The sequence below is a fragment of the Thalassophryne amazonica genome, chromosome 1, assembly GCF_902500255.1.
Source record: "Thalassophryne amazonica chromosome 1, fThaAma1.1, whole genome shotgun sequence".
Lineage (NCBI taxonomy): Eukaryota > Metazoa > Chordata > Actinopteri > Batrachoidiformes > Batrachoididae > Thalassophryne > Thalassophryne amazonica.
Genome location: NC_047103.1, coordinates 141,433,076 through 141,505,164, shown reverse-complemented (window position 1 = coordinate 141,505,164; position 72,089 = coordinate 141,433,076). Strand labels below are relative to the sequence as shown.

Genomic DNA, 72,089 nt, shown 5'->3' with positions numbered 1-72,089 from the left:
TTTTTAAGGTCCTGGTGCTTCCTGTCTTGTATGGTTGTGAGATGTGGATGCTAACTAGTGACCAAAGGCAATAATGAGATGTGGTTGGTGCTAGGTCTCTTTGAAGGATAATTGGGTACAGCTAAAATGATTTTGTGTCAAACAAGAGGTTACTTAGTGTACTACAACTCCAATTCTGAATGACATTAGAATGTGGACTCATCAGACCACAGCACACTTTTCCACTTTGTGTCTGTCCATTTCAAACGAGCTCGGGCCCAGAGAAGGTAGTGGCATTTCTGGATGTTGTTGATGTATGGCTTTCACTTTGCATGGTAAAGTTTTAACTTGCACTTGTAGATGTAGTGACGAACTGTGTTAACTGACAGTGGTTTTCTGAAGTGTTCCTGAGCCCACGCGGTAATATCCTTTACACAATGATGTCAGTTTTTAATGCAGTGCCGCCTGAGGGATCGAAGGTCACGGGCATTTAATGTTGGTATTCGGCTTTGCCGCTTACGTGTAGAAAGTTCTCCAGATCCTCTGAATCTTTTGATTATATTATGCACTGTAGATGATGGAATCCCTAAATTCCTTGCAACTGAACATTGAAAAACATTGTTCTTAAACTGTTGGACTATTTTTTTTCATACAATTGTTCACAAAGTGGTGATCCTCGCCCCATCTTTGCTTGTGAACGGCTGAGCCATTTGGGGATGTGTCTTTTATACCCAATCATGAGACTCACCTGTTTCCAATTACCTGCTCACCTGTGGAATGTTCCACATGATATTCAAGCATTCATCAACTTTCCTAGTCTTTTGTTGCCCCGTCCCAGCTTTTTTGAAATGTGTTGCAGGCATCCATTTCAAAATGAGCAAATGTTTTGACAAAAACAAAAAATCTATCAGTTTGAACATTAAGTATCTTGCCTTTGTGGTGTATTTGATTGAATATAGGTTGAAGAGAATTTGCAAATCATTCTATTCTGTTTTTATGTACATTTCACACAATGTCCCAACATCACTGGAATTGAGGTTGTATTTTAATGGGCCACAGAAGATTGCCAAATTTCATGTGACTGTAGCGCATGGCCTCGATTCGCCCTAATGAAATAAATACATTAATGCTTTCTCAACAAAACCCTGAGGTTTTGAACTCAGGACAGAGAATGTTGTTTTCACTCTTAATTCTGAAATTCCTGAGCCCATCTAGAGACATCTCTGTGGGCTTGCTCCACATCAAAACAGAACACAGAGTTCTTCAAAGGAATCCTTGCTTGTTTATCGGTTAAATTTCGGTAACTATAAATTACATGACGTTATAATTGCTTCACGTCAGAATCTGAGCTTCCCCAGGACTGGAGAACCACCTTTTATGGCCTCAGGCCAAGGCCAGAACCTCTGCAGACATTGCAAAAAGATCTCTTCCACGATAAGATGTGGCCATAAAACTTTGGGCCTTGACAACCAGCAATTATCTCTAGGTCTAAGTGAAGAAAAGACCTTTTGTTTAAATGCAGGAGAACAGTATTTTCTTTTATTTATTTATAAACTTCTAATGTTGTCGGTGTTGCTTATTCAAGAAAATGCTTTGCATATAATCACTTCATTTAAATGACACGTGTTCCTTGTAACTGATGTATGCTGAATGTGATGTTTCTGACTTATCCATGTTTTGATAACCGTGGGATGTTCTGTTAACCAAGTGGTGTGTGCAGGATGTGTTTAAGCCTTTAATAATGCTATATTCATCCCCAAAATGTCTTAGAACAAATAGTATGCCAAAATAGTTAATGTGTTTAAATAACTGAATCATTTTTGTCTGCCTTTCTGAGCACATGAAGTTTCTGTAAAGTTACACACCCTAAATGGGTGGAGTTTAATGACGTACGAGGTCTATCAGATAAGAAACCAACACTTTTATTTTTTTTTAACTATATGGATTTGAATGACGTGCGATTACACCAATCATGCTTGAACCCTTGTGCGCATGCGTGAGTTTTTTCACGCGTGTCGGTGACGTCATTTCCCTGTGGGCAGGCCTTGAGTGAGATGTGGTCCAGCCCTCTCGGCTGAATTCCTTTGTTTCACACGCTGCTTGAGACGGCGCGCGTTGCTTTATCAAAATTTTTTCTGGACCTGTGAGGGATATCCGAGTGATATCTATTCGAGAAATTAAGCTGGTTTTCGGTGAAAAGTTTAAGGGCTGATGAGAGATTATGGGGTGTTTCTGTCACTGTAAGGACTTCCCATGGAGCGGGACGTCGCGCAGCGCTTCCAGGCGCCGTCGTCGGCCTGTTTCGACCTGAAAACATCCTAATTTAAGGCTTAATTCACCCAGGACGTCGTGAGAGAACAGAGAAGATTCAGAAGAGGCCGGCATGAGGACTTTATGCGGACATTCCACTGTTTAAGGACATTTTTTAATGAAAGACGTGCGCGTAAATTCACCGAGTCGTTTCCATGACGACTCGGCGAATCTGTGTGCGCTGCGACAGGAAAAACACCTCCGTGTTGAAAACCATTTGTAAAATTCAGGCGGCTTTTGATGGCTTTCAACAAGTGAGTAACTGAGAAATTGTTTAACAGCTTGGGCATGTTCCAACTTGCCCGTTAAGGTTTCCAACGGAGGTGTTTTTCCTGTCACGACCCCCCGAGGTCGGGTCCGGCCCGACATGCGACTCTGCCCGCATGTTCTTTCATTACAAAATGTCCGTTATCAATGGAATGTCCGAATAAACTCCTCATGCCGACTTCTTCTGAAAGTCTCTCTTCTCTTCTGCGAGCTCTTCTTCAAGCCTTTTTTTCTCTCTTTTCCTTTCTTCAAACTCTTAACTTTATTTTTGGGTCAACAAGGCCCCAAGCTAAGCTATGCTAAGCTACCACGTGGCTTCATTCATGCATTCATTCATTCGTCATTAGTCGTTGATAATGTTTTCAAGGTTCGTCAAGTCTTTCAAAGTTTTAAGAGAACTTCCAGTCTGAACTTTTAAAAATATTAGCGATTTTACAGCGACTTTCCTTTTTTGTACAATGCTGCTCTTAAAGTTTTTACTTTTTCTAAATTTACAAAGACTTTTAAACTGGCTCCAACAAACTTTTTAAAAGCTACCAGAACCCATTTTCAACAAATGCCTTCCACCTCTGGGGTCCAGTAAACTGTCAACCTGACTCCAAGCAGCCATGCTTTTGGTAAAATCAGCTAACTAAAGCCTTTGTGATCACCCGGGGAGACCTCTGGGTTAACCCCTGACCCAAGTGAGCTCACACTGCAAAGCGCCTAACACATCGATGACGGATGGACGGATCTCTTCAACGGATCAGCGAAGTGACCCAGTTAAAAGTTCCAGAAAAGGGTTTTGTTGTCAGTGGATGCAAAGTGGCTTCTTTTAAAACATATTCATGTTTGTTTAATATTTTTTCTTAATAATTGGCTTCAAATTTCATCACTAAATTCAAATCAGATTTATTTACTTAAAGTCTTTAAGCTTTATCTCTCTACTTTCTTTCAACGTCTCATGAGTAAGCAAATTGTGTCCATAAATGAACTGATTTAATCACTGTGCACTCAAAATGCCAGTAAACTGTTCATTTCTTGTTTATTTGTAAATAAAATGTAAATATTTCTGCTGTGGTTCATTTTGTGTTCAGAAGGAAACCCTTGGTCAATCATATCATAGAATTCAGACTTTTAAACCCGAGACTGATTAATTAAATTGAGACTGATAAATGAATGGATGTTTAAATTAAAGTATCTATGCGTTAAATAGGTGGTGCCCTGAGGATAATAATAATTATTAAGCCCTAAAATTCTTAATTATTTTGGTGACCCATTAAATGAGGTCTTGGCCAATCTAATTCAATTTGAGAGTTTAACAATACTTTCATTATTTCTGGTGCTCTCCGTGAGGCCAATTAACACATTGCAAGGCTTAACTACTCATTCACTACATTAAATTGGTGCCTCGGTGTGAGGTGCCATTCATTCCAAATAATTAAATTAATGTAATTCGTTACAGTTTATTTTGGTACGCCCGTGGAGAATTTAGAATTTTGCGACATATATTATATTGGTGCCCCATTGCGAGGCATGCAAATTCGCTATATATTTATTGGTGCCTCGTTGCGAGGCATGTAAAATTCACTATATATTTATTGGTGCGCCCGTGTGAGGAAAATTTGTAAATTCTCTATTTATTTATTGGTGCCCCGTTATGAGACAAATTTAGCAATTCGCTATATGACTTTCATGGGGGTTCACCATTTGCTTGCATAAGTCACAGGGCGTCACTCGCATGTTGCTTGAATTTTGAACTATCCAAAAATTTGTGCAACAATTTCCCTCATCAAATAGTCACATGGGTGTCATCAACCCTTTTCACTGCAGTCTCCATGATTCAGAATGTGCACAACATGTGAGACAACTTGTGAGGGACTGACAAACACACTTTTCCTTTTGTATGATCAGAGAAGAACTGTACTTCTGGCAGGAGCTGTGCTGGTTTGTTAGTATTTTCTGTCTCCACCTACTCTCCAACAGCCATGGCCCAATACAATACTATCCTTAGGGACACTCAGATGAGAAGTATCATTTGCATTGAGAGGGACAGTCAGCTTTGTAATCTTGGTCATGTGGCAAGTTTCTCTCTGCATGATCTAACACGAGTGCCTGAGTGTTGAGGAGCTGAGAGGACCCTTGTGTTTTGAGAAAACAAAGGGAACACTAAAGCTTCACCTGGATGCAGCAGATAGATAGCGACTTTCAAGAAACTGGTATGAACTGATTGTCTGCCTCTGTGGTTTCCATGCAGGACCCAAGGAGGCTCTTTGCTGTCTTGGATATGGAGACACACGACACCAGTGCATGCTACCAAACCTGCTGTGACTTAAATGCTTGTGTGAAAAACATTTTTTGGGTTGAACACAACCCACATGGATTTTAATTCTCCTTTTTGTACCATGTGTCATAGGGCCTCAAGTTAGGGCACTTTGTTTCAACAGTGGTTACTTATGGATACCTATGTGAGGCTTGTTAGTGTGAAACGACATGAGGCATGTTCATCCAAGCTTTAATGAGAACTCCAGCACCTTGATTAAGCCTATGGCATACCCATGAAACACCTGGATAAGGCAGAGGATAAAGCCATAAGAGAAAGTGCTTTAACCTGCTGAGTTCATTTACATTGTACCACATGATGCAACTATTGTAAGAGATAGTACATGAAATCCCCATGATCAAAGGGCAGATCATGCTGTAGCAAGTCTGGCTGGAGATGATTTGTTTTAAAACCCACATTTCACAAGTAAGCATTCCAGTAAGTAATGGTTTGCAAAAGTGACAAACAAGCATGCGATGATCACTGTTGCCTGTGAATGTGACATACCATATGTGTGATGATGTAAAGTGCTGGATTTTAATCATGTAACATATCTAAAAAGAATGGGAGTGTAACTGTGGAGACATTCCCTGCATTTGAATGCTTGGACAGGTAGAATATACTAGCCAAAATAAATACCTCTGATTACTATAGTATGTATTATATGTAAGCCAGTGGATAGAAGGGACACAATTTGGATTCACTTTGCTGCCACCATCTTGCCTGTCCATTGACCTGAATGTTAACAGATGACAGGATACCAAATTTGACACCAACATATTTGGATGGTTCTTTTTGTGGATGTCTCCTGTCTTTTTTGAAGGAAGTTCTTATTATTTTGTTCTCAGTTTCCAACTGCATCATGGGATAGTATTGCATAGTACATTTGCACACCACGGAGCTACTACTAGAAGCATATTGCATAATTGGGTACCTTACAGTTTGTGCATACTTGTCTCTGACTTGTTCATGTGTTGCTATTTTGCTATACCAGTCTCACATTTCCTTTGTAAACTCATCTTAATATTCACAACTTTTTTTTCTGGATTGTTAAGTCATTCTTGGATGTTGTACTTTGAAAAGGTATTGTTCTTTTCAGCATGGACTAGTTTGCTTTGTTCATATTTATTGAGGATTAGACCTTTAACAGATATATATATATATATATATATATATATATATATATATATATATATATATATATATATATATATATATATATATATATAGTTTATTTTCACTCTACTTCCAGCTGATTTCCATGAATACTGATTTTCCCCACATTGTTTTTGTTCATGCCACTTTGTCGAGTTAATGAGTGAACTGAACATTTGATTTCAAAGGTAACTCAGAAAGCTTGCCTATAACTAGTCTAACAATGTTAGCCATAATGTTATTGAAATGGTATTTCTTATTTTATAGAACAAATGTATTTCAGTTTGATGAAAGTGGAGTATGTCACCATTGTTTGTCAGTTTTCATTTTAAATTAACTGGACAAACTGCTGGACATTATGGATGATGCCAGTCACACTCTGCACACCATCATCAGCAACCACAGGAGCCTCTTCAGCCACAGACTGCTCCTTCCCAAGAGCAAGACCAGGAGTAACAGGAAGACACATCTGCAATCTTCACATTGCTTTAGGAAATTCTGAAGATAACTTCACCATCTCCCCTTCACATCTGCAATCTTCACATTGCTTTAGGAAATTCTGAAGAGAACTTTCAGACAAATTAAGTTTTTCAGATCCTGATGTTTTCCCCAAGTTAACATGTTTGGAGGCCTGAATTTCTTGAAGATACTGCATGGATACTAACTATAGTAAAGATTGTTGCTGTTGTTAGACATTGCTGTAATAAATTGCTATGGAGTTGCTACTGATCTTTCCTCTGAGAAATGCAGTGGGCACCACTTTAAGAGTACATGTGACTGTAAACTCAGTGCTGAAGATAGGTACAATGATAATAATAAGAAGTCCTATATAGGCCCTTAGGTTCATTGGTACCAGTGCTTATTCCTGGATACCATAGCAAGAAATGTAGCATCTATGGCTCCCTCTGGATGGGAAGCCTGTCTATTGTAGGTTGATTCCCCAGCCATGGCAAGGACCCATTTAGAATTGGGTGGACCAGGCTAAATTAAATGCCTTGCACAAGGACATGGACAGGTAGCCTAAAATGGACATAACCCAAATTAAACTTTACATCAAAAGGTCAACTTCACAGAAGCAACTAGTGTTCACAGAATTACTGCTATTGCTTTCTGATCCAGTATTCAGGAGCTTCATTGGTGATGACTGGGGTTGAGGGGGCCAAAAGAACATGCTTGGGTATTTTGGGGGGAAACAATAGCATGTTATCTGGACAGTCAGTGAATGCAAATTTGACTGAGGTGGGAATGCAGCAACATTCAGTACCAGTGGCTGCTCATAAATATGACTGCAAACTCTAGGGATCCTGTTGTGTGGGCCGCTGAAGAGGAGGTACTGCTGGCCCACCACCACAAGATGGCACCCTGCTTGAAGTGCGGACTTCAAGCACGAGAGGGCGTCTGAGCGACTGGGAGTGACAGCTGTCACTCATCATCCGTACCAGCTGTCACTCATCTACTACTCAACACCATCACCATAAAGGCCGGACTGCAACTCCACCTCCCCGCCGAGAAATCAGCTACCATTCAGGTAACTTCTCTGCTGACTTACATTGAGTAATAATCTGAACTTCTTTGCAACCGTTTTCCTGTGGTGTGTCCTTATCTGTGGGATTGGCGTTTGGTGTGGACTGCGACGGCTTCGCCTCACACCCCAAACCAGATAAGTGGTTAAACAGGAGCTGCACGAGTGTGTGATTGGAGGTGGAGGTGCTCCCTCCTAACTAAACACAGACTGTGGGATTACTGAGTGTGCGAACTCGCACTCATCAATACTGTTTCTGTTCTCTGCCAGCAGTACCGGGTCTGACTGCTGAAGACAGTGGCCACCTGGGGTGCAGGGCTTGGCGGCTCCGATGTTCTTCAGATCCGTTGGTGGTGGAAGCTGTCAGAAGTCTTCTATCGTCGAGCCTGCCCACACGTCACCTTGTGTATAATTGACGTTCCACCATATTGTTATTGTCTGTACTTCGTTGTGCGATTCACAACATTAAATTGCTACTTTTTGGCTTATCCATTGTCCGTTCATTACCGCCCCCTGTTGTGAGTCCATGTCACGACACTTTCACAACAGGGTTCCATCGGACATTGTCTTGGATCATGGTCCTCAGTTCTCCTCCCAGGTCTGGAGGAGTTTCTGCAGGGAACTGGGGGCCACCGTCAGTCTCTCGTCTGGGTACCACCCCCAGACGAACGGGCAGGCAGAGCGGATGAACCAGGAACTGGAGCAGGCCCTCCGCTGCGTGACCTCCGCGCACCCGACGGCGTGGAGTGACCATCTGGCCTGGATCGAGTACGCTCATAATACCCAAGTTTCATCTGCCACCGGCCTCTCCCTGTTTGAGGTGTGTTTGGAGTACCAGCCCCCATTGTTTCCGCTAGTGGAGGGAGAGGTCAGGGTGCCCTCGGTCCAGGCCCATCTGAGGAAGTGCCGTCGGGTGTGGCATACCGCCCGCTCTGCCCTGCTCATAGCCCGGACGAGGGCTAAGGCCCATGCAGACCGCCGGCATTCCCGGGCCCCTGCATACCAGCCCGGGCAGGAGGTTTGGCTATCCACAAAGGACATCCCCCTGCAGGTGGAATCCCAGAAGCTGAAGGACAGGTACATAGGACCCTTTTCCATACTCAAAGTCCTCAGTCTGGCCGCAGTGAGGCTGAAGCTGCCGGCTTCACTACAGATACACCCCGTTTTTCATGTGTCAAGACTCAAGCCCTGCCATACCTCACCACTGTGTGCCCCTGGACCGGCGCCGCCTCCTGCCCGGATCATCGACGGGGAGCCCGCATGGACAGTACGCCGGCTCCTGGACGTCCAACAAAAGGGCCGGGGGTTCCAGTATCTGGTGGACTGGGAGGGTTATGGACCCGAAGAGTGCTCCTGGGTGAAGAGGAGCTTCATCCTGGACCCAGGAGGCGCCCGCTCAGGGGGGGGTCCTGTTGTGTGGGCCGCTGAAGAGGAGGTACTGCTGGCCCACCACCACAAGATGGCACCCTGCTTGAAGTGCGGGCTTCAAGCACGAGAGGGCGTCGGAGCGACCGGGAGTGACAGCTGTCACTCATCATCCGTACCAGCTGTCACTCATCCACTACTCAACACCATCACCATAAAGGCCGGACTGCAACTCCACCTCCCCGCCGAGAAATCAGCTACCATTCAGGTAACTTCTCTGCTGACTTACATTGAGTAATAATCTGAACTTCTTTGCAGCTGTTTTCCTGTGGTGTGTCCTTATCTGTGGGATTGGCGTTTGGTGTGGACTGCGACGGCTTCGCCTCACACCCCAAACCAGATAAGTGGTTAAACAGGAGCTGCACGAGTGTGTGATTGGAGGTGGAGGTGCTCCCTCCTAACTAAACACAGACTGTGGGATTACTGAGTGTGCGAACTCGCGCTCATCAATACTGTTTCTGTTCTCTGCCAGCAGTACCAGGTCTGACTGCTGAAGACAGTTGCCACCTGGGGCGCAGGGCTTGGCGGCTCCGGTGTTCTTCAGATCCGTTGGTGGTGGAAGCTGTGTGGGATCCGGCTCTTCTCTCGGCAGACGTCTTCTATCGTCGTCACCTTGTGTATAATTGACGTTCCACCATATTGTTATTGTCTGTACTTCGTTGTGCGATTCACAACATTAAATTGCTACTTTTTGGCTTATCCATTGTCCATTCATTACCGCCCCCTGTTGTGGGTCCGTGTCACGACACTTTCACAACAGATCCAGCAAATTCAACCTGAAAGTTCTAACAAGATATACATACTGCTTGCCCTTCCTTTGAAAAGAACTAGATCACAAGAAGAATTCTTGAATTTTTACTGCTATAATACAGATGAAGTGCCTTGTACAAGGAATAGAACTTAGGTGTACATATTGGTACTCCAACTCCCTATCCCTTTGAGGTATCTGATCTCTCCTCAAAATCCATGCTGATAATGTAATAAAATACAGAATTCTTTTTTAGAACACCCCAGTAAAGTTAACACTGGGTTATATGTATAAACACAATTCCTTTACTAAACTCTAAATGGCAAAAAACTTATGTTGCTATATCTTCCAGCCCACTATGAATCTATACAAAGTTCCTTATTTACCATCCCAGTTAGCTGGTCCAATTTAAGCTGTAAAACTTTGTATTTCTGAAGTTTAAATCATTATTTCTAACTGCAGAGTGGCTCCGCTTCTGGACAAAAAAAAAAACAAAAAACAAAAAAACAAAGAAAAGAAATAGGCAGAGTCCAATCTACTGAAAACCTCCTACTAACACAATTTGTTCTGTATATCCTTCCCAGTTTGTCCGACCTATCCAAGAGCCCATACTCATTCTGTTGAACCTCCTTCCAGGCAACTTTGTCTTTTTCACCTCCTCATTTGCCTTTCTACATGTGCCGCTCTTGCTCTCTCCCGGTGCTAATCCCTGTTTGAGTTAAGACCGAGAGGCCGCCGCCATGCTCCCAAACTGTAGAAATCCATTAGTGTCAGTGTTAACGCGGGGCCACTGTCTGCTCATTATGGCCGAGTTTCTCATTTCACTGACGGATCTCAGGGCTTGTAACATAGTGATGGGTAGCGAAGCCAGAGCTGCACCACTACAGTCTCCTGGCAGTATGGGTGGATGTCATCTCAGACGCATTATATAAGAATAAAAAAAGTCCCATTTAAAAGGGTGAGTAGCAAGACACAAATGTACATTCAGTCATATGTCGTCATGAGCTGAGAGCTGCCTTGCTTAACAGGCCCTGGATGAATGTCAGCATTTGCTAGAGGTAAAGGACATACTGGAGATGGTGACTTAGAGACCGAGTGTGCATCAGCTGATGGCAACTCCAGTGTCCATTCATACTTATTCAGTAAGACAGGTGGATTGTGGATAGGTGCGACTGGCTGTATCTTCCAAACTGGATGTAAAGGACCAGAAGTGAATAATTAAATGTTTATCTGGATGACAAAATAATTATTTTACATTGATTAAAAAAAGAATCAAAAACTGTGTTATTATGTAACAGCTTCGAAGTTTTGTACAGACAAACCTGTAGGACTTTTATTTTGTAATTCCCAATACAATTATGTACATTTTTGCAAATGCCAAATGCAACTCTTCCACAGAGTCAGAGTCTAGTAAAACCTGTGCAACATGTCTTTAATGTAAACCATGAGATTACAACAATTTAATCTATGTGGTTGCATAAATAAATAAATAACAAAACCCAAATCATGAGAGTTGCAGCTGCTGTAGTTTTATTTTGTCCTCAAAGTTAATATTCTTTGATCAAGGATCCATCTCCCTTAAATAACCTTGACAATATTTAGGAATATGTTTCTATTTAAATTAGAGATTATGTTCGAATAAAGAGATTTGATATCAACTTGAAGCAGGTGTATGGTATTCAAAAGGTGAAATTTGGCCGTTATGTGTTACATTGCTGTTTTAATGAAACAAGTTTTGTGACAAACACTTTGTGACATTTACAGAAACATCATTCTCAGATAAAGGACGATGAATTCAGTAGAGACACGGGTTATGTAATTCACCAGCTGTGTGTGATGTGCCTGCATTTGTAGGATGAGTTCTTTAAAGTAAAGCTTTGATGTACTTTGCTACTACTTATTCAACATTGTGTTGGAATCTGTTTCTGTAGACATAAATGTTTAAGGATGCTTCCAGAGGCCTGGGAGTTTGAGGGTTCAGCGCAGTATCTTTGCTGTTTTTAGGACTGTACTCTTCTGGACAGAGACCTCTGATGTTGGGCATGCAGCTCCTAGTTCTCCTATTAGCATTGAGAACACTTTGAACTTTACTTTTCACATCTGCTCTAGTTACTCTTTCAGCCCTGGGTACGTCTTTTGTCATGCTCCTTATTTCTGATGTTGCAATAAGCTGCGTTTGCCAAATGGATCACAACTGCTGTTTTCTTTCCCTTCTCAACCACCCCCATATCTGGTTGGTTGGCCAACAACTGCTTGACTGTCTGGAATTTGAAGTCCCACAGGACCTCAGCCGTCATTCTCAACCACCTTTGGTGCCATATCCCATCGGGACTTGGGGACGTCTAATCCGTGTGCAGCATAGATGTTCCTGTACATGATTCCCAACACTTGGTTGTGCCGCTCAATGCACACTGTCCCAGCATGCATGTTGCATCCTGCTACTATGTGCTGGACTGTCTCTGGGGTACATTTGCACAGCCTGCAATAGCCTATCAGTTGTGGTAGACTCCTACCTCTATGAATCTGGTGCTTGTTCTTGTGCTGCCATGATCAGAGCCTTCATGCCATCCTTTAGGCCAGCCTCTGGTATGTCTTCTTGATGTCAGCCACTTCTTGTATCTGTTGATGGTACATCCCATGGAGTGGCTTAGTCTTCCATGATATCTCCTCTAGCTGTTCCTTATCACCCTCTGTCTTCAGCTGCCTGAGGCATTCTTGTAGCAGCTGATCTCTTGGCTGTGGGAGGGGTGGGGGGGCATCTTTCTGATGCATTCATAGATGCTCCTCATCTCATCCTGGATTGTGGCTCTGACATTCATTAGTCCTCACCCTCCCTCATTGTGTTGCTCACAGAGCAACAGGATCAGTGGCATCTATTTCCTCCTGTGGCCAGCTTATTTTCTCAGCTGGTTATCTGATGGCTGGGAGGGTGTATGTATTAATGGCTCTGATCTTATTCCTAGAATTGCGCTGGTTTCTCAGCACCTGTCTTATCTTCTGGGGGAATTTGGCTGTGGCTGACCTTCTTGCATGTTCAGCATGGTTGCCATTGGCTTGTGGGATTTGTACTTGTAACTGTTTTGTATGTGCCCTGTCATGCCTTCTGTCAGGGTGTGAGGTTGCTCTGTTTTGCTTTGTTTTGTCTGTATCTGTTTGGTTGCTCTCCTGTTTGTCTATTCCTCTGTGTGTTTTTTCTGCATCTCTCTTGGTGGTGGGTGTGTCTCTGCTTTCTGGACCACGCCCCCATTCTGGGCTCCTCCACGCGCACCTGCTGTCAATCTGCTGCTAATCACTGGAATGTATATATAATGCTCATTTTGCTCTGTTTCTTCGCCAGATTGATGCGCCCTGTGCCTTCTCTCCAGCTCTTGGTTCTGTATTCCTTTGTTCTGCCAGCCTCATTGTGTTCTTGGCCTCCGGCCTGTTTATTCTGACCTTGTCAAAGCCTGATGTTTTTTTGTACTGCTGCAGTGTTTTTGGACTGCCTTCCTGTGTACCGACCTCTGCTGTTTTCTTCACTAAAGTTTTTCAACCAGAGTTACCTGGGTGAGCCTCGCATTTGTGTCCAAACCATACATCCTGTCACCTTCTGGCAACTCCACCCCATTCCGGATCACCTTCCATTTCTATGCCATCATTTGGCCACACTTATCCAATCAGAATGACATCCCTATATCTTCACTGTAGATCCTGAAAAGGTGGATCAGTGACTCAGTGTCTCACTCACACTTGGCGTACAGCTTGATGTCATCACATGCACATCACCTTGTTATATTCCACACTTGATGGTGACCTGTGCGATTACCTTGGAGTTGGCCTCCAGTGATGTAATGCATAGTCCAACTGAGTTGCTGATGAAGGTCATCAGTGCACTGTTAGCCTTGTATAGTGCCAAGCAGTTCAGTATCCATTTGTGAGGCACTGAGTCATAGGCCTTCCTTTAGTCAATACAGGCTGTGCCAAGGTTGGTCTGTCTGGTCTTTGAGATCTGGTGTACTACATGGCCAACCAGTAGCTGGTGCTTTGACCCTCTGGTATTGTTTCCAATTCCATTCTGAGAAGTACTCATTTGTTGACTCATGTCTACTCAACTTGGTTGATGTGATCCCTGACAGGAGCATCCATGTTGTAGAGAGGCAGGCAATTGGCCAGTAGTTTGAAGGTGTCATACCCTTGGGGGGTTCTTTATGATCAGGATTGTCCTGACCTGTGTTAACCAGTCTGGGTGAGTACCTGCTATTAGTAGCACACCAATTTGTACTGCCAGGTGCACATGGAGCAGTGGGTGTGGATCATATCAAGTCCTGGTGCTGTCCAGATCTTCATCCCTGATACTCGTTGTTGGATGCCTGCCTTTGTGATGTTGATGGGTTCTTATTCTGGGAGGTGGCTGTGGTGTGCTCTTAGGTCCACCAGCCAGTTGGCATTGGTGTTGTTTGATAGCCTTTTTCTCCCAGATGTTCTTCCAGTCTTGTTCAGTCTTATATCCCTGTCACACATGGCCAGAATCATGAAGAATGTTGTCAGAATGACGAATCGGTGTATATCTGAAAAGTGTCGGCTTTCAGTTCCAAAGCGCTCTGACAGCCATCTGTGAGTGTCCACACAGTTGGTCAAAATCAGCCGGTGGCCCCAAGGGGTTACACATGTTCAAAACATTCAGGGTGCCATTTAGATGGGACACCTATCCGATGGCAGTCCATGGCAGTCTGAGGACCACAATTTACATATTCTGATGGTGGCAAAACATGATCAGAAATGATTTGAGAGCATACAGGGGAACCTGGAGATGGATCTGGCACAGCAAAGCCTGCCAGTATGACCTGCACGTGCCACATGCCCCCCCCAGGAGCACAGAGTAACTGTTGAAATGTACAGTAATGTTCAGAATAATAGTAGTGGTATGTGACTAAAAAGATTAATCCAGGTTGTGAGTATATTTCTTATTGTTATATGGCAGGGGTAGGCAACCTGTTTCAGAAAGAGCCATGAGGGTGCAGGTTTTCTTTGCAGCCACTGACTCCACCAGGTGATTTTACTGATTAATATCACTTTGAGCAGATGGAATCAGTTAATCAGTGAAATCACCTGGTGGAGTCAGTGGCTGCAAAGAAAACCTGCACCCTCATGGCTCTTTCTGGAACAGGTTGCCTACCCCTGTTATATGGGAAACAAGCTACCAGTAGATTCAGTAGATTCTCACAAATCCAACAAGACCAAGCATTATTGCTACTATTATTGTGAACACCCCCTTTTCTACTTTTTTTTTACTAAAAGCCCAGTTTCATAGCCTTAAGAGTGTGCATATCATAAATGCTTGGTCTTGTCTGATTTGTGAAAATCTGCTGAATCTACTGGTACCTTGTTTCCCATGTAACAATAAGAAATATACTCAAAACCTGGAGAGAAGAGAATGTAACTTTTTAAACAATTTAATATTTCATTTCTTCCTGTAAAAGTTGAATATGTACACATGATATAAGTTTAAAACTAGACTTTTCCTGCAAATAGTGGAAGGCATGGAGACGTTCAACTGCAGTTTAGATGTGACACAACTTCTTTCACTTTTTAACATTGCAATTCAAAATCCTGCCCTTGGTAAATATACAGTAGAAAAGTCCTTTGTCAAATCATTGAGTATTATTTTTATCCCAATCCTACTGCTATCTAAATAGCAATCCAATTTCAGTAACAGAAATTTTGCAAAGATATATAGTTGAATACATAAATATATGGACAGTTATACATGTATGTGTATGTGGTGTGTGTCTGTGAAATTTTGCCTATGTACTCTCATACAGTGTAGTTGAAGTGAAACACGCAAGATCTGCGTGTAATGTAGTCTTTCAGATTTACTTCAGTAGATTTTACAAAAATCATTTATGAATTAGTCATTCTTATAAATAATGCCTTCATTTTCAGGTGTGACCTGTTCTCTTGTTCTCCCATGGCTAATTTAGTAGATAAAACATCTGGAGTTGATTCCGTGTGTAGGGTATGACTTTGTAGATGTTGACTGTAACTCACAGTATATGGTCCAAAGAAATATCAATGTATGGGGGGAGGAGACGTGAAACTTTGAGTGCCCAAACCAACTTGGTAAAAATAAATAAATACATATAAAATTGGCCTTGTTAATATGGATAATGTCACAGTTCATTTATGGGTAAGAAAGCATTCCTCACAAAATCCATCCAAGCCAAGAATACCCTAGTGGAGATAAGACTGCCACTGTCAAAGTATGCCATCAGGATGTCTCCATGAATGTAAATAAAGAGGCTCTCTCTCTCTCTCTCTCGGTTGTCTGTCGCGGATGACAATGACATTCAGGCTCATTCAGGCAGGTTGGGATGGTGTCTCCACATGCGGCTGTGAAGACCAATGCATGAGAGACAGTGCTGGCTACACACAGGACAGTGGAGAGGAAATCCAGGTGGGGCCTGAGGCTCAGTGTTGGGTTGGTGTCGACGGGCCCTCCAATCATTGCTGGCCTGGTCATAGGCCTTGTCAAAGCATGTAGCTGCAGCATTGCAGGTAGAACGCCAGCTGTTTCGGTCAGCTGCTAGTTGCTCTAAGCTCTGAGGAGGAATAGCCCATTTTTTGTGTAGATTTCATGTGGTCCTTGAGTAGCTTTTTCTGGCCACCCATGGAGTAGCTGCCTTCAGTAAGATGGCCATACAAAACTTTGATAGGCAATCGGTTGCCAGACATCCAGATTACATGGCCTAACCATCGTAACTGCCGGTGAAGAAGCACAGACTCCAGGGAGGTTACACCAGCCCTTTTCCTGATTACAGAGTGTGGCACCTTCTCCCACCACCGGCGGCCGAGGATTTGCTGAAGGCAGCAGTTCTGGAAGGACTTGAGCATCTGAACGTCACCGGTACAGCACCCAGGCATCACAGCCATAAAGTAGGATGGAAATGATGACTGCATTATACACAGCACTCTTGACATGAACAGCAAGAGCTCTGTTTGAAAAAACACACTCCTTAAGATGACCGAAAGCTGAAGAGGCCAGGTGATATGATGCTGACTCTCATCTGTGAGATCACAGGCGGAGGTAAGGGTGAAACCGAGATAGGTGAAGCTCGCAGAGGTGAAAAGAGGGTATACAAGAAGGTGTAAACCTGTAACAACACTCAAGCACAGGAAGGCCACACTAAACTTTGCCAATAAAGAAGTTACTGAAGATAAAAAAAAACAAAAAAAAAAAACACAAACAATCAACAACTCAAGGAGAATGAAGTATACACTTGGCAAAGCACTTCATGGAGCATACTCAGCATTTGGTCACATTATTGGGTTTCAGGCTTCATGCAGTCACTGTCTGTAAACAATTCTGTTTTCTTGCTTTGATGATGTACAGAGATGACTGTAATTAATGTCACTTCAGATGCTCCCTCATTTTCACTCAGGATCACCGCAGCAGATCATGTTGATTTGGTACAAGTTTTACGCCGGGTGCCTTTCTTGACACAACTCGATATTACATAGAGGATAAGCAGGAGTGGGGTTTGAACCAGAAATATTCCACACTGGAAATAAGCGTACTTAACCACTTGGCTGCCACCCCTGCCACCTGGGGTCCCTTCCCATTCATTCTACCTGTCTGTATCCTTGAATTACACACTTTATCTACATTGTCCTCACCCACCCAGCTATAAGTGTTGCAATGTAATGAAGTAGAAATATTAATTTTAAGGTATCTGTACTTTACTTCATTATTTACATTTCTAGCGACGTTCACTTTAACCCCACTACATTTCCTTAATAAAATGTATACTTTTATACCGATACATTTCCCTTAACCATCTTCATTACTCGTTACTACAATATAAAGTAGAAGAAATTTGATTGGGCAATGCCTGTTTGCAAAGGTGAATGTAAGCTGGAGCGCAACTATACACCACAAAGAGATACGGTCCTCTACAGGTGGAGCACAGCGCCTTCCATCCCTGCAGCATCAAGTGTCGTATTTGACATAAAACATGTTTAAAAAAAAACAAAAGATGACAGGTTGAAGCTGCACCCCCGCTGAGGAAGAGGAGACTGTGCAGGGTGAAAGCCATCTGCACTTCGGATTCCAAATGCATATACACTGATGCACACACACATACACACGGATTGGCTCATGCTGTAGTCCACTGCACGAGCTGAGTGAACACACACTTGAGGGGAAGACTTCAGTACAGTGGTCCCTCGTTTATTGGGGGAGTTACGTTCTAAAAATAGCCCGCAATAGGCAAAATCTGCAAAGTAGTCAGCGTTATTTTTTACAATTATTATAGATGTATTAAGGCTGTAAAACCCCTCACTACACACTTTATACACTTTTCTCAAACAGGCATTAACATTTTTCTCACTTTTCTCTCCTGTGTAAACACTCTCAAAGTTCAAACCTTAGTAGAAAAATAAGACCAACCTGTTTTCAGGCCCAAACATTTGTTTGAGAAATAAAAATAGAACGTTTTCCTATAAATAATTATGATGGCTTTTAGAACAAATTTAATTTAAACGATCAACCTACGAGGGTGGACACATAAGAAATTATTAATAGTTACTGACCAGTATTTCACAGTTCCTCTGACCGCGCCTCTTCGTCGTGGCGCTGCGCCGCTGTTGCGCCTTTTTCCACTGAGTGACTCCTCGGTGCAGGTGTCTTTTTCCGAGTGAAAAGCACAGTTATGGGTAGTTGTTTGTGCTCTTTTTTCTTATGGGCGAGAAGATTCTTATAAACAGACACGCAGAACACAATGCGCGTACTCTCCCTTCGCGGTGCCGCTACCGGCCTGCTTGATGAGGACGCAGAACACAATGTGCTGTAAAAAAATAAGAAAAAAAGCATATAAAATTGGACTAAAAAAATCTGTGAAACTGCGAGGCCGCGAAAGGTGAACCGCGTTATAGCGAGGGACCACTGACAAAACTGACCGGCATGTCTGTTTCAGTTTATTTTATTTGAAATGTTTGCAGAGAAGCAACGCATTTTGGATTCAAGAGCACAACAACTGCTGCCTTTGGCTGCTTTGCAGTGGCTGGTGGTTGAAAAGTTGTTGTTTTACTTTTCCTTAAATTTGGCACAACTTTTCAGCTACAATTGACTGTTCTGTTTCAGAAGAGCCTGGCTGTTGTCTTTAACAGAAAAGTGTTGTGTGGATCTTCCAGGAAAACGACTGAATGGCAACTACATTTACAGCTATTTACATCCATCTGTTGCTTCATCATCCCATCACCAACAGCAACTGCTCCTCCAGAGGCGGATCCAGCCTTTTATAGGGGCTGAGCCCTTCCTCCTGGTTTTTTCAGACACCACACTGGCTTTCATTTCTGTCACCGTTTTACTCTCCACTTGTTTTGGATTTGACTTTTACTCAATACTTTTACTTAAAGTACATTTTATATGAGAAATTTACTTTTGATACTTAAGTATAATTGTATACTGTATAATGTATAATTACTCAAGTGATATTTTTCAAGGAGAGTTTTACTTTTACCAAAGTAATTTTATGCTAAGATACTTGTACTTTCACTCAAGTATCAGACTGGTAAATGGGTACAAGACTTTCTTATGGGAATGTCCCAGAAAGTACCGTTCCTTCTCGTTTCATCCCAAATACCAAATTGGGGAGCATTTTGAAGCATTATAGTAACTCCTTGATCCATCATGTCTATCTTGAGCAAACTTAATATTCATGATTTTGAGCTGTTCAAAGATTGCATACCGATTTACCATATTGTCACTCGTGTATGGTAACTTCTGGGTGGTCATAGTCTTAACAGCTTCAGTCATATTCAAACATCTTTAAATGGGATATTCCTTGTGAGTTCAGATTTTAACTTGCTGGACCATGGTCAACTGAGGTAAAAACATTGAAGCAGAAACTGAAGCTGAGGGCACAGCTGGATGTAGCTCCTTACTTTCGTTTTCAGGCAGTGTGCCAGTTCTGCAATTGATAAGCCAGCCAGTTGCCAGGTCTCCACTTTTATGAGCCATGCAGAATAGTGGTGTTAGGCAAGTAACCTGTTTCAGGCTGCTGGCTTGTCCAAGTGCCATTGTAGACTCTCATCCACTCTCGACAATGGGTCTCAGGGCCTGTCTATCAAAATGTCTACACTACAAGGACATCTTGATTGCACTCTGCAACACTGGAGTTGAAATAAAACAGAGGCACAAGTCTTTAAACTGTGTTAGTGTCCAAATACTCATGTATTCAACTGTATAAGTGCATGCTTCTAAGTATGTGTTTCCATAATGACATGATCCCCCCCCCCCCCCCCAACATTATTTTAGCAAACCAGGAAAAAAATGCACATCATCCAAATCCAACACTCTGTTCCTTGTCATTTTTTTAATCCAAAATGAATACCACACTTTAAGTGGCTGAGCACTTAAAAATAATTAAATTTCCTGCTACAATGCTATGTGAGCTTATTTACACCACATGGTAGCCTATCAAACAATCCCTAATTGATTCAAATTTATCAGGAATTTCTTTTGCATCGTAAGTACTTCTGTTCCACCTCATTTACATGACACTCATTAACACAGACAACAAACACACTTTTGTGTTGTTGGGTAAACATGTGTTCAGTGCTTGTACAGGTTTTACTAATGACTAAGATTCCATTTCCAGTCACGACCACAGGCTCATTGCACATGGATTACCCTTCCCTCCTCCACTATGTCTTTTTTTTTCACCCTCAGAATACGACCACAAGGTGCCTTGAAAGTATGGTTCATTTATCTGATCATATCTCCCAGAATTGAAACATTTATTGAGATGAAGGGGGATAGTGGGTGTGTGTGTATATATATGTTTGTGTGCATGCAAACAGGCACATCAAACCCGGATGTGATGTAAACTCGATCAAAGGCATAAAAAAAGCCCAAAGTGTGAAATCCTGCCCACTCTGCACCATTAGGACACTCACGATTCGCTGAATTTTGGCTGTATTTTTGCTGTCGGGTGCAGTCGAGGACATGCCCCATTATTAACAAGCACCTCAGTGCACAAGATGAGGCTCTGTCCCCTGTTATGACTTCTAAAAGGCTGCCTTCATTACATTTAAAGAGAAACAAATGTGCAGCACCCCAACCATGCAAATTCAATCACCAAATGCGTGCCAAGTTGTTTGCATGATTCTAACGAGGCAGCTTGTAAGAAATGTTGAGTGTTGAAGCAGCTACTTGAATTTAATTGAACTTAATTTGCACTCAGCTGAGGTTAAAGTTTTCTTATCCTAATAAAGTAAGACTCGTCTGCCATGTTTTCCAAAGATACCACTTGATTATTGAATTGCGAGCTGAGAACTGACCAATTTAATGAAATCTATTTCAAGTGTCAGTTATACCCACAAGCTACACAGAAAGCAGAAAAAAACTATTTAAAACTCAACAAAAACATTCAGAGCAGGAAATACTAATTAATAGCAGTTTGTATACCAAAACAGGATACTTAAACCTGTGTTCTGATTACCCTAAACAAACACTTATATTCAACATCAAATTGTAATAACATAATTAAATCACAAAAAAAGAGTATATTTACTAGAAGTATGCATGCAGTAAAGCCAAAGACGTAATTAATTCACCATGGTGTAAATAGTTAAACTGTGAAAAGTGTTTGCAGAGTCTGACTTCTATATACTGATTTAACAGTTTTAAATATTTCCTAAAATACACAAAATGCCAAAGTGCTAAAAAAAAATGCAGTTCAGTGAATCCTGGTTCATATTTGGATTGGAAAGGTTTCACATGGACACACTGGACAATGGCTGTAACCTTTTTTACTTTTTGTGAATAAATTAGCCTGAGAACTTTTGATTTTTCTAAGCAAGACTCACTAGCTAGCTAGATAGCTAGGTAGCTAGCGAGCAGGGCTAATGTGTTATAACTGACAAAAAAAAAAGATAGATTTTTTTTTTACATTTGTTTTAATTTATTATATTTATTTTTGAAGAAGTATTATTTTTAACAGGAAACCTGTATTAAATTTGATACATATGGTTGGCTAATATACTCCTATTCAGCATGATGTCATAGCAGTTTCACTTCTCCATTTCACATCTTTGCCAATATTTATTTCAAGTATAAATTATCCTATGAAGAAATGCCCAGACTCATGTGCTTTAGTAACAAACCACCATCCAACGTGGTCTAGTTATGCTCTCCCCTGTCAGCATCTTACAGTGTTCCATTTCTTTTAGGTTCCATCACCTATAAAGAATGTAGCCCAACTGTGTGTACCTTGCGCTGCTTTTATATAAGGGGAAACTGAGAAGTTTTGAGCCTGAGCCTGGAAAAGCAAGGCGTTATTCTCCATCTTTTGCATTCTGAGAAACAAGCATGTCTTGAGAATATGTAAAATTTGACTCACTGGGTGTAATGTTGAGAAATGTTGGTTTCTCAGAATGCAAAAGATGGAGAACCAGACCCAACAATTTATTGATACCATATCCACCCATTACTTCCTCAATGTAATTAATTCCTCACTCTTTCTCCTTAATCTCACAGCCTACCTATGGTCATGTGTGAGGTGCGACTCCATCCAGAGGTGGGACTGGGTGTGTTCTTCTTTTTGCTCCATGCAATTAACAGGTTAAACTGCAGCTAATGGTGGTCAGTATTTTTCTCTTTCTGTTCAGCATACTGATGCTATATAGTAAGTTAATATTCTGTGAGTTATGACTATTGAGTCCATCATCACCCCTTCAATTTCCAACTTCACCCTCATTACCCTGTCAGACACTTGCTTAACCTCCAATACAATTTTGATTTAGTCTTCCTTTAAAATGGCCCCAACAGCATTTCTCCTCCCATCCACCACAACTTGAAACCCTCCTGGCCTTAATTTCTTTGCACTTGGTTTCTTGGACACACAATATGTCTACCTTTCTCCGTAATTTCTTACGTAATTATTGCATGGCTTTGCCTTACAATATAAAGCGCCTTGGGGCAACTGTTTGTTGTGATTTGGCGCTATATAAATAAAATTGATTGATTTATTGATTCTCCTCTCCATTCTATCAGCCATCTCGCTCCCTTTTTCAGTCATACTGCCAACAATCAACGTCCCGACTCTCACTTCCACCCTCTTAACATTCCTTCTCTTTCCCATCTCTGGACACGTACTAATACTCTTCCTGTCCTTCACCAAGCAGTAGCCAAATTTCCAGCAACATCCTGTTGGGAACCAGGACCGATGGTGGTCATTGCCAACCTGAGCCTGTGGAATTTTGATTTGGAACCTTTTGTTTTTTGACATTTTTTATACTGGATGTCCTTCCTGATGCAACCTTGCTCATTTATCTGATCTTGGGATAGGTGCTCAGAATGTACTGGCTGCATACCTCATGTAGCTTAGATTTGACAAATTTTAGGGTGAACACACTGCCTCCTTGTACCCTCTTCATTTGCGCGGGCTTTGGACTGGCCCTCAGAATGTACTGGCTGCACACCCCGTGTGCCTGAGTTGTTCCACAAAATCAGTAATCAGTGCACACTAGTAGCCAGTATGTCTTTTACTTTTTTCTAGAGGAATTTGGTTTTCATTTCATGACTGCATCTTGAAATATGTTCTTTATACATGAATATGGATTTGGCTGTACAGTCACTTTCATTGCAACTTAAGCCTTATAAGGTCTTCAGGTCTGTTGGACCTCATTATTTAGCTTAAGACAAATGATGCAAAAAAAATTATTTTTTCAAAGTAAGATTCACTGGCCTTGGCCCATTTTCCATGAGGAACATGAATCAGAAAACATTTTCAATGACACACCCCCTGTATACCCCCCTTCACGTTTATATTACATACGGGGTCTTCAGGTCCACTGGACGAAGGGCTAGTGAAAGTGTGAAAATTATAGGTCCTCTGCACCCTCTTTTTCACTTTCTGCTCCCTGGGAGAGAGAGATAGAGAGAGAGAAAGAGAGAGAGAGAGAGAGAGAGAGAGAGAGAGAGAGAGAGAGAGAGAGAAAGAGAAGCACCCACTGTTCCCAAACAATGTTGCAACCTTGTGTGTGAACAGCACCCAATTTCCCACACATTTCCCCTCTGTCTTGTGGGAATGAATCTTGGAGACCTGACACTATAAATAGCTTTGTCAGTGTGGTTCCATATCGCAAATGATCAAGATGGCAAAGCGAACCCTCTTCCCCCCCTGCCCAAGACAAATTTCTCCCTAGGTGGATTAATAAAGACACTTTGACTTTGTTCAGGCTACCTTACAGATGATATTGGAAGAGACAGAGGATTGGATGGTAATACAGAGGAAGAAGTATACAACCCCTGGCAATAATTGTGGAATCACCGGCCTCGGAGGATGTTCATTCAGTTGTTTAATTTTGTAGAAAAAAAGCAGATCACAGACATGACACAAAACTAAAGTAATTTCAAATGGCAACTTTCTGGCTTTAAGAAACACTATAAGAAATCAAGAAAAAAAATTGTGGCAGTCAGTAACGGTTACGTTTTTAGACCAAGCAGAGGGAAAAAATATGGACTCACTCAATTCTGAGCAATAAATTATGGAATCACCCTGAAAATTTTCATCCCCAAAACTAACACCTGCATCAAATCAGATCTACTCATTAGTCTGCATCTAAAAAAGGAGTGATCACACCTTGGAGAGCTGTTGCACCAAGTGGACTGACATGAATCATGGCTCCAACACGAGAGATGTCAATTGAAACAAAGGAGAGGATTATCAAACTCTTAAAAGAGGGTAAATCATCATGCAATGATGCAAAAGATGTTGGTTGTTCACAGTCAGCTGTGTCTAAACTCTGGACCAAATACAAACAGCATGGGAAGGTTGTTAAAGGCAGACATACTGGTAGACCAAGGAAGACATCAAAACGTCAAGACAGAAAACTTAAAGCAATATGTCTCAAAAATTGAAAATGCACAACAAAACAAATGAGGAACGAATGGGAGGAAACTGGAGTCAACGTCTGTGACCAAACTGTAAGAAACCGCCTAAAGGAAATGGGATTTACATACAGAAAAGCTAAACGAAAGCCATCATTAACACTTAAACAGAAAAAAAACAAGGTTACAATGGGCTAAGGAAAAGCAATCGTGGACTGTGGATGACTGGATGAAAGTCATATTCAGTGATGAATCTCAAATCTGCATTGGGCAAGGTGATGATGCTGGAACTTTGTTTGGTGCCGTTCCAATGAGATTTCTAAAGATGACTGCCTGAAGACAACATGTAAATTTCCACAGTCATTGACGATATGGGGCTGCATGTCAGGTAAAGGCACTGGGGAGATGGCTGTCATTACATCATCAATAAATGCACAAGTTTACGTTGATATTTTGGACACTTTTCTTATCCCATCAATTGAAAGGATGTTTGGGGATGATGAAATCATTTTTTCAAGATGTTAATTCATCTTGCCATAGAGAAAAAACTGTGAAAACATTCCTTGCAAAAAGACACATAGGGTCAATGTCATGGCCTGCAAATAGTCAAGATCTTAATCCAATTGAAAATCTTTGGTGGAAGTTGAAGAAAATGGTCCATGACAAGGCTCCAACCTGCAAAGCTGATCTGGTAACACCAATCAGAGAAAGTTGGAGCCAGATTGATGAAGAGTACTGTTTGTCACTCATTAAGAGACTGCAAGCTGTTATAAAAGCCAGAGGTGGTGCAACAAAATACTAGTGATGTGTTGGAGTGTTCTTTTGTTTTTTCATGATTCCATAATTTTTTCCTCAGAATTGAGTGTTTTTTCCCTCTGCTTGGTCTAAAAAAGTAACCGTTACTGACTGCCACAATTATTTTTCCTGATTTCTTATAGTTTTCTTAAAGCCAGAAAGTTGCCATTTGAAATGACTTTAGTTTTGTGCCATGTCTGTGATCTGCTTTTGTTCTACAAAATTAAACAACTGAATGAACATCCTCCGAGGCCGGTGATTCCACAATTTTTGCCATGGGTTGTATACAGTGAGGAAAATAAATATTTGAACACCCTGCAATTTTGCAAGTTCTCCCACTTAGAAATCATGGAGGGGTCTGAAATTTTCACCTTAGGTGCATGTCCACTGTGAGAGACATAATCTCTCACAGAGAAAAAAAAAAAAAAAATCCGGAAATCACAATGTATGATTTTTTTTTTAATAATTTATTTGTATGTTACTGCTGCAAATAAGTATTTCAACACCTGTGAAAATCAATGTTAATATTTGGTACAGTAGCCTTTGATTGCAATTACAGAGGTCAAATGTTTCCTGTAGTTTTTCACCAGGTTTGCACACACTGCAGCAGGGATTTTGGCCCATTCCTCCACACAGATCTTCTGTAGATCAGCCAGGCTACTGGGCTGTCACTGAGAAACACAGAGTTTGAGCTCCCTCCAAAGATTTTCTATTGCGTTTAGGTCTGGAGACTGGCTAGCCCACTCCTGAACCTTGATATGCTTCTTACAGAGCCACTCCTTGGTTATCCTGGCAGTGTGCTTTGTGTCATTGTCATGTTGGAAGACCCATCTACGACCCATCTTCAGTGCTCTAACTGAGGGAAGGAGGTTGTTCCCCAAAATCTCGCAATACATGGCCCTGGTCATCCTCTCCTTAATACAGTGCAGTCATCCTGTCCCATGTGCAGAAAAACACCCCCAAAGCATGATGCTTCCACCCCCATGCTTCACAGTAGGGACAGTGTTTTTGGGATGGTACTCAGCATTCTTCTTCCTCCAAACACGGCGAGTGGAATTAAGACCCAAAAGTTCTATTTTGGTCTCATCTGACCACATAACTTTCTCCCATGACTCCTCTGGATCATCCAAATGGTCATGGGCAAAGTTAAGACGGGCCTGGACGTGTGCTGATTTAAGCAGGGGAACGTTCTGTGCCATTCATGATTTTAACCCATGACATCTTAGTGTATTACCCACACTAACCTTGGAAACAGTGGTGCCAGCTCTCTTCAGGTCATTGACCAGCTCCTCCCGTGCAGTTCTGGGCTGATTCCTCACCTTTCTTAGTATCATTGACATGCCACGGGGTGGGATCTTGCATGGAGCCCCAGTCCGAGGGAGACTGACAGTCATGTTTAGCTTCTTCCATTTTCTAATAATTCCTCCAACAGTTGATCTTTTTTCACCAAGCTGCTTGGCAATTGCCCCATAGCCCTTTCCAGCCTTGTGGAGGTTTACAATTTTGTCTCTGGTGTCTTTGGACAGCTCTTTGGTCATAGCCATGTTAGTACACTCAACAAAAATATAAACGCAACACTTTTGGTTTTGCTCCCATTTTGTATGAGATGAACTCAAAGATCTAAAACTTTTTCCACATACACAATATCACCATTTCCCTCAAATATTGTTCACAAACCAGTCTAAATCTGTGATAGTGAGCACTTCTTTGCTGAGATAATCCATCCCACCTCACAGGTGTGCCATATCAAGATGCTGATTAGACACCATGATTAGTGCACAGGTGTGCCTTAGACTGTCCACAATAAAAGGCCACTCTGAAAGGTGCAGTTTTATCACACAGCACAATGCCACAGATGTCGCAAGATTTGAGGGAGCGTGCAATTGGCATGCTGACAGCAGGAATGTCAACCAGAGCTGTTGCTCGTGTATTGAATGTTCATTTCTCTACCATAAGTCATTTCCAAAGGCGTTTCAGAGAATTTGGCAGTACATCCAACCAGCCTCACAAACGCAGACCACGTGTAACCACACCAGCCCAGGACCTCTACATCCAGCATGTTCACCTCCAAGATCGTCTGAGACCAGCCACTCAGACAGCTGCTGAAACAAACGGTTTGCATAACCAAAGAATTTCTGCACAAACTGTCAGAAACCGTCTCAGGGAAGCTCATCTGCATGCTCATCGTCCTCATCGGGGTCTCATCCTGACTCCAGTTCGTCATCGTAACCGACTTGAGTGGGCAAATGCTCACATTCGCTGGCGTTTGGCACATTGGAGAGATGTTCTCTTCACGGATAAATCCCGGTTCACACTGTCCAGGGCAGATGGCAGACAGCGTGTGTGGCGTCGTGTGTGTGAATCGAGTGGCCCATGGTGGCGGTGGGGTTATGGTATGGGCAGGCGTCCGTTATGGACGAAGAACACAGGTGCATTTTATTGATGGCATTTTGAATGCACAGAGATACCGTGACAAGATCCTGAGGCCCATTGTTGTGCCATCCAAGAACATCACCTCATGTTGCAGCAGGATAATGCACGGCCCCATGTTGCAAGGATCTGTACACAATTCTTGGAAGCTGAAAATGTCCCAGTTCTTGCATGGCCGGCATACTCACCGGACATGTCAGCCATTGAGCATGTTTGGGATGCTCTGGACCGGCGTATACAACAGCGTGTACCAGTTCCTGCCAATATCCAGCAACTTCGCACAGCCATTGAAGAGGAGTGGACCAACATTCCCCAAGCCACAATTGACAACCTGATCAACTCTATGCGAAGGAGATGTGTTGCACTGCATGAGGCAAATGGTGGTCACACCAGATACTGACTGGTATCCCCCCCAATCAAACAAAACTGCACCTTTCAGAGTGGCTTTTTATTGTGGGCAGTCTAAGGCACACCTGTGCACTAATCATGGTGTCTAATCAGCATCTTGATATGGGGCACCTGTGAGGTGGGATGGATTATCTCAGCAAAGGAGAAGTGCTCACTATCACAGATTTAGAATGGTTTGTGAACAATATTTGAGGGAAATAGTGATATTGTGTATGTGGAAAAAGTTTTAGATCTTTGAGTTCATCTCATACAAAATGGGAGCAAAACCAAAAGTGTTGTGTTTATATTTTTGTTGAGTGTAGGTGGAGTCTTACTGATTGTGTGGGGTGGACAGGTGTCTTTATGCAGCTAACGACCTCAAATAGGTGCTTCTTATTTGGAATAATAAGTGGAGTGGAGGTGGACTTTTTAGAGGTGGACTAACAGGTCTTTGATTGGCAGGTGTTGAAATACTTATTTGCAGCAGTAACATGCAAATAAAGTATTAAAAAATCATACATTGTTATTTCCGTTTTTTTTTTTTTTTTTTTTTTTTTTTTTTTGGATTATGTCTCTTACAATGGACATGCACCTAAGATGAAAATTTCAGACCCTTCCATGATTTCTAAGTGGGAGAACTTGCAAAATGGCAGGGTGTTCAAACACTTATTTTTCTCACTGTATGCAATACACGTACAGTGAATGTCTGAGTTTGTTTTTCATGCTCCCATAATGAAATGAGTCAAATTTTAGTGTTTTTTTTTTTTTCTTTTTTTCTAATACTAACACTACCCTTCCCCCTAACCCTAACCATAACCTACCCCTAACACTACTCCTTCACCTAACCATAAACCCCCAGACTCCCCCGCATCACTTTTAATTTCGTGCACCCAACAAGGAATGTATTAGAATAAATTTGTGGTCCTGTTATGAAAATTTAGAACTTTTCGTAGATTAATGTGTATTTCCTTGTGCAGAATCATAACATGCCCTGAGATATGATAGGGTATAGTCAGGTATGAAAATGGCTGAGTTCAATGGAGCTAATCTGTTGTTTAGACAGATGTTATGTGTAAACTGACCTGAGTAGGTTGAATTTGTAATGAAATTCAAATCAGTGATACACAATAGTTTTGGAACAACTTGCTTCATTTCTATATTTGTTAATTATTTTGCAGTGATGTTTCATGATACATTTCCTTATTTTGTTACATTTTAATTAAAAGACAAAAACGAATGGCATTTACATTCATAAATGTGATTAAACAAAGGTAAAAGGAACAAATTTAACATATGTGGTGTTTATATTACTTGCAATTGGAATGAAGTAAACATCCGCTGAGTATTTAAAAAAAATGGTTTGATTACATTGAATTAAAAGCCCCAAAATGCAATGGGTCCGCCAGACCCAGCAGGACTCCCTATGTGACCCTGTAAGGGTTAAAATGAAAAGCTTAATTTGAAATACAATGCAAATTATTCTAGTTTGTTTGTATTTGTTATTTTATTTTTGGGGGTGCACTTCACTTTCATTGACTGGAGCAGTCAGCTGATAACTGAACTAAACTGAGTTCTGCTGTGTTCAATGCTGCTTATAATCAGCAGTAATCTGGTGTATAATTTTGTATGAGACTACAACTCATAACTTTAGACTGCTTTTGTAATGAATCAGGCCTGATTTTCCTGTTTTTGGAATCAGCAAGGTAATACTAAGGGCCCCTTCACACATAACACGATTGAGGCTGAATGGCGCATGAAGGAGGATTTGAATAGCACTCATTCAAGCACAGCACATGCGCTCGACATTTGCGTGCTGCTTGCGCTGGGAACCCATTCGAATGGCGGCCAAGATGAGGTTGCACTGCCATCTGACCATGCTCGCAAAATTTGCACAGCATGTCAAACGCAGGTCATACATATCGTGTCGTAGCCGAGGGTCTGCATGAAATCATCAGGCACATAATATATTTGCGCCATTCGGCCAAATGCCACGATCAGGGCAGACTTCACACCAGCAGCCAAATGACACCGAATGAATGGTGTGCGAGTGCGCGTTTGACCCACTGTCGGCTGGAGTTCAGATGCCACCCACGAACATCCAACATGACTCACAGGGCATTTCGAAAAGGTGGGGCCAGCACCTAAGCAGAGCTCAGGGCAACCACTTTTGAGCTTGCTGCACAAATGGCCCCGCATTTTTTTTTTTAAATAAGTTTCTTTTTATTGCTTTTTCAAATAGAGCAAACATACAGAAACTTTACAACAAACAGTCTGGATGATCAAAATACTGTTTTACATGTTCTGTTTACACAAGTGTATCTGCATTCTTGTGTGTGCCACTTGAAAATTAAGTCCGTTTTCCCCACTGTTTGACATATTTATCATTTTTCAATCTAAGATTCTGTGTCATCTTTTCCATTGTTGAGATTCCCTCCATAATTTTTATCCAGTCTTCTTGGGTGGGTGGGTTTAGTTTTAACCAACTTTTTGTCATTGCCTTCTTTTTTGCAGTCAATATCGCTCTTGTCATGGCCATATCCTCTGCCCTTACCACATTTGTTATGTTTCCCAAGTACATAACTGGGCAGGCATTTGGAATCCTGTACCCTAGAATTTTATGTAATGTTGTTCTGACTTGCTCTCAGTATCTAGTTATTTTAGCACAACTCCAAAAGATATGTGTGTGATTAGCTTCAAGTTACCCACGTTGCCTCCAACATTCTTGTATAGAGGAGGTCTGTTTGCTTTTAATTTGAGGTGTTATGAAAAAATGTGTTAAATTCTTCCAACAAAACTCTCTCCATGATAGTGAGTTTGTTGCGCTATGTTGTATTTCACACATTTGGAACCATTCATCATCTGATATTTCAACTGTCAATTCTCTTTCCCATTTCTTTTTTTAGGTACAATGTTGTTTCCTCTCTCCAATCCCCCATTGAGTTATAAAAAGGTGATATCACTTTCATTGTTTTCCGTAAATATTAATCTATTACTACTCCAACAACACCATTTTTTGTATCATTATCACATAGTTTTGGTTTTATTTGTTTTGAAGTACATAAAGAAATCTTTGTCATCTAGCTTATGTTTAGCTTTCATTTCTTGAAAGCTCATCAATTGCCCATTTTTCAAAAGGGGCAATAGATTGCAGTGATTCCTCTAATTTCCCATTGTTTGAATGCTTGATCGAGGTGTCCTGGTTTTAATTTTGTATCATAAGCCATTTCAGTAAAAGAACCTTATCTTTCAAATATTTATTGATTACTGAGTACCATATTTCCAATGTAAATTTCACAATATGGTTAATTTTGTCCTTGAGTAATGTGGTCAGCAATTTATCAGATAAGAAAGCTTCGATTTTATAACCCTGAGCTTCCTTTTCAATTTCCTTCCAGTGGGGTTCATAGTCTGGTCTACACCAGCAAGCAAGAGGTCTCAATTGAGCGGCAATAAAATGTTCTCTCAGGTTGGGCAATGCCATAACCCATTTACTTTTAGGAAGCTGCAAAGTTGTATATTTTATTTGTGTTTTTTTCTTTCCATATGAACCTTGAAATCATTCTATCCCATCCATCCATCCATCCATCCATCCATCCATCCATCCATCCATCCATCCATCCATCCATCCATCCATCCATCCATCCATCCATCCATCCATCCATCCATTTTCTTCCAATTTATCCAGAGTCGGGTTGTGGGGGCAGCAGCTCAAGCAAAGCCGCCCAGACCTCCCAATCCACACACACCTCCCCCAGCTCCTCCGAGGGAACCCCGAGGCGTTCCCAAGCCAGCTGAGAGACGTAGCCCCTTTAGCGTGTCCTGGGTCTTCCCCGGGGCCTCCTCCCAATGGGACATGCCCGGAACACCTCTCCAGCGAGGCGTCCAGGGGGCATCCGGAAAAGATGCCCGAGCCACCTCAGCTGACTCCTTTCGATGTGGAGGAGCAGCGGCTCGACTCCGAGCTCCTCCAAGCTCCTTCCGAGTGACCGAGCTCCTCACCCTATCTCGAAGGGAGCGCCCAGCCACCCTGCGGAGGAAACTCATCTCGGTTGTACTTGCTACTTGCTTGTACTCGCGATCCCATTCTTTCGGTCATGAGCCAAATCTCATGACCATAGGTGAGGGTCGGAATGTAGATTGATCGGTAAGTCGAGAGCTCTGCCCCCCTGCTCAGCTCTCTCTTCACCACAACAGTCCCATACAGTGACTGCATCACTGCAGGCACTGCACCGATCCGTATGTCATTCTCACGCTCCATCTGTCCCCCGCTCGTGAACAAGACCCCGAGATACTTGAGGTAAGGACACTCCACCAACCTGTAGAGGGCAAGGCACTGTTTTCCGGTCAAGAACCATGGTCTCGGATTTGTAGCTGCTGATTTTCATCCCGGATGCTTCACACTCGGCTGCAAAGCACCCCAGTGCACGCTGAAGGTCCTGATTTGACTAAGCCAACAGAACCACATCATCCGCAAACACAAGAGATGAGATTCTGTGGTTCCCAAACTGGACCCCCTCTACACCCTGGCTGCGCCTAGAAATTCTGTCCATAAAGGTAATGAACAGAACCAGTGACAAAGGGCAGCCCTGGCAGAGGCCAAAGTGCACTGAAAACAGGTTCGACCTTACTACCGACAATGCGAAGCAAGCTCCTGCTGCGGTCATACAGGGACCGGATAGTCCTTAGCAAAGGACCCCATAGTCCCGGAGCACCCCCCACAGGGTGCCCCGAGGGACACGGTCAAGCACCTTCTGCAGATCTACAAAGCACATGTGGACTGGTTGGGCGAACTCCCATGAACTCTTGAGCACCCGATGGAGGGTGTAGAGCTGGTCCAGTGTGCCGTGACCAGGCCAAAAACCACACTGCTTCTCCTGAATCCAAGGTTTGACTATCGGTCAAATTCTCCTCTCCAGTACTCTGGAATAGACCTTACCGGGGAGGCTGAGGAGTGTGATCCCCCTATAGTTGGAACACACCCTCCAGTCCCTCTTCTTAAACAGAGGGGCCACCACCCCCGTCTGCCAATCCAGAGGCACTGTCCCCGACCACTACGCAATGTTGCAGAGGCGTGTAAACCAAGACAGTCTACAACATCCAGAGACCCAAGGATACCCAGGACAGACTTTATCCACCCCAGGAGCCCCGCCACCGAGGAGCTCCCCAATCACCTCGGTGACCTCGGCCTGGGCGATGGATGAGTCCGCCTCTGGGTCCCCAGTCTCTGCTTCCTCTTCAGAAGACTTGACGATGGGATTGAGGAGATCCTCGAAGTATTCCTTCCACCACCCGACAACATCCCCAGTCAGGGTCAACAAGCTCCCCACTCACCGGTGGGGAGCTGCTTCCACCCCTGAGGCGTCGGACGGTTTGCCAGAATTTCTTCGAGGCCGACCGATAGTCCTCCTCCATGGCCTCCCCAAACTCTTCCCAGACCCGCGTTTATGCCTCTGTGACTGCACACGCTGCAGCACGCTTGGCCTGCCGGTACCTGTCAGCTGCCTCCGGGGTCCTATTTACTTCCGGCGTCCACCACCGGGTTCGGGGATTGCCGCCATGACAGGCACCAGAGACCTTGTGACCACACCTATGAGCGGCCGCATCGACAGTGGAGGTGGAGAACATGGTCCACTCGGACTCCATGTCTCCAACCTCCCCCGGGATCTGGGAGAAGCTCTCCTGGAGGTAGGAGTTGAAGACCTCGCTGACACAGGATTCCACCAGTCATTCCCAGAAGACCCTCACGATACATTTGGCCCTGCCAGGTCTGACCAGCTTTCTCCCCTCCTAGCGAATCCAACTCACCACCAGGTGGTGATCGGTTGACAGCTCAGCCTCTCTCTTCATCCCAGTGTCCGAGACACGTGGCCGAAGGTAAAACTACAAAGTCAATCATCGACCTCCGGCTCAGGGTGTCCTGGTGCCACGTGCACTTATGGACAGGCTTGTGCTCGAACATGGTGTTCGTGATGGACAAACTGTGACTAGCACAGAAGTCCAACAACTGAACACCACTCAGGTTCAGATCGGGGAGGCCATGCTTCCCGATCACCCCCCTCCAGGTCTCACTGTCGCCGTCCATGTGGGCATTGAAATCCCCCAGGAGAGCAATGGAGTCCCCAGTCAGAGCACTATCTAGTACCCCTCCCAGGGACTCCAAGAAGGTCGGGTACTCTGCACTGTCGCCCGGCCTGTAGGCCAAGACGATGCAAAGGTGTAGGGATGCGGCCCTCTCATTCACCGGGGTGAACTCCAACACATGGCGACTGAGCTGGGGAGCAATAAGCAATGCTACCCTAGCTCTCCGCCTCTCCCTGTGGGCAACTCAAGAAAAGTGAAGCCTACAGTTAGTACAGTAATTTTGTACTGGTCATGGGAGATTCTGAACTGCCCTTAGTCTGACCCATCACCTAGGACCTGTTTGCCTTAGGAGACCCTACCAGGGGCACATAGCTCCTAGGATCATTCGTGTACGCAAACTCCCCCACCACGATGTCTATCTCGGCTTTCAATGCTTACCAGTCCAGTAAGTATCAGTGAAATTGTGGAGAGCTGGACATGTCCAAACTTGTCCTCTGACACGCCGAAATGGAGGTGTTCCTTTGTCTCGCTTCCAAAGCGAATCGGTCGTGACGCGCGAAGCCTCCGCGCAGCTTTCCATGACAAAATCTCTTGTTAAAAGTGAAATCTGCCAGAAAATGGCTGATGTCCAGCTCTTGTGATAACCAGAGAAAGAGCACACGACGGTCTCGTATCCACAGAGCCATCAGCTCAGAAATGGTCCGGTGGCTTGTGCCTTGTCGTCGGAGCGCAGCACGCTGAGCGTCCTTAAAGGGGTCCTTAAAGCTGTACTACCAGACCTTATTCTCTGTGAAGCCCGTAAAATGTTCACCGAAAGCCAGATAAATTTTCGAATAGTTTCCAGGAGCCAGTCTCTAACAGCTTCTGAAAAATTCTGATTGAAAAAAAAACCCAAATCATTCCGCCATTTCCAGACAATGAAAATCCGATGACGGGGCGGGACCACTCCTTCCACAAGGCATGCTCACAGGCGAATAACGTCACCGACAGGAGTGGAAAAACTCACGCATGCGCACAAGGGTTCTGCTTGTCTGACATGAAAACATATGAATCAAATCCATATAGTTTAAAAAATAAATAAAAAGGTACGATACTTTATGGACAGACCTTGTAAGCTGCAGCCCTGTTTATTTCCTCTTTCAAGCTGTATTTTGTTTGTTATGTTGCCATTTATCTTGATTCTGGCAGTGGGTTTGTGATGCAATGTTGTAATACACTGAATAGAGTCATCTTTAAATCCAAACTTTTTTAGTACTTCATAGAAAAAAAACGCCCAGCTTACACTATTAAATGCTTTTTTTGGTCCAAACTAATCAACTCTGCGCTAAAATTTGTATTTTGAACTTTATCTATGATATAAAGTACACGCTTTATATTGTCTTGAGTTTGGCGCCCCCTAATGAAACCTGTTTGGTCTACATTAATCAAATCTAGTAGGAAGGTTTCAAATCGTTAACAAATAATCGAAGTATACATTTTATAATACACGTTCAGTAGTGATATTGGCCTAAAGTTTTTACATTGTTCCTTATCTCTGCCTTCTTTGGGTATAAGAGTAATATTGATTCTCTCCATGATGGAGGGGCTGTCCGTTGCTTGACAGTCTAGTTAAAGCATGACTGAAGTAGTGGTTTGAGTTCCTCCCTAAAAACTTTATAAAATTCTGATGGAAAACCATCACTGCCTGGTGTTTTGTCTTCTGTTTTCCGATTGCTGTCTCTATTTCTTTATCTGTGATCTGTGACATGATAAGTTTATTTGGGTCTCCCCTATAGTAGGTAAATCAAGACCATGTAGAAATTGTCTAATAGTTTATTTACTCTGGATGTTCACCGGTGGGTAAGGTGGTGGTTTCCTCCTGAAGTTGATCATCTCCTTCGTATTACTGGTGTTGAGACACAAGTGGTTGCGTTCACACCAGTCCACAAAGTCTGTGATGACCGACCGGTACTCCAGCTCGTTCACCTCAGACACGCGACCCACAATGGCGGAGTCATCAGAGAACTTCTGGAGATGGCAACTGTCCATGTTGTAGGTGAAGTCTGAGGTGTAGAGGGTGAAGAGAAAAGGCGAGAGGACGGTGCCCTGGGGGGCCCCGGTGCTGCACCTTACCACCTCAGACTGACAGCCGCGCAGCAGCACGTACTGCGGGTGGTCAGTGAGGTAGTCGATGGTCCAGGCGGCGAGATGTCCATCCACACCTGTGTCCTCCAGCTTATATATATATATATATATATATATATATATATATTATATATATATATATATATATATATATATATATATATATATATATATATATATATATATATATTCTGTTTCTACCTCATCTTCTTATTTTATTGTACTGTTACAAGTATTATTATTATTATTGCTTATCCTTGCACATGCTGTTTGATGAACATTTTCCTCTGCTTGCATCCATCTTGTGTGTTTTTTAAGAGGTGACGTAACGTGAATTTCTCCTCTGTGAGATCAATAAAGTTTATCTTATCTTACCTTATCTTATCTGCAGCTGGAGGTTGGGAATATAATTTAGTATAGTATTTTTCAAACTCACTTTCAAGCTCGTTAGATTTATAGTACAACTGATTACAACCCATATCTCTAATTTTGCTGATCATCATTAATTCTTGTTTACGCAGTCGCCTCACCAACATTCTGATTGCTTTGGGTCCTACTTCATAATAGATTTGTTTTGTAAGTCTGGCTCTTTTTTTTTCCCCCAATTTCTTCTTGAAGAATATCATCAATTTCTTTTCAGATTTCTTGGATTTTTTTAAAAACTGACCGATTACCAGTTTGTTTGTGTTCTTCCTCAAGATGTTTGAGATTTTCTGTTTTATTTTTGTATGCAGTCGTTCTGGCACATTTTTGCAAATCAATTAGCTTTCCTCTCAAAACTGCTTTTATCGCTTCCCACAGTGTAGTTGGATCTACGTATCCTGTATCATTTTCTTCAATGTCTCTTTTAATTTCTTCTTTGATATGCTTTTTATTGTCTTCACTGTTTAGAATACTCAAATTGAGTCTCCATGCAGTGTAATTTTCCTATTGTTAAGGTTAATTTTGAGATGAATCATGCTGTGGTCAGAGCCATCTGCCACATTGATTTGACATTCTGTTACATTGAAAATGTGTTCAGAGTTAATCAGAAAATAATAAATTCTGGAATATACAGCATGGGGAACTGAGTACTGTGGGTAATCCTTCACCTGAGGATGGAGCTCTCCCCATATATCTACCAGCCCCACTTCCTGTATCATTGTATTTATTACTTTAGTCATAGTGTTCTTGCAGTTTTTAACACTCATTGTATCCATATTACGATTCAAGACTACATTAAAATCTCCTCCACAGAGTAAAGGCCTTCCATTTCCTCAGCTACAATATTAAAAAGATCTATAAAAAAATCTTTCTTACTTTCTGGGGGCGCATACACGTTAACCAAAGTAACCAGTTTATTTTCTAGTTTTTCTTTAAGGAACACATATCGACCCTCTTTTCTGTTAAACCTTTATAACATTCAAATTGTACCAAATTTGCATTAGAATAGCTACTCCCCTTTATTGGCTATGTTTATAAGAGCTATAAAATGTATTTCTGTAGCCAAATCTTAAGTTTTCGTGTTCTTGTGATGGCAGATGGGTCTCCTGCAAAAAAACAAAAAAACAAACAAAAAACCCCCAAAAAAAAACAAAAACAAAAAAACTACTTGGGGTTTTTAATTTTTAAGCTTGGTCAAACCTTATTTCTTTTAACCAGGTCTATTCACATTCAGTGACACCAACTTGATATTGTTTAAAGCAATATAAGTGGCCAAAATGTATATCAAAATGTTCCAGACAAAGAACAAAGGCCTGAACATGTGGCCAGATATACTCAAACATAGCTAAAATAGTAAAGTAAGACAAAAGCAAAAGTCTAACTTCCAGTCTGGGGTAGGTCTTTCTCCTCCCAAGTCCCCGTTGGCAGGTTGAGGAGTATGTCTCTTTAAGGAGGGCTCCTCTCTGGAGGTGAGACATCTCATTTCACACATCCAGAAGTCCAACGTTATCCAACAGCATACTTTACCACTTCAGCAAAGTCAATGCAAAACAATATAACTTTTCAATTAAACTTCCTTTGGTATCTCCTCCTGTCTATGTTAATATATGAGCTTGTCTCCTAAATAGCTTATTTTACATGTTCCTGTTTCAGTCGACGCAAATTATCCAGATACTTCTAATTTGGTATAACTTGTCTTCACTGCTCGTCCAGTCGCACTGCAGTGTGTTGCCATGTTGGCAACCGGGATATACGCATGTCCATGTCCGCTGGGTCAGAGTTTGGTAATGGCATGGAGTATCGTCTTCACCTCATCTCCAAAGCTGCTTCATGAGTGCTGCCATATGTTCGCACTCCCGTTTCCCAATGAATGAGTATTTTGTCAAATGGTGTTTGAAACCGGACACCTTTCTCCTTCAGAGCCCTTTTTGATGCTAGCATATTCCTTGCCCTTCTTCACCACTTCTGTGGCTTAGTCATGGTCAAACAATAGCTGCTGTCCATCATACGTCACTTTACCGGACCATGCCTTCTTCAGTATGCTTTCTTTTGTGACATATTCTTGAAAGTTTATTATTATAGACCTGGGTGGATCATTTGGACCCGATTTTTTTTGCCAGTGCTCAGTAGGCTCGCTGTATGTGTAGGCTAGCATCCTCAGGCAATGAAAGTGTCACTTTTAACAGCTTATCCACGAACCGTAGCATTGAATCACTCTCTTTCCCCTCTGGAACCCCAAAAAGGCAGATATTATTCCTTCTAAATCTCCCCTCCAGATCTGTTAGTTTAGTTTGTACAGACTTGTGGTTTTCTAATACTTTAACCAATGTTCAAAGTTTCAGTTTTGGCTAACCGTGCCTCAGCCTCTGTTAGCTTGTTTTTGAGAGCAGTTGATTTTCTCAGGGTTGGCAGATATGTTTTGATAGAGTTCCCTTTTTATTCCTTTCAACTGGATTTCACAACTTCTTTAATTTCTTCCTTCAGTCTTTGGAGATCCTGTTTGTTCTCGTTATGAAATTCACATAGTTCAGTCTTGATAGCTTGTAGCATTAAGCTAACGTTCTCCTTGTGGTGTTGATGATCATCCATTTTCCGTTCTTCTTGTTGCTTTTCACGTTTTGCTTGACTTCTAGTCTTTTTGCCCCTGTCATTCCAATGTAGTCCATAAAATAGGCCACACCACGAGCCTACATTGTCAAGGTGGCGGCTGAGGTGGTTAGACTCAAAAGGTGGCCGGAGTGCACTGCCATCGCTGTCAGAGCAGTGCGCACATGTGGATGGCTGTCATGCCTATGATGGAACAGCTGACAGCTGTGGAACACCCATCATGACATACCCAGCATGTCCCACTGAGGTGTAATCATCGGCGAGCAGCATCCCCCACACCACCCCAATAGAGATAAAAAAAAAACTCCACCACTCCGGCTGCATTTTACAGCACCAGCATGCCATCTGCCTGAACAGGCACATCATGTGACACATGATCACAACATCCACACGTGCATCCGTCATGTGACAGCCCGACTGACAGATCAGCCATGTCCATGAGCCCATTCATATGAGCGCTGTGCTGCTCTGGACAGGTGGGCATGTCGCTGATGAGCCACTGCAACTGACCTCTGTGTCATCACTACACACAGCTTGAGAACACATATTGCACCATGAAGAACACCACCTCTCAACACGCCTCTGCGATGCACGTGTCGGCATGCTCTCCTGACATGGTAAAAAAATTAAAACACACCTCCGGCAATCCAAATGTCATGTCTACCACGTGAGTTAAAGTCCATAGATGCAGTGTCCTTCAGCACCCCATACGCTGGATAGCTGGATGTGTACAGCCAGCTGATGTGTTCATGATATGGCACATCATTTCATTCATGTCAGTTCATTAATTCCTTGTTTACGTCCATGGCCATGGTTCATGAACATGAAGGAAAGAAAGGAAAATAATTCTTGTATTGTTTGCTCTATATAACAGGAATTAAATATTTAACAGACCAAAAGGAAATCCATTTGTTTCATCATTTCCAACACAGACCCGTCAAGTCATCAGGCATCAATTACACATCATTACCAGTAGCATGATTCTCTTTATTCAGTCTTAGTAGGGATGAGCGAGTACGCCACTATCTGTATCTGTATCTGTTCAACCATCTAAATTATCTGTATCTGTACTCTGTGTGGGTGGGGCTTACATCTGTACATTATTTTAAATCCGGATTTGATATGGATTGATCAGAAGTTGCTATATTTATTGTTTATTTGAAAATTATTTACAGAACAGACTCAAAATTGAGATTCAAATCAATGATTTGAGCACAAAAGTATGAGAACTATTTACCTAAGTTTTTTTTATGAACTCAGAACATGAATTTTCTCAAGTGTATGAAGGAATATTACAGAGCAGCCTCAGAATTGAGATTAAATGTTTTTGATCACAATAGTAAGGAACTATTTACAAAACAGCCCCAAAATTGAGATTCGAATCAATGATTTGAAAAAACACAACTTCTTATTTGATCCTATACCAACAAAATTGTTTAAGGATTTTGGCCCATTCTTGGGCCGACTGTGCTGGAAATTGTTAACCTTTCTCTAAACTCTGGATCTGTTCCAAAATTGTTTTAAATCTGCAGTGGTTAAACCACTACTCAAGAAATCTATCTTGATCCTGGTGTATTAAAAATTATAAGCCAATATCAAATCTGTCATTCTGCTCTAAAATTCTGGAAAAGGTGATTTCACGGCAGCTTGTGGACTATCCTTCCTGAGATTACCTTTTTGAGCAACTGCAGTCTCCATTTAGAAGACATCACTCCACAGAAACAGCACTTATTAAAGTAGTTAATGATCTTCTGCGAGCAATGGACTCGGATACAGCTACAGTATTGGTGTTGCTGGATCTCAGTGCTGCGTTTGACACAGTTGATCATCATATTCTACTTGATAGGCTAGAAAACTGTTTCAGGATTGCTGGAAACTGCTCTTGCCTGGCTGACGTCTTATCTGTCTGGTCGTTCCCACTGTGTTGTTGTGCAACGACACTACCTCTGACTTTAGGGGCATGAAGTTCGGGGTTCCGCAGGGATCCGTTTTAGGTCCCCTGCTTTTTTCCCTGTATATGGCACCCCTTGGGAACATTTTGCTGTGTTTTGGGGTTGCTTTTCATTGCTATGCTGATGACACTCAGTTGTACATGCCGATAGCTGCTGGAAATCCTGTCCACATAAAATATTTACAGGACTGTCTCGCAGCAGTGAGAAGTTGGATGTCTAGCAACTTTCTACTTTTGAACTCTGATAAGACTGAAATGATGGTTCTTGGTCCAGCAAGACATCGGCATCAATTTGATCAGCTAGTGCTTAGCCTAGGTTCATGTGTTATACATCATACTGACAAAGTGAGGAACCTTGGGGTAATTTTTTGATCCTACGTTGTCCTTTGACCTCCACATTAGGGACACTACGAGGACTGCTTTCTTTCATCTAAGAAATATAGCAAAGATTCGTCCCATCCTGTCTATGGCTGATGCTGAGACTCTGATTCATGTGTTTGTCTCTTCTAGATTGGACTATGTAATGCTTTGTTTTCTGGTTTACCACAGTCCAGCATCAGGGGTCTTCAACTGTTCAAATGCTGCTGCCAGACTTCTGACATGAAGCAGAAGGTTTGATCATATTACGCCTGTTCTGGAATCCCTTCACTGGCTTCCGGTCTCCTTGAGAGCGGATTTTAAGGTGTTACTATTGGCCTATAAAATTGTTCACGGACTGGCGCCCACCTATCTGGCCGGCCTGTTGAGTCTTATGTGCAAGGGCTCTGCGTTCACAGGGTGCGGGACTATTTTGTGTCCCGAAGGTGAAGAAATGTCAGCGGGTTACAGAGCTTTTTATCACCACGCCCCAGCTCTGTGGAATGATCTGCCTGCGCTAATACGACAGTCGGACTCTGTGGAGATTTTTAAAAGCCAGGTTGAAGACACATCTGTTCTCCCTGTTTTATCATTAGTATTTTATATGATTGTGTGTCTTTTTTTTATTTGTTTTACTTATTTTACCTTTTATGGTTATTTTTTTTATTGTGTTTTAATCTTATTTCATTTTATTCTGCTTTTAAATGTTTGTGAAGCGCCTTGGGGCAATTACTCGTGATTTGGCGCTATATAAATTAATAAATTATTATTATATATTATAATGATTTTGATCACAAAAGTAAGACACCTGTTTACGGAACAAGTTTTTTTTTTTTTTTTTATGAACTCAGAACAAGAATATTCTTAAGTATATGAATGAATATTTACAGAACAGCCTCAGAATTGAGATTTAATGTTTTGATCACAATAGTAAAGGAACAATTTTACAGAACAAGTTTTTTTTATAAACTCGGAACATGAATATTCTTAAGGGTATGTATGAGTAACAGAACCGCCTCAGAATTGACATTCACTGTAGTAGGAAATTAGGAACTAACTATGCATGAACAAGGAGTTGTCATACTCAACACAACTTTCTTTTATTATTATTATTTGTTTTGGTTTTTTTTACAAACTGAAATTGACCGTTGTCACCATTCTTTTTGTTTTTACCCCATAACTCCATAACATTCACTCATAGATAGTCCAAACTATACCTTTTTGGTATTGTTGTGATCAGACAAATAATGTGGTATAGCTTTCAATATGATTGAAATATTTTTAAATTTTGACCCTGTGTAATTCTTCAATTGACCCCTACCTGGCCGCCTACTGAAAATTCAAGTGGCTACTCAGTTTTTCAAAAGAGTGCTTCTTTCTTTCCAGATTTGAAGGATTCCTCTGTAAATATTCTGTTATCTGCTGCACTATTATGGCCTCTTCACACATAATATGAAGTTGGATGAATGAGGCAGAAACCGGCCGAAAAAGGCAGGAAAAAAACAAACAAACAACAAACAAACAAAAAAATAGGCGAACCTCGAAAAAGTCCAGCGGCTGTCTATAGCGACAGATGGTCAGACAGCTGTGTACAATCCCGTGATGACGGTGTCATGCAAGCTCATGTGCATGCACATGAACACAGTGCAACCACGTGAGTTGTGTGATACCACATCATGCTCACACAGCAGCGGCAGCTACGAAATGTTGGACAGATGTACATATGTAAGGACAAAATAATGAGAGAGCACAGAACATCCTAAGAACTTGGGTTGAGCCTCCGGTACGGATAAAGCATTTTTGATGAGCACAAGCATGATCCGAGTAAAACTCGTCAATATCTGTGCTCATGCTGAAGGAAAATCCTGTTTGGCTAACTGACTGTCTTCACGCACTGTGATTGGCCAATCACACACAGCGCCTGCCCCTCCCTACACAGACATGTCTCGCACACACACAGACAGGATCTGCTCTCTCTATGTGCTTGGCTTGACTCTAGCTCACGTTGATGTGTCAGTACTCATTTTTTCTTCAATTCACCTCTGTTTTGGTTTGTATGGTATTTAAAGTTACTTGGTGAACTTGTTTAGTAACGTACACGGTGCATTTGACAAGACAGAGTGGAAAACAGCTCGTGTTGTGTTGGTCACTGACTCCACTCTGGTCGTTTTTTTTTTTTTAACCATTTGTTTGCTGGTTGGAGATATAAAGTCAGTAGAGAATTTTGCTTTTACTAAACGTGGTGCTTTTGAGAAGAATAGAGTGAACAAGGCTGCATGCACACAGATACACACACACAGACACCTTAATCAAAATGCCAAGAACGTTAGGTCTTAAAAATAAATAAATAATTGGAAAAAAATGTTTGATCATAAAAAACAAAAAAAAAACAAATAATAATAATAAAAGAAAGTTGTGTTGAGTATGACAACTCTTGTTCATGCATACTTAGTTCATAATTTCCTACTACATTGAATGTCAATTCTGAGGCAGTTCTGTTACTCATTCATACCCTTAAGAATATTCATGTGAATTTATAAAAAACTTGTTCTGTAAAATTGTTCCTTTACTATTGTGATCAAAAACATTGAATCTCAATTCTGAGGCTGTTCTGTAAATATTCATTCATAAACTTAAGAATATTCTTTTTCTGAGTTAATAAAAAAAAAAAACTTGTTCCATAAACAGTTCTCTTACTTTTGTGATCAAAATCATTATAATAATATAATAATAATTTATTAATTTATATAGCGCCAAATTACGAGAAAGGCGCTTCATAAACATTTAAAAGCAGAATAAAATGAAATAAGATTAAAACACAATAATAAAAAAAATTAACCATAAAAGGTAAAAGAAGTAAAATAAATAAAATGAATAAAAAAAGATACACAATCATATAAAATACTAATGATAAAACAGGGAGAACAGATGTGTCTTCAACCTGGCTTTAAAAGTCTCAACAGAGTCTGACTGTCGTATTAGTGCCGTCAGATCATTCCACAGAGCTGGGGCGCGGTGATAAAAAGCTCTGTAACCTGCTGACCTTTTCTTCACCCTTGGGGCACACAATAGTCCCGCACCCTGTGAACGCAGAGCACTTGCCGCACATAAGACTCAACCAGGCCGGCCAGATAGGGGGGCACCAGAAATGAACAATTGTTACAGTTATCTGCTTCACTATAAGCAATTGGAAACCAGACTTAGAGTTCATCCAGAGCAACAAACTCAAACATTCTGAGTTCTCACTCTGCTTCTCATATACCGGAATAAGGGCAGCAATGAGTTATAGACAGCGTTACACTTATACTCTATTGTGACTGGTAATTTAATTTGCAATGCACTATAACTGGTTAGAACTAAGGGTACAGGTAAGACAAGAGTCATTATGAAATGCAGTGGGAACCTGCCAGAACAACAGCACCAATGGAAGATTTGTTAACGTGTATGAGTTCTGTAATGTGATGTCAATACAACCTCTTGAAGTACCCATTGTGCAAGAATTACCACAATGCTACCAGAGGTTTTGGGTTTTGATAACATTGCACCCATCACCATTTACTGTGGCCAAATTATTTTAATAGTGACATAGATTTTAGAGAAGTAACTTCCACCAACAGTCACAAACTATTTGGGGCCCAGTTATAGTACAGGTTTCTAGCACCTGACCTGCTGAGTGCAAAAAGATGTTTGCATGTATACTTGTTTTTTTCAAGAGAAATGCCATAACCTTATGCAGTGTTTGCAGAATCATGTCTATATGGGCTCCAAAGACCATCAAATGTTTGATGGATAGCTCCCATGAAACCTTGTGACCTCCAAATAAGCTATAATGTAATTCCACTTCTTCCCTCAATGACCCTGTGTTAAGAACAATCAGCAACTTTCAGCTATGCACCATGCCAAGGTTCAAATATCCCAAAGGGGGAAAAATACACCTGGCCTCAAACAACATGACCCCATTGTGCATACAACCTAAGACTGCTTTTCAAGAAAATGCAATGTGGTAATATTGACTTGTTTTAGTGTGTTTTGTATGAACCAGCGCAAAGGAGGAATATGTTTTACCTTGCTCTTTTTCACTATTTTACCAAAATTTAGGCTACACCTTTTAAAAGTATTTCGACATAATGTGTGGAATATTTTTTAGGCACTCTATATTTTCAGAAGCAAGTATTGATCTTTTCTTTATTTAAAGCTGTACTGCCTTTAAATCTTCATAAACACAAAATTAAAGCATCATAATGTGGGTTGATTTTTGAAATGTTTTGCAAAATTACAGCTCATTTTAATGAAAATAAAAAATATATATGGGGGAGGGGAATTCCATGGCAAATATTGTCTTTTCCTTCTCCTTAATACCATCATGCAGACAGCCCAGTCTCACGTTTTTGTTTTGTTTTTTTTTTGTTTTGTTTTTTTTCGTGCTCCCGTGACGAAATTAGTCAAATTTTCATGACAGAGCTTTTTTTTAACTCACTATTCCTAACCCTACTCCCACTCCCAACCCTAACCTTAACCATAACCTAATTTTACTCCTTCTCCCCACCCTAACCATAACCCCGACACCCGCTTCGCTTTTAATTTCGTCAAGCCATCATGGAATGAATGAGAATGAATTTGTGCTGCCGTGACGAAAATGAGGTGCTTTTCGCCACAATATCACGAACCAATAGATTAATGTATATTTTGTGCTGCTGAAGCATGACTTGCCGTGAGACCAGGTTGCATGCAGAATAACTGCAAGAGGAAGCATGGGAGTGCATGTGTGAGGATTTGAGAATACCCGTGACCTGAACTGTTGCTTTAATGCATGTTCCCAGGGTGTGCACAATAACATCCATAACATCCTTATAATGGATTATAGAGGATTGAAAAACGTGATGTGTCACTGAGTTTTTACTCTATGCTTGACTGCTTAAAAAATATCTGTTTCAGACTGTTTTCCACCATCTTGGTTTATTTTGTCCGAGCAAGCAACCAGCCAATGTGATATTGCCTGTCTTTACTCCACTTGGCAGTCAATGTGTTTCAGGGGAGCATGAGCATGGCTAAAATGTTTCAGCTTCTGGGGAGCTCCACCCCCCCAGCACCCCCCCCCCCCCCACACCACACCCCATGGCAGCTCTCTTAACCTCCTGCCACTTTAAGCATTTTTTTATGTAGATGGAAATTAATATTAAAAGTTTTCAGCTAGTTGACAGTAGGGATGTACAATATGGCCAAATTATTATATCTCAATATTGTCATATCATATGATATACGATATGACACAAATACTACAAATAAAGTACAACTCAGGGCGATTCATGGTGAAACAGCTCGAATGATTGAACCACAAAATCGCGCCAACGGGCAGGTGTGTGCAATGCCGCTGCCACGGTTTATGCACGTGGGAACACAGCAGCTTTTCACAGCAGTTGCTGAAAATAAAAAAAAAATAAAAATTACATGTCACCCATGGGACTCAAACTCATGCCTTCCAAAAGCTCTGATTGCCATTCAGAAACTCTGCCGCTGAGCTACAATCACTGTGCTGTGAAAGCTGCAGGAACCTGTCTGATATGAGGAAGGAGATGGATGTATTGAAAATGAAATAAACCCACACACCATATAAAAACACATTTTGTCAAGCGGGTAATACAATTATGATCCGTCTGTTCCTCTGTAGATGACCCGTGGTCACAGGCATACAGTCATGAAGGAGGTGTTAAATACCCTTGTTAAATAAAAAGAAAAAACACGAGAGGAGAGAGAGAGAGAGAGAGAGAGAGAAAGAGGAGAGAGGAGGAGAGAGAGGGAGAGAGAGAGAGAGGAGAGAGAAAGAGAAGCACCCACTGTTCCCAAACATGTTGCAACCTGTGTGTGAACAGCACCCAATTTCCCACACATTTCCCCTCTGTCTTGTGGGAATGAATCTTGGAGACCTGACACTATAAATAGCTTTGTCAGTGTGGTTCCATATCGCAAATGATCAAGATGGCAAAGCGAACCCTTCCCCCCCTGCCCAAGACAAATTTCTCCCTAGGTGGATTAATAAAGACACTTTGACTTTGTTCAGGCTACCTTACAGATGATATTGAAGAGAGAGACGAGGATTGGATGGTAATACAGAGGAAGAAGTATACAACCCTGGCAATAATTGTGGAATCACCGGCCTCGGAGGATGTTCATTCAGTTGTTTAATTTTGTAGAAAAAAAGCAGATCACAGACATGACACAAAACTAAAGTAATTTCAAATGGCAACTTTCTGGCTTTAAGAAACACTATAAGAAATCAAAAAAAAAATTGTGGCAGTCAGTAACGGTTACGTTTTTAGACCAAGCAGAGGGAAAAAATATGGACTCACTCAATTCTGAGCAATAAATTATGGAATCACCCTGAAATTTTCATCCCCAAAACTAACACCTGCATCAAATCAGATCTACTCATTAGTCTGCATCTAAAAAAGGAGTGATCACACCTTGGAGAGCTGTTGCACCAAGTGGACTGACATGAATCATGGCTCCAACACGAGAGATGTCAATTGAAACAAAGGAGAGGATTATCAAACTCTTAAAAGAGGGTAAATCATCATGCAATGATGCAAAAGATGTTGGTTGTTCACAGTCAGCTGTGTCTAAACTCTGGACCAAATACAAACAGCATGGGAAGGTTGTTAAAGGCAGACATACTGGTAGACCAAGGAAGACATCAAAACGTCAAGACAGAAAACTTAAAGCAATATGTCTCAAAAATTGAAAATGCACAACAAAACAAATGAGGAACGAATGGGAGGAAACTGGAGTCAACGTCTGTGACCAAACTGTAAGAAACCGCCTAAAGGAATGGGATTTACATACAGAAAAGCTAAACGAAAGCCATCATTAACACTTAAACAGAAAAAAAAACAAGGTTACAATGGACTAAGGAAAAGCAATCGTGGACTGTGGATGACTGGATGAAAGTCATATTCAGTGATGAATCTCAAATCTGCATTGGGCAAGGTGATGATGCTGGAACTTTGTTGGTGCCGTTCCAATGAGATTTCTAAAGATGACTGCCTGAAGACAACATGTAAATTTCCACAGTCATTGACGATATGGGGCTGCATGTCAGGTAAAGGCACTGGGGAGATGGCTGTCATTACATCATCAATAAATGCACAAGTTTACGTTGATATTTTGGACACTTTTCTTATCCCATCAATTGAAAGGATGTTTGGGGATGATGAAATCATTTTTTCAAGATGTTAATTCATCTTGCCATAGAGAAAAAACTGTGAAAACATTCCTTGCAAAAAGACACATAGGGTCAATGTCATGGCCTGCAAATAGTCAAGATCTTAATCCAATTGAAAATCTTTGGTGGAAGTTGAAGAAAATGGTCCATGACAAGGCTCCCACCTGCAAAGCTGATCTGGTAACACCAACAGAGAAAGTTGAGCCAGATTGATGAAGAGTACTGTTTTGTCACTCATTAAGAGACTGCAAGCTGTTATAAAAGCCAGAGGTGGTAGCAACCAAAATACTAGTGATGGTGTTGGAGTGTTCTTTTTTTTTTTTCATGATTCCATAATTTTTTCCTCAGAATTGAGTGTTTTTTTCCCTCTGCTTGGTCTAAAAAAGTAACCGTTACTGACTGCCACAATTATTTTTCCTGATTTCTTATAGTTTTTCTTAAAGCCAGAAAGTTGCCATTTGAAATGACTTTAGTTTTGTGCCATTCTGTGGATCTGCTTTTTGTTCTACAAAAGTAAACACTGAATGAACACCTCCGAGGCCGGTGATTCCACAATTTTGCCATGGGTTGTATACAGTGAGAAAATAAATATTTGAACACCCTGCAATTTTGCAAGTTCTCCCACTTAGAAATCATGGAGGGTCTGAAATTTTCACCTTAGGTGCATGTCCACTGTGAGAGACATAATCTCTCACAGAGAAAAAAAAAAAAAAAATCCGGAAATCACAATGTATGATTTTTTTTTTAATAATTTATTTGTATGTTACTGCTGCAAATAATTATTTCAACACCTGTGAAAATCATGTTAATATTTGGTACAGTAGCCTTGATTGCAATTACAGAGGTCAAATGTTTCCTGTAGTTTTTCACCAGGTTTGCACACACTGCAGCAGGGATTTTGGCCCATTCCCTCCACACAGATCTTCTGTAGATCAGCCAGGCTACTGGGCTGTCACTGAGAAACACAGAGTTTGAGCTCCCTCCAAAGATTTTCTATTGCGTTTAGGTCTGGAGACTGGCTAGCCCACTCCTGAACCTTGATATGCTTCTTACAGAGCCACTCCTTGGTTATCCTGGCAGTGTGCTTTGTGTCATTGTCATGTTGGAAGACCCATCTACGACCCATCTTCAGTGCTCTAACTGAGGGAAGGAGGTTGTTCCCCAAATCTCGCAATACATGGCCCTGGTCATCCTCTCCTTAATACAGTGCAGTCATCCTGTCCCATGTGCAGAAAAACACCCCCAAAGCATGATGCTTCCACCCCCCATGCTTCACAGTAGGGACAGTGTTTTTTGGGATGGTACTACAGCATTCTTCTTCCTCCAAACACGGCGAGTGGAATTAAGACCCAAAAGTTCTATTTTGGTCTCATCTGACCACATAACTTTCTCCCATGACTCCTCTGGATCATCCAAATGGTCATGGGCAAAGTTAAGACGGGCCTGGACGTGTGCTGATTTAAGCAGGGGAACGTTCTGTGCCATTCATGATTTTAACCCATGACATCTTAGTGTATTACCCACACTAACCTTGGAAACAGTGGTGCCAGCTCTCTTCAGGTCATTGACCAGCTCCTCCCGTGCAGTTCTGGGCTGATTCCTCACCTTTCTTAGTATCATTGACATGCCACGGGGTGGGATCTTGCATGGAGCCCCAGTCCGAGGGAGACTGACAGTCATGTTTAGCTTCTTCCATTTTCTAATAATTCCTCCAACAGTTGATCTTTTTTCACCAAGCTGCTTGGCAATTGCCCCATAGCCCTTCCAGCCTTGTGGAGGTTTACAATTTTGTCTCTGGTGTCTTTGGACAGCTCTTTGGTCATAGCCATGTTAGTACACTCAACAAAAATATAAACGCAACACTTTTGGTTTTGCTCCCATTTTGTATGAGATGAACTCAAAGATCTAAAACTTTTTCCACATACACAATATCACCATTTCCCTCAAATATTGTTCACAAACCAGTCTAAATCTGTGATAGTGAGCACTTCTTTGCTGAGATAATCCATCCCACCTCACAGGTGTGCCATATCAAGATGCTGATTAGACACCATGATTAGTGCACAGGTGTGCCTTAGACTGTCCACAATAAAAGGCCACTCTGAAAGGTGCAGTTTTATCACACAGCACAATGCCACAGATGTCGCAAGATTTGAGGGAGCGTGCAATTGGCATGCTGACAGCAGGAATGTCAACCAGAGCTGTTTGCTCGTGTATTGAATGTTCATTTCTCTACCATAAGTCATTTCCAAGGCGTTTCAGAGAATTTGGCAGTACATCCAACCAGCCTCACAAACGCAGACCACGTGTAACCACACCAGCCCAGGACCTCTACATCCAGCATGTTCACCTCCAAGATCGTCTGAGACCAGCCACTCAGACAGCTGCTGAAACAAACGGTTTGCATAACCAAAGAATTTCTGCACAAACTGTCAGAAACCGTCTCAGGGAAGCTCATCTGCATGCTCATCGTCCTCATCGGGGTCTCATCCTGACTCCAGTTCGTCATCGTAACCGACTTGAGTGGGCAAATGCTCACATCGCTGGCGTTTGGCACATTGGAGAGATGTTCTCTTCACGGATAAATCCCGGTTCACACTGTCCAGGGCAGATGGCAGACAGCGTGTGTGGCGTCGTGTGTGTGAATCGAGTGGCCCATGGTGGCGGTGGGGTTATGGTATGGGCAGGCGTCCGTTATGGACGAAGAACACAGGTGCATTTTATTGATGGCATTTTGAATGCACAGAGATACCGTGACAGATCCTGAGGCCCATTGTTGTGCCATCCAAGAACATCACCTCATGTTGCAGCAGGATAATGCACGGCCCCATGTTGCAAGGATCTGTACACAATTCTTGGAAGCTGAAATGTCCCAGTTCTTGCATGGCCGCATACTCACCGGACATGTCAGCCATTGAGCATGTTTGGGATCTCTGGACCGGCGTATACAACAGCGTTACCAGTTCCTGCAATATCCAGCAACTTCGCAAAGGCCATGAAGAGAGTGGACCAACATTCCCCAGCCACAATTGACAACCTGATCAACTCTATGCGAAGGAGATGTGTTGCACTGCATGAGGCAAATGGTGGTCACACCAATCTGACTGTTATCCCCCCAATCAACAAAACTGCACCTTTCAGAGTGGCTTTTAGTGTGGCAGTCTAAGGCCACACCTGTGGCACTAATCATGGTGTCTATCAGCATCTTGATATGGGGCACCTGTGAGGTGGGATGGGATTAGCTCAGCAAAGGAGAAGTGCTCACTATCACAGATTTAGAATGTTTGTGAACAATATATGAGGGGAAGTAGTGATATTGTGTATGTGGAAAAAGTTTTAGATCTTTGAGTTCTCTCATACAAAATGGGAGCAAAACCAAAAGTGTTGTGTTTATATTTTTGGTGATGTAGGTGGAGTCTTACTGATTGTGTGGGGTGGACAGGTGTCTTTATGCAGCTAACAGCCTCAAATAGGTGCTTCTTATTTGGAATAATAATGGAGTGGAGGTGGACTTTTAGAGGTGGACTAACCGGTCTTGATTGGCAGGTGTTGAATACTTATTTGCAGCAGTACATGCAAATAAAGTATTAAAAAATCATACATTGGTATTTCCGTTTTTTTTTTTTTTTTTTTTTTTTTTTTTGGATTATGTCTCTTACAATGGACATGCACCTAAGATGAAAATTTCAGACCCTTCCAGATTTCTAAGTGGGAGAACTTGCAAAATGGCAGGGTGTTCAAACACTTATTTTCTCACTGTAGGCAATACACGTACAGTGAATGTCTGAGTTTTGTTTTTCATGCTCCCATAATGAAATGAGTCAAATTTTAGTTGGTTTTTTTTTTTTCTTTTTTTCTAATACTAACACTACCCTTCCCCCTAACCCTAACCATAACCTACCCCTAACACTACTATCCTTCACCTAACCATAAACCCCCAGACTCCCCCGCATCACTTTAATTTCGTGCACCAACAAGGAATGTATAGAATAAATTTGTGGTCCTGTTATGAAAATTTAGAACTTTTCGTAGATTAATGTGTATTTCCTTGTGCAGAATCATAACATGCCCTGAGATATGATAGGGTATAGTCAGGTATGAAAATGCTGAGTTCAATGAGAGCTAATCTGTTGTTTAGACAGATGTTATGTGTAAACTGACCTGAGTAGGTTGAATTTGTAATGAAATTCAAATCAGTGATACACAATAGTTTTGGAACAACTTGCTTCAGTTCTATATTTGTTAATTATTTTGCAGTGATGTTTCATGATACTTTCCTTATTTTGTTACATTTTAATTAAAAGACAAAAACGAATGGCATTTACTTCATAAATGTGATTAAACAAAGGTAAAAGGAACAAATTTAACATATGTGGTGTTATATTACTTGCAATTGGAATGAAGTAAACATCCGCTGAGTATTAAAAAAAATGGGTTTGATTACATTGAATTAAAGCCCCAAAATGCAATGGGTCCGCCAGACCCAGCAGGACTCCCTATGTGACCCTGTAAGGTTAAAATGAAAAGCTTAATTTGAAATACAATGCAAATTATTCTAGTTTGTTTGTATTTGTTATTTTATTTTTGGGGGTGCACTTCACTTTCATTGACTGGAGCAGTCAGCTGATAACTGAACTAAACTGAGTTCTGCTGTGTTCAATGCTGCTTATAATCAGCAGTAATCTGGTGTATAATTTTGTATGAGACTACAACTCATAACTTTAGACTGCTTTTGTAATGAATCAGGCCTGATTTTCCTGTTTTTGGAATCAGCAAGGTAATACTAAGGGCCCCTTCACACATAACACGATTGAGGCTGAATGGCGCATGAAGGAGGATTGAATAGCACTCATTCAAGCACAGCACATGCGCTCGACATTTGCGTGCCTGCTTGCGCTGGGAACCCATTCGAATGGCGGCCAAGATGAGGTTGCAACTGCCATCTGACCATGCTCGCAAAATTTGCACAGCATGTCAAACGCAGGTCATACATATCGTGTCGTAGCCGAGGGTCTGCATGAAATCATCAGGCACATAATATATTTGCGCCATTCGGCCAAATGCCACGATCAGGGCAGACTCACACCAGCAGCCAAATGACACCGAATGAATGGTGTGCGAGTGCGCGTTTGACCCACTGTCGGCTGGAGTTCAGATGCACCCACGAACATCCAACATGACTCACAGGGCATTTCGAAAAGGTGGGGGCCAGCACCTAAGCAGAGCTCAGGGCAACCACTTTTGAGCTTGCTGCACAAATGGCCCCGCATTTTTTTTTTAAATAAGTTTCTTTTTATTGCTTTTCAAATAGAGCAAACATACAGAAACTTTACAACAAACAGTCTGGATGATCAAAATACTGTTTTACATGTTCTGTTTACACAAGTGTATCTGCATTCTTGTGTGTGCCACTTGAAAATTAAGTCCGTTTTCCCCACTGTTTGACATATTTATCATTTTTCAATCTAAGATTCTGTGTCATCTTTTCCATTGTTGAGATTCCCTCCATAATTTTTATCCAGTCTTCTTGGGTGGGTGGGTTTAGTTTTAACCAACTTTTTGTCATTGCCTTCTTTTTTTGCAGTCAATATCGCTCTTGTCATGGCCATATCCTCTGCCCTTACCACATTTGTTATGTTTCCCAAGTACATAACTGGGCAGGCATTTGGATCCTGTACCCTAGAATTTTATGTAATGTTGTTCTGACTTGCTCTCAGTATCTAGTTATTTAGCACAACTCCAAAAGATATGTGTGTGATTAGCTTCAAGTTACCCACGTTGCCTCCAACATTCTTGTATAGAGGAGGTCTGTTTGCTTTTAATTTGAGGTGTTATGAAAAAATGTGTTAAATTCTTCCAACAAAACTCTCTCCATGATAGTGAGTTTGTTGCGCTATGTTGTATTTCACACATTTGGAACCATTCATCATCTGATATTTCAACTGTCAATTCTCTTTCCCATTTCTTTTTTAGGTACAATGTTGTTTCCTCTCTCCAATCCCCCATTGAGTTATAAAAAGGTGATATCACTTTCATTGTTTTCCGTAAATATTAATCTATTACTACTCCAACAACACCATTTTTTGTATCATTATCACATAGTTTTGGTTTTATTTGTTTTGAAGTACATAAAGAAATCTTTGTCATCTAGCTTATGTTTAGCTTTCATTTCTTGAAAGCTCATCAATTGCCCATTTTTCAAAGGGGCAATAGATTGCAGTGATTCCTCTAATTTCCCATTGTTTGAATGCTTGATCGAGGTGTCCTGGTTTTAATTTTGTATCATAAGCCATTTCAGTAAAAGAACCTTATCTTTCAAATATTTATTGATTACTGAGTACCATATTTCCAATGTAAATTTCACAATATGGTTAATTTTGTCCTTGAGTAATGTGGTCAGCAATTATCAGATAAGAAAGCTTCGATTTTATAACCCTGAGCTTCCTTTTCAATTTCCTTCCAGTGGGGTTCATAGTCTGGGTCTACACCAGCAAGCAGAGGTCTCAATTGAGCGGCAATAAAATGTTCTCCTCAGGTTGGGCAATGCCATAACCCATTTACTTTTAGGAAGCTGCAAAGTTGTATATTTTATTTGTGTTTTTTTCTTTCCATATGAACCTTGAAATCATTCTATCCCATCCATCCATCCATCCATCCATCCATCCATCCATCCATCCATCCATCCATCCATCCATCCATCCATCCATCCATCCATCCATCCATCCATCCATTTTCTTCCAATTTATCCAGAGTCGGGTTGTGGGGGCAGCAGCTCAAGCAAAGCCGCCCAGACCTCCCAATCCACACACACCTCCCCCAGCTCCTCCGAGGGAACCCCGAGGCGTTCCCAAGCCAGCTGAGAGACGTAGCCCCTTTAGCGTGTCCTGGGTCTTCCCCGGGGCCTCCTCCCAATGGGACATGCCCGGAACACCTCTCCAGCGAGGCGTCCAGGGGGCATCCTGAAAAAGATGCCCGAGCCACCTCAGCTGACTCCTTTCGATGTGGAGGAGCAGCGGCTCGACTCCGAGCTCCTCCAAGCTCCTTCCGAGTGACCGAGCTCCTCACCCTATCTCGAAGGGAGCGCCCAGCCACCCTGCGGAGGAAACTCATCTCGGTTGTACTTGCTACTTGCTTGTACTCGCGATCCCATTCTTTCGGTCATGAGCCAAATCTCATGACCATAGGTGAGGGTCGGAATGTAGATTGATCGGTAAGTCGAGAGCTCTGCCCCCCTGCTCAGCTCTCTCTTCACCACAACAGTCCCATACAGTGACTGCATCACTGCAGGCACTGCACCGATCCGTATGTCATTCTCACGCTCCATCTGTCCCCCGCTCGTGAACAAGACCCCGAGATACTTGAGGTAAGGACACTCCACCAACCTGTAGAGGGCAAGGCACTGTTTTCCCGGTCAAGAACCATGGTCTCGGATTTGTAGCTGCTGATTTCATCCCGGATGCTTCACACTCGGCTGCAAAGCACCCCAGTGCACGCTGAAGGTCCTGATTTGACTAAGCCAACAGAACCACATCATCCGCAAACACAAGAGATGAGATTCTGTGGTTCCCAACTGGACCCCCTCTACACCCTGGCTGCGCCTAGAAATTCTGTCCATAAAGGTAATGAACAGAACCAGTGACAAAGGGCAGCCCTGGCAGAGGCCAAAGTGCACTGAAAACAGGTTCGACCTTACTACCGACAATGCGAAGCAAGCTCCTGCTGCGGTCATACAGGGACCGGATAGTCCTTAGCAAAGGACCCCATAGTCCCGGAGCACCCCCCACAGGGTGCCCCGAGGGACACGGTCAAGCACCTTCTGCAGATCTACAAAGCACATGTGGACTGGTTTGGGCGAACTCCCATGAACTCTTGAGCACCCGATGGAGGGTGTAGAGCTGGTCCAGTGTGCCGTGACCAGGCCAAAAACCACACTGCTTCTCCTGAATCCAAGGTTTGACTATCGGTCAAATTCTCCTCTCCAGTACTCTGGAATAGACCTTACCGGGGAGGCTGAGGAGTGTGATCCCCCTATAGTTGGAACACACCCTCCAGTCCCTCTTCTTAAACAGAGGGGCCACCACCCCCGTCTGCCAATCCAGAGGCACTGTCCCCGACCACTACGCAATGTTGCAGAGGCGTGTAAACCAAGACAGTCTACAACATCCAGAGACCCAAGGATACCCAGGACAGACTTTATCCACCCCAGGAGCCCCGCCACCGAGGAGCTCCCCAATCACCTCGGTGACCTCGGCCTGGGCGATGGATGAGTCCGCCTCTGGGTCCCCAGTCTCTGCTTCCTCTTCAGAAGACTTGACGATGGGATTGAGGAGATCCTCGAAGTATTCCTTCCACCACCCGACAACATCCCCAGTCAGGGTCAACAAGCTCCCCACTCACCGGTGGGGAGCTGCTTCCACCCCCTGAGGCGTCGGACGGTTTGCCAGAATTTCTTCGAGGCCGACCGATAGTCCTCCTCCATGGCCTCCCCAAACTCTTCCCAGACCCGCGTTTATGCCTCTGTGACTGCACACGCTGCAGCACGCTTGGCCTGCCGGTACCTGTCAGCTGCCTCCGGGGTCCTATTTACTTCCGGCGTCCACCACCGGGTTCGGGGATTGCCGCCATGACAGGCACCAGAGACCTTGTGACCACACCTATGAGCGGCCGCATCGACAGTGGAGGTGGAGAACATGGTCCACTCGGACTCCATGTCTCCAACCTCCCCCGGGATCTGGGAGAAGCTCTCCTGGAGGTAGGAGTTGAAGACCTCGCTGACACAGGATTCCACCAGTCATTCCCAGAAGACCCTCACGATACATTTGGCCCTGCCAGGTCTGACCAGCTTTCTCCCCTCCTAGCGAATCCAACTCACCACCAGGTGGTGATCGGTTGACAGCTCAGCCTCTCTCTTCATCCCAGTGTCCGAGACACGTGGCCGAAGGTAAAACTACAAAGTCAATCATCGACCTCCGGCTCAGGGTGTCCTGGTGCCACGTGCACTTATGGACAGGCTTGTGCTCGAACATGGTGTTCGTGATGGACAAACTGTGACTAGCACAGAAGTCCAACAACTGAACACCACTCAGGTTCAGATCGGGGAGGCCATGCTTCCCGATCACCCCCCTCCAGGTCTCACTGTCGCCGTCCATGTGGGCATTGAAATCCCCCAGGAGAGCAATGGAGTCCCCAGTCAGAGCACTATCTAGTACCCCTCCCAGGGACTCCAAGAAGGTCGGGTACTCTGCACTGTCGCCCGGCCTGTAGGCCAAGACGATGCAAAGGTGTAGGGATGCGGCCCTCTCATTCACCGGGGTGAACTCCAACACATGGCGACTGAGCTGGGGAGCAATAAGCAATGCTACCCTAGCTCTCCGCCTCTCCCTGTGGGCAACTCAAGAAAAGTGAAGCCTACAGTTAGTACAGTAATTTTGTACTGGTCATGGGAGATTCTGAACTGCCCTTAGTCTGACCCATCACCTAGGACCTGTTTGCCTTAGGAGACCCTACCAGGGGCACATAGCTCCTAGGATCATTCGTGTACGCAAACTCCCCCACCACGATGTCTATCTCGGCTTTCAATGCTTACCAGTCCAGTAAGTATCAGTGAAATTGTGGAGAGCTGGACATGTCCAAACTTGTCCTCTGACACGCCGAAATGGAGGTGTTCCTTTGTCTCGCTTCCAAAGCGAATCGGTCGTGACGCGCGAAGCCTCCGCGCAGCTTTCCATGACAAAATCTCTTGTTAAAAGTGAAATCTGCCAGAAAATGGCTGATGTCCAGCTCTTGTGATAACCAGAGAAAGAGCACACGACGGTCTCGTATCCACAGAGCCATCAGCTCAGAAATGGTCCGGTGGCTTGTGCCTTGTCGTCGGAGCGCAGCACGCTGAGCGTCCTTAAAGGGGTCCTTAAAGCTGTACTACCAGACCTTATTCTCTGTGAAGCCCGTAAAATGTTCACCGAAAGCCAGATAAATTTTTCGAATAGTTTCCAGGAGCCAGTCTCTAACAGCTTCTGAAAAAATTCTGATTGAAAAAAAACCCAAATCATTCCGCCATTTCCAGACAATGAAAATCCGATGACGGGGCGGGACCACTCCTTCCACAAGGCATGCTCACAGGCGAATAACGTCACCGACAGGAGTGGAAAAACTCACGCATGCGCACAAGGGTTCTGCTTGTCTGACATGAAAACATATGAATCAAATCCATATAGTTTAAAAAATAAATAAAAAGGTACGATACTTTATGGACAGACCTTGTAAGCTGCAGCCCTGTTTATTTCCTCTTTCAAGCTGTATTTTGTTTGTTATGTTGCCATTTATCTTGATTCTGGCAGTGGGTTTGTGATGCAATGTTGTAATACACTGAATAGAGTCATCTTTAAATCCAAACTTTTTTAGTACTTCATAGAAAAAAAACGCCCAGCTTACACTATTAAATGCTTTTTTTGGTCCAAACTAATCAACTCTGCGCTAAAATTTGTATTTTGAACTTTATCTATGATATAAAGTACACGCTTTATATTGTCTTGAGTTTGGCGCCCCCTAATGAAACCTGTTTGGTCTACATTAATCAAATCTAGTAGGAAGGTTTCAAATCGTTAACAAATAATCGAAGTATACATTTTATAATACACGTTCAGTAGTGATATTGGCCTAAAGTTTTACATTGTTCCTTATCTCTGCCTTCTTTGGGTATAAGAGTAATATTGATTCTCTCCATGATGGAGGGGCTGTCCGTTGCTTGACAGTCTAGTTAAAGCATGACTGAAGTAGTGGTTTGAGTTCCTCCCTAAAAACTTTATAAAATTCTGATGGAAAACCATCACTGCCTGGTGTTTTGTCTTCTGTTTTCCGATTGCTGTCTCTATTTCTTTATCTGTGATCTGTGACATGATAAGTTTATTTTGGGTCTCCCCTATAGTAGGTAAATCAAGACCATGTAGAAATTGTCTAATAGTTTATTTACTCTGGATGTTCACCGGTGGGTAAGGTGGTGGTTTCCTCCTGAAGTTGATCATCTCCTTCGTATTACTGGTGTTGAGACACAAGTGGTTGCGTTCACACCAGTCCACAAAGTCTGTGATGACCGACCGGTACTCCAGCTCGTTCACCTCAGACACGCGACCCACAATGGCGGAGTCATCAGAGAACTTCTGGAGATGGCAACTGTCCATGTTGTAGGTGAAGTCTGAGGTGTAGAGGGTGAAGAGAAAAGGCGAGAGGACGGTGCCCTGGGGGGGCCCCGGTGCTGCACCTTACCACCTCAGACTGACAGCCGCGCAGCAGCACGTACTGCGGGTGGTCAGTGAGGTAGTCGATGGTCCAGGCGGCGAGATGTCCATCCACACCTGTGTCCTCCAGCTTATATATATATATATATATATATATATATATATATATATATATATATATATATATATATATATATATATATATATATATATATATATATATATATATTCTGTTTCTACCTCATCTTCTTATTTTATTGTACTGTTACAAGTATTATTATTATTATTGCTTATCCTTGCACATGCTGTTTGATGAACATTTTCCTCTGCTTGCATCCATCTTGTGTGTTTTTTAAGAGGTGACGTAACGTGAATTTCTCCTCTGTGAGATCAATAAAGTTTATCTTATCTTACCTTATCTTATCTGCAGCTGGAGGTTGGGAATATAATTTAGTATAGTATTTTTCAAACTCACTTTCAAGCTCGTTAGATTTATAGTACAACTGATTACAACCCATATCTCTAATTTTGCTGATCATCATTAATTCTTGTTTACGCAGTCGCCTCACCAACATTCTGATTGCTTTGGGTCCTACTTCATAATAGATTTGTTTTGTAAGTCTGGCTCTTTTTTTTTCCCCCAATTTCTTCTTGAAGAATATCATCAATTTTTTTTCAGATTTCTTGGATTTTTTAAAAACTGACCGATTACCAGTTTGTTTGTGTTCTTCCTCAAGATGTTTGAGATTTTCTGTTTTATTTTTGTATGCAGTCGTTCTGGCACATTTTTGCAAATCAATTAGCTTTCCTCTCAAAACTGCTTTTATCGCTTCCCACAGTGTAGTTGGATCTACGTATCCTGTATCATTTTCTTCAATGTCTCTTTTAATTTCTTCTTTGATATGCTTTTTATTGTCTTCACTGTTTAGAATACTCAAATTGAGTCTCCATGCAGTGTTAATTTTCCTATTGTTAAGGTTAATTTTGAGATGAATCATGCTGTGGTCAGAGCCATCTGCCACATTGATTTGACATTCTGTTACATTGAAAATGTGTTCAGAGTTAATCAGAAAATAATAAATTCTGGAATATACAGCATGGGGAACTGAGTACTGTGGGTAATCCTTCACCTGAGGATGGAGCTCTCCCCATATATCTACCAGCCCCACTTCCTGTATCATTGTATTTATTACTTTAGTCATAGTGTTCTTGCAGTTTTTAACACTCATTGTATCCATATTACGATTCAAGACTACATTAAAATCTCCTCCACAGAGTAAAAGGCCTTCCATTTCCTCAGCTACAATATTAAAAAGATCTATAAAAAAATCTTTCTTACTTTCTGGGGGCGCATACACGTTAACCAAAGTAACCAGTTTATTTTCTAGTTTTTCTTTAAGGAACACATATCGACCCTCTTTTTCTGTTAAACCTTTATAACATTCAAATTGTACCAAATTTGCATTAGAATAGCTACTCCCCTTTATTGGCTATGTTTATAAGAGCTATAAAATGTATTTCTGTAGCCAAATCTTAAGTTTTTCGTGTTCTTGTGATGGCAGATGGGTCTCCTGCAAAAAAACAAAAAAACAAACAAAAAACCCCCAAAAAAAAACAAAAACAAAAAAACTACTTGGGGTTTTTAATTTTTAAGCTTGGTCAAACCTTATTTCTTTTAACCAGGTCTATTCACATTCAGTGACACCAACTTGATATTGTTTAAAGCAATATAAGTGGCCAAAATGTATATCAAAATGTTCCAGACAAAGAACAAAGGCCTGAACATGTGGCCAGATATACTCAAACATAGCTAAAATAGTAAAGTAAGACAAAAGCAAAAGTCTAACTTCCAGTCTGGGGTAGGTCTTTCTCCTCCCAAGTCCCCGTTGGCAGGTTGAGGAGTATGTCTCTTTAAGGAGGGCTCCTCTCTGGAGGTGAGACATCTCATTTCACACATCCAGAAGTCCAACGTTATCCAACAGCATACTTTACCACTTCAGCAAAGTCAATGCAAAACAATATAACTTTTCAATTAAACTTCCTTTGGTATCTCCTCCTGTCTATGTTAATATATGAGCTTGTCTCCTAAATAGCTTATTTTACATGTTCCTGTTTCAGTCGACGCAAATTATCCAGATACTTCTAATTTGGTATAACTTGTCTTCACTGCTCGTCCAGTCGCACTGCAGTGTGTTGCCATGTTGGCAACCGGGATATACGCATGTCCATGTCCGCTGGGTCAGAGTTTGGTAATGGCATGGAGTATCGTCTTCACCTCATCTCCAAAGCTGCTTCATGAGTGCTGCCATATGTTCGCACTCCCGTTTCCCAATGAATGAGTATTTTGTCAAATGGTGTTTGAAACCGGACACCTTTCTCCTTCAGAGCCCTTTTTGATGCTAGCATATTCCTTGCCCTTCTTCACCACTTCTGTGGCTTAGTCATGGTCAAACAATAGCTGCTGTCCATCATACGTCACTTTACCGGACCATGCCTTCTTCAGTATGCTTTCTTTTGTGACATATTCTTGAAAGTTTATTATTATAGACCTGGGTGGATCATTTGGACCCGATTTTTTTTGCCAGTGCTCAGTAGGCTCGCTGTATGTGTAGGCTAGCATCCTCAGGCAATGAAAGTGTCACTTTTAACAGCTTATCCACGAACCGTAGCATTGAATCACTCTCTTTCCCCTCTGGAACCCCAAAAAGGCAGATATTATTCCTTCTAAATCTCCCCTCCAGATCTGTTAGTTTAGTTTGTACAGACTTGTGGTTTTCTAATACTTTAACCAATGTTCAAAGTTTCAGTTTTGGCTAACCGTGCCTCAGCCTCTGTTAGCTTGTTTTTGAGAGCATTGATTTTCTCAGGGTTGGCAGATATGTTTTGATAGAGTTCCCTTTTTATTCCTTTCAACTTGGATTTCACAACTTCTTTAATTTCTTCCTTCAGTCTTTGGAGATCCTGTTTGTTCTCGTTATGAAATTCACATAGTTCAGTCTTGATAGCTTGTAGCATTAAGCTAACGTTCTCCTTGTGGTGTTGATGATCATCCATTTTCCGTTCTTCTTGTTGCTTTTCACGTTTTGCTTGACTTCTAGTCTTTTTGCCCCCTGTCATTCCAATGTAGTCCATAAAATAGGCCACACCACGAGCCTACATTGTCAAGGTGCGGCTGAGGTGGTTAGACTCAAAAGGTGGCCGGAGTGCACTGCCATCGCTGTCAGAGCAGTGCGCACATGTGGATGGCTGTCATGCCTATGATGGAACAGCTGACAGCTGTGGAACACCCATCATGACATACCCAGCATGTCCCACTGAGGTGTAATCATCGGCGAGCAGCATCCCCACACCACCCCAATAGAGATAAAAAAAAAACTCCACCACTCCGGCTGCATTTTACAGCACCAGCATGCCATCTGCCTGAACAGGCACATCATGTGACACATGATCACAACATCCACACGGTGCATCCGTCATGTGACAGCCCGACTGACAGATCAGCCATGTCCATGAGCCCATTCATATGAGCGCTGTGCTGCTCTGGACAGGTGGGCATGTCGCTGATGAGCCACTGCAACTGACCTCTGTGTCATCACTACACACAGCTTGAGAACACATATTGCACCATGAAGAACACCACCTCTCAACACGCCTCTGCGATGCACGTGTCGGCATGCTCTCCTGACATGGTAAAAAATTAAAACACACCTCCGGCAATCCAAATGTCATGTCTACCACGTGAGTTAAAGTCCATATGATGCAGTGTCCTTCAGCACCCCATACGCTGGATAGCTGGATGTGTACAGCCAGCTGATGTGTTCATGATATGGGCACATCATTTCATTCATGTCAGTTCATTAATTCCTTGTTTACGTCCATGGCCATGGTTCATGAACATGAAGGAAGAGAAGGAAAATAATTCTTGTATTGTTTGCTCTATATAACAGGAATTAAATATTTTAACAGACAAAAGGAAATCCATTTGTTTCATCATTTCCAACACAGACCGTCAAGTCATCAGGCATCAATTACACATCATTACCAGTAGCATGATTCTCTTTATTCAGTCTTAGTAGGGATGAGCGAGTACGCCACTATCTGTATCTGTATCTGTTCAACCATCTAAATTATCTGTATCTGTACTCTGTGTGGGTGGGGCTTACATCTGTACATTATTTTAAATCCGGATTTGATATGGATTGATCAGAAGTTGCTATATTTATTGTTTATTTGAAAATTATTTACAGAACAGACTCAAAATTGAGATTCAAATCAATGATTTTGAGCACAAAAGTATGAGAACTATTTACCTAAGTTTTTTTTATGAACTCAGAACATGAATTTTCTCAAGTGTATGAAGGAATATTTACAGAGCAGCCTCAGAATTGAGATTAAATGTTTTTGATCACAATAGTAAAGGAACTATTTACAAAACAGCCCCAAAATTGAGATTCGAATCAATGATTTGAAAAAACACAACTTCTTTATTTGATCCTATACCAACAAAATTGTTTAAGGATTTTTGGCCCATTCTTGGGCCGACTGTGCTGGAAATTGTTAACCTTTCTCTAAACTCTGGATCTGTTCCAAATTGTTTTAAATCTGCAGTGGTTAAACCACTACTCAAGAAATCTAATCTTGATCCTGGTGTATTAAAAAATTATAAGCCAATATCAAATCTGTCATTCTGCTCTAAAATTCTGGAAAAGATGATTTCACGGCAGCTTGTGGACTATCTTCCTGAGAATTACCTTTTTGAGCAACTGCAGTCTCCATTTAGAAGACATCACTCCACAGAAACAGCACTTATTAAAGTAGTTAATGATCTTCTGCGAGCAATGGACTCGGATACAGCTACAGTATTGGTGTTGCTGGATCTCAGTGCTGCGTTTGACACAGTTGATCATCATATTCTACTTGATAGGCTAGAAAACTGTTTCAGGATTGCTGGAACTGCTCTTGCCTGGCTGACGTCTTATCTGTCTGGTCGTTCCCACTGTGTTTTGTGCAACGACACTACCTCTGACTTTAGGGGCATGAAGTTCGGGGTTCCGCAGGGATCCGTTTTAGGTCCCCTGCTTTTTTCCCTGTATATGGCACCCCTTGGGAACATTTTGCTGTGTTTTGGGGTTGCTTTTCATTGCTATGCTGATGACACTCAGTTGTACATGCCGATAGCTGCTGGAAATCCTGTCCACATAAAATATTTACAGGACTGTCTCGCAGCAGTGAGAAGTTGGATGTCTAGCAACTTTCTACTTTTGAACTCTGATAAGACTGAAATGATGGTTCTTGGTCCAGCAAGACATCGGCATCAATTTGATCAGCTAGTGCTTAGCCTAGGTTCATGTGTTATACATCATACTGACAAAGTGAGGAACCTTGGGGTAATTTTTGATCCTACGTTGTCCTTTGACCTCCACATTAGGGACACTACGAGGACTGCTTTCTTTCATCTAAGAAATATAGCAAAGATTCGTCCCATCCTGTCTATGGCTGATGCTGAGACTCTGATTCATGTGTTTGTCTCTTCTAGATTGGACTATTGTAATGCTTTGTTTTCTGGTTTACCACAGTCCAGCATCAGGGGTCTTCAACTGTTCAAAATGCTGCTGCCAGACTTCTGACATGAAGCAGAAGGTTTGATCATATTACGCCTGTTCTGGAATCCCTTCACTGGCTTCCGGTCTCCTTGAGATCGGATTTTAAGGTGTTACTATTGGCCTATAAAATTGTTCACGGACTGGCGCCCACCTATCTGGCCGGCCTGGTTGAGTCTTATGTGCAAGGGCTCTGCGTTCACAGGGTGCGGGACTATTTTGTGTCCCGAAGGTGAAGAAATGTCAGCGGGTTACAGAGCTTTTTATCACCACGCCCCAGCTCTGTGGAATGATCTGCCTGCGCTAATATGACAGTCGGACTCTGTGGAGATTTTTAAAGCCAGGTTGAAGACACATCTGTTCTCCCTGTTTTATCATTAGTATTTTATATGATTGTGTGTCTTTTTTTTATTTGTTTTACTTATTTTACCTTTTATGGTTATTTTTTTTATTGTGTTTTAATCTTATTTCATTTTATTCTGCTTTTAAATGTTTGTGAAGCGCCTTGGGGCAATTACTCGTGATTTGGCGCTATATAAATTAATAAATTATTATTATATATTATAATGATTTTGATCACAAAAGTAAGACACCTGTTTACGGAACAAGTTTTTTTTTTTTTTTATGAACTCAGAACAAGAATATTCTTAAGTATATGAATGAATATTTACAGAACAGCCTCAGAATTGAGATTTAATGTTTTTGATCACAATAGTAAAGGAACAATTTTACAGAACAAGTTTTTTTTTATAAACTCGGAACATGAATATTCTTAAGGGTATGTATGAGTAACAGAACCGCCTCAGAATTGACATTCACTGTAGTAGGAAATTAGGAACTAACTATGCATGAACAAGAGTTGTCATACTCAACACAACTTTCTTTTATTATTATTATTTGTTTTGGTTTTTTTTTACAAACTGAAATTGACCGTTGTCACCATTCTTTTTGTTTTTACCCCATAACTCCATAACATTCACTCATAGATAGTCCAAACTATACCTTTTTGGTATTGTTGTGATCAGACAAATAATGTGGTATAGCTTTCAATATGATTGAAATATTTTTAAATTTTGACCCCTGTGTAATTCTTCAATTGACCCCTACCTGGCCGCCTACTGAAAATTCAAGTGGCTACTCAGTTTTTCAAAAGAGTGCTTCTTCTTTCCAGATTTGAAGGATTCCTCTGTAAATATTCTGTTATCTGCTGCACTATTATGGCCTCTTCACACATAATATGAAGTTGGATGAATGAGGCAGAAACCGGCCGAAAAAGGCAGGAAAAAAACAAACAAACAAACAAACAAACAAAAAAATAGGCGAACCTCGAAAAAGTCCAGCGGCTGTCTATAGCGACAGATGGTCAGACAGCTGTGTACAATCCCGTGATGACGGTGTCATGCAAGCTCATGTGCATGCACATGAACACAGTGCAACCACGTGAGTTGTGTGATACCACATCATGCTCACACAGCAGCGGCAGCTACGAAATGTTGGACAGATGTACATATGTAAGGACAAAATAATGAGAGAGCACAGAACATCCTAAGAACTTGGGTTGAGCCTCCGGTACGGATAAAGCATTTTTGATGAGCACAAGCATGATCCGAGTAAAACTCGTCAATATCTGTGCTCATGCTGAAGGAAAATCCTGTTTGGCTAACTGACTGTCTTCACGCACTGTGATTGGCCAATCACACACAGCGCCTGCCCCTCCCTACACAGACATGTCTCGCACACACACAGACAGGATCTGCTCTCTCTATGTGCTTGGCTTGACTCTAGCTCACGTTGATGTGTCAGTACTCATTTTTTCTTCAATTCACCTCTGTTTTGGTTTGTATGGTATTTAAAGTTACTTGGTGAACTTGTTTAGTAACGTACACGGTGCATTTGACAAGACAGAGTGGAAAACAGCTCGTGTTGTGTTGGTCACTGACTCCACTCTGATCGTTTTTTTTTTTTTAACCATTTGTTTGCTGGTTGGAGATATAAAGTCAGTAGAGAATTTTGCTTTTACTAAACGTGGTGCTTTTGAGAAGAATAGAGTGAACAAGGCTGCATGCACACAGATACACACACACAGACACCTTAATCAAAATGCCAAGAACGTTAGGTCTTAAAAATAAATAAATAATTGGAAAAAAATCTGTTTGATCATAAAAAACAAACAAAAAAAAACAAATAATAATAATAAAAGAAAGTTGTGTTGAGTATGACAACTCTTGTTCATGCATACTTAGTTCATAATTTCCTACTACATTGAATGTCAATTCTGAGGCAGTTCTGTTACTCATTCATACCCTTAAGAATATTCATGTGAATTTATAAAAAACTTGTTCTGTAAAATTGTTCCTTTACTATTGTGATCAAAAACATTGAATCTCAATTCTGAGGCTGTTCTGTAAATATTCATTCATAAACTTAAGAATATTCTTTTTCTGAGTTAATAAAAAAAAACAAAACTTGTTCCATAAACAGTTCTCTTACTTTTGTGATCAAAATCATTATAATAATATAATAATAATTTATTAATTTATATAGCGCCAAATTACGAGAAAGGCGCTTCATAAACATTTAAAAGCAGAATAAAATGAAATAAGATTAAAACACAATAATAAAAAAAATTAACCATAAAAGGTAAAAGAAGTAAAATAAATAAAATGAATAAAAAAAGATACACAATCATATAAAATACTAATGATAAAACAGGGAGAACAGATGTGTCTTCAACCTGGCTTTAAAAGTCTCAACAGAGTCTGACTGTCGTATTAGTGCCGTCAGATCATTCCACAGAGCTGGGGCGCGGTGATAAAAAGCTCTGTAACCTGCTGACCTTTTCTTCACCCTTGGGGCACACAATAGTCCCGCACCCTGTGAACGCAGAGCACTTGCCTGCACATAAGACTCAACCAGGCCGGCCAGATAGGGGGGCACCAGAAATGAACAATTGTTACAGTTATCTGCTTCACTATAAGCAATTGGAAACCAGACTTAGAGTTCATCCAGAGCAACAAACTCAAACATTCTGAGTTCTCACTCTGCTTCTCATATACCGGAATAAGGGCAGCAATGAGTTATAGACAGCGTTACACTTATACTCTATTGTGACTGGTAATTTAATTTGCAATGCACTATAACTGGTTAGAACTAAGGGTACAGGTAAGACAAGAGTCATTATGAAATGCAGTGGGAACCTGCCAGAACAACAGCACCAATGGAAGATTTGTTATAACGTGTATGAGTTCTGTAATGTGATGTCAATACAACCTCTTGAAGTACCCATTGTGCAAGAATTACCACAATGCTACCAGAGGTTTTGGGTTTTGATAACATTGCACCCATCACCATTTACTGTGGCCAAATTATTTTAATAGTGACATAGATTTTAGAGAAGTAACTTCCACCAACAGTCACAAACTATTTGGGGCCCAGTTATAGTACAGGTTTCTAGCACCTGACCTGCTGAGTGCAAAAAGATGTTTGCATGTATACTTGTTTTTTTCAAGAGAAATGCCATAACCTTATGCAGTGTTTGCAGAATCATGTCTATATGGGCTCCAAAGACCATCAAATGTTTGATGGATAGCTCCCATGAAACCTTGTGACCTCCAAATAAGCTATAATGTAATTCCACTTCTTCCCTCAATGACCCTGTGTTAAGAACAATCAGCAACTTTCAGCTATGCACCATGCCAAGGTTCAAATATCCCAAAGGGGGAAAAATACACCTGGCCTCAAACAACATGACCCCATTGTGCATACAACCTAAGACTGCTTTTCAAGAAAATGCAATGTGGTAATATTGACTTGTTTTAGTGTGTTTTGTATGAACCAGCGCAAAGGAGGAATATGTTTTACCTTGCTCTTTTTCACTATTTTACCAAAATTTAGGCTACACCTTTTAAAAGTATTTCGACATAATGTGTGGAATATTTTTTTAGGCACTCTATAATTTTCAGAAGCAAGTATTGATCTTTTCTTTATTTAAAGCTGTACTGCCTTTAAATCTTCATAAAACTGACAAAATTAAAGCATCATAATGTGGGTTGATTTTTGAAATGTGTTGCAAAATTACAGCTCATTTTAATGAAAATAAAAAATATATATGGGGGAGGGGAATTCCATGGCAAATATTGTCTTTTCCTTCTCCTTAATACCATCATGCAGACAGCCCAGTCTCACGTTTTTGTTTTGTTTTTTTTTTTGTTTTGTTTTTTTTTCGTGCTCCCGTGACGAAATTAGTCAAATTTTCATGACAGAGCTTTTTTTTAACTCACTATTCCTAACCCTACTCCCACTCCCAACCCTAACCTTAACCATAACCTAATTTTACTCCTTCTCCCCACCCTAACCATAACCACCCGACACCCCGCTTCGCTTTTAATTTCGTCAAGCCATCATGGAATGAATGAGAATGAATTTGTGCTGCCGTGACGAAAATGAGGTGCTTTTCGCCACAATATCACGAACCAATAGATTAATGTATATTTTGTGCTGCTGAAGCATGACTTGCCGTGAGACCAGGTTGCATGCAGAATAACTGCAAGAGGAAGCATGGGAGTGCATGTGTGAGGATTTGAGAATACCCGTGACCTGAACTGTTGCTTTAATGCATGTTCCCAGGGTGTGCACAATAACATCCATAACATCCTTATAATGGATTATAGAGGATTGAAAAACGTGATGTGTCACTGAGTTTTTACTCTATGCTTGACTGCTTAAAAAATAATCTGTTTCAGACTGTTTTCCACCATCTTGGTTTATTTTGTCCGAGCAAGCAACCAGCCAATGTGATATTGCCTGTCTTTACTCCACTTGGCAGTCAATGTGTTTCAGGGGAGCATGAGCATGGCTAAAATGTTTCAGCTTCTGGGGAGCTCCACCCCACCAGCACCCCCCCCCCCCCCCACACACACACCCCATGGCAGCTCTCTTAACCTCCTGCCACTTTAAGCATTTTTTTATGTAGATGGAAATTAATATTAAAAGTTTTCAGCTAGTTGACAGTAGGGATGTACAATATGGCCAAATTATTATATCTCAATATTGTCATATCAATATGATATACGATATGACACAAATACTACAAATAAAGTACAACTCAGGGCGATTCATGGTGAAACAGCTCGAATGATTGAACCACAAAACATCGCGCCAACGGGCAGGTGTGTGCAATGCCGCTGCCACGGTTTATGCACGTGGGAACACAGCAGCTTTTCACAGCAGTTGCTGAAAATATAAAAAAAAAATAAAAATTACATGTCACCCATGGGACTCAAACTCATGCCTTCCAAAAGCTCTGATTGCCATTCAGAAACTCTGCCGCTGAGCTACAATCACTGTGCTGTGAAAGCTGCAGGAACCTGTCTGATATGAGGAAGGAGATGGATGTATTGAAAATGAAATAAACCCACACACCATATAAAAACACCACATTTTGTCAAGCGGGTAATACAATTATGATCCGTCTGTTCCTCTGTAGATGACCCGTGGTCACAGGCATACAGTCATGAAGGAGGTGTTAAATACCCTTGTTAAATAAAAAGAAAAAACACCATGGGATTCAAAAACACACACTTGGATTAACAGACAGAAACTTTACTACTGCGCGACAATCACTGTCTTGTAACAGAACCGTGAAATTGGTCAAATCAACAACCAGATAAATGTTTTTTTTTTTTAAATAAAAAATGCATAAACAAAATACCAACAAAAGAATCTCTTACTCACAAAACAAATCATGAGCATGACAAAAACCTTTTAGCTTCTGACCCCCCGCCTTTTTAAGCATTTTCCTTATTTTGCATTTCAGCTTCTGGAGGAGCTCTGCCCCTCATACTCTCCACCTTTTTTAAGCATTTTTCTTTTTTGCTTTTCAACCGACCCCCTAATTACAGCCCTCTTAACCCCCTGTCGCTTTAAGTGATTTTTTAATGTAGATGTAAATGGCCAAATTTTTGTATCTCAATATTGTCATATAAATTGTCATGTAAATGTCACTTACATACATGATGTCCATATTCTTGAGCCGCTTAGGTAGGTAGGGAGAGTTCCCATGGGATAAAAAAGCTTTTCAACCTACCATCCCTGGTTCTCAAGAACAGGCACCTAAGCGGCCCTACTCTCTCTTGCTTTTTTTGTTTTTAAAGATATTTAGGTGTACCTTAGTAAACACTAGTAGAGTTCCACCTTCGATTTGGAATGTATAATAGAAGATATACTTTACTGAATTGTCATATCAATATGATATACGATATGACTATGATTTGACACCAAATGCAGCAACAGTGAAAATTAA

At 41.8% G+C, this 72,089-nt stretch overlaps 1 long non-coding RNA gene across 1 annotated transcript; it reads right to left on the bottom strand.

Moving 5' to 3' along the window:
* Positions 1–33,578: 33,578 nt before the first annotated feature.
* On the bottom strand, positions 33,579–52,936 carry LOC117520506. The gene is made up of 4 exons (XR_004563666.1): positions 52,926–52,936; positions 52,416–52,418; positions 50,475–50,479; positions 33,579–33,704 (listed from the first exon to the last, which is right to left on the bottom strand). It is a non-coding gene; the product is annotated as an uncharacterized LOC117520506 (long non-coding RNA).
* Between the last annotated feature and the right edge of the window lie 19,153 nt (positions 52,937–72,089).